Source organism: Natrix helvetica (assembly GCF_964273705.1).
Source record: "Natrix helvetica genome assembly, chromosome: 1".
Taxonomy (NCBI): domain Eukaryota; kingdom Metazoa; phylum Chordata; class Lepidosauria; order Squamata; family Natricidae; genus Natrix; species Natrix helvetica.
In genome coordinates, this window is record NC_138548.1 from 319,095,636 (window position 1) to 319,167,724 (window position 72,089).

The following is a 72,089-nucleotide window of genomic DNA, read 5'->3' on the forward strand; positions in this document are numbered from 1 at the left end:
TGCTGAATTTGCTGCCCAACATTTTGAGTCAGACATGGAAAAACATCACATTATTATTTAGCATCCACTGTTCCAGACACCAGGCTTGCTGGGGAAGCAAGATGGTTACCCTGAGAGGTTTTAAGCCTCTGGAAAGATTCAGTACTCTGTAGGACAGGAGGTATACCATGATGAAAGCCTTGGAGGCAAGATGGGATAGATATGTTATCAATAAACACTTTACCAATACAGGAGAATATTTGTAGATCAGGGTTGAAATGGTCCTTGGTGTTCTCTCAGCTTGGTTATTTTCTTTCAGACATTTCCTTACCCAAAATAGGTAACATCATCAATGATAATGATTACACTAGACATGCTAGACTAATTAGGATGATGATGTTACCTAAATTAGGTAATGAAACACCTGCAAGAAAACAACCAAGCTTTGAGAACACTAAGGACCATTCAATAAACACTTCCCCCCAATCAGCCATGGCCTATCCTAATCAGAGACAGAGACAGATTATTTGTATTATCCAGTTTATGAATGGTATTCATACCTGCATGTTTTGGGTAGCTGAGTTGTTTGGAAAACAGCTTGATCTCTTCATCAGCTAATTAAGACCCTTTGAGTTGATATTGTGATGACAATATTAGGAGCATATATAGTAACTGTTATACTTATTTAACGTTTGCATCATGTTTTCAAATATTTGAAGCATTTTCTAGTTGCCCTATTCCTCTTATTTAATTACTAAATGTAGGTGCCACCATACATGTCACCATGTAAACTAAGACCAATGAAAGATATGAACAAAATAAAGGCTGAAAAAGAATATTTTCATAAATCCACTTAGCATACAGCCAGGGTGGGAGTCCTGAATTGCAACTCCATCTCGCCCCCCCAATTCAAGGAGGGAATGCTGACTTTGGAGAGGGCAATAAGAACATTTTGTTCATTTTGCATCTTTAACTCATCAGTCAAGTATTTTGAATCCTCCAAACTTCAAAGCTCAGTATAGTTTCATAGAAATGAAAATTTCCTCTAGCCTAGGTCTTTCTGAAGTAACTTTTTACTTACCTTAGATTTATTCATCCCTTAGTTTTACAGTTTGATTGTTTTAATTCTCCAAGCACAACATGTTCTCATATGAAGTTCAAATATTCATGTAGAAATGATGTATAGATATTCTAAATGCCAATTTGCTTTGGGTGTATATAAGGGAGAGAGAAAAGAAGTTTTAACAAAAATAAATAATGGGCGAATTTCTTTATGTATTGTTGAAAGTACTTAAATCACATTATGCCACTATGAAACACAAAAGGTATCTTCTAATACTTTTTTCTTCTTGCTAGACAAATTTTTTAAGTAGTCTACTGCATTTGGATGGCTACTGTGATAAAGTGGCTATTGGAATAACTTAGTAAGTCTTTCTCAACTCCGCCATCTCCTGTCCCCTCCCAATATGGGGACATTAACTTTTGGAATTCTCTGCAATTGCTATATGGCTAAGAAATTTGAGAGGTATGAAGTCTACAAACAATTGTACGATTCCATGAAAGATGGAAAACATCCAGGGTAGCCTAGATCCATCCATTAGGTCTCTTTCATTTCCTGCTCTGCTTTTATAAACATTTTGCAACCCCTTTTAAATTTTTGTCTTTGGCCACAGCTGCAACTGGATGTTCTTCCAGATTGGATCCAGCCACATTATATGCACCAATATTATTTGTTCAGATTGTTCTCAACTTAACAGTCATTCGTTTAGTGACCATTCAAATTACAATAGCCTTATAGAAAGTGACTTATGATCAGTCCTTGCACTTACAGCCATTGCTGTGATATGCTTAACCATGGCAAACAAAGATTGTAAAATCATATGCAACTCACTTAACAATTGAGATGTTTAGCAACAAAAATTCTGCTCCTCATTAGGATGGTAGGTCAGGGATGATCTATATTGTCCCCCTGTTCTTCTCTAGGAAAAAAAGTGAAGTGTGACCACCAGAAACACAATGAATAGTCCCCATCAAAGCTGACACTAGAAAAAGCATAAAATAACTGAAAGAAGCTATACAGAATCAGAAAATGTAGTGAGCTGGTCCACAGAGTTTCTGAAAATTGGACATGACTGAATGCCTAGCATCCTCATTAATTTTTGTCAATGGTTCTTTCTGAGCTGGGGGTTCACCTTCCCAAATCCTGTTGACATTGTCTCTTTTGGTTTTCTTGGCAGAATACTGGAGCGGGTAACGATTACCTTCTCCAGCAGATACTATTTAACTTGATCCCTCCCATCCAGCTTGTTGTACTTCAGTATTATGGCACATAGCAATATTGGAATGTACAAGTCCCTTCAGCACTGGGAGGTAATGATCCATGGTAGCCATTCTTAATGCTTAATCCTATAGTTTCAGTTTTACTGCAGTTGAGACTCAATTAGTAGCTACAATTCTGTCTTACAGGTCAGGCAAAACCAGGACTTGATCTCCCTAATGCAGTTGCTGAATTGAAGCTAAGCATTTCAGGTCAGTGCCTGGAAGAAAAATTCAAATATTCTTCTATGATTTTATAAGGAATTTTTAGAAAGATATGAATATAATACATGAGCGTCTTGCTTTTGCAATTGGATTCTTACAGCTGCTGACTTTTATGATGTTTTAATAATTCTTTTTTGGGGGGACAGCTAAGTGAATGATGTGATTTAAGTACTTTAAATGATACATAAAGAAATTCGCCATTACTTATTTTTGTTAAAACTTGTTTTCTTTCTCTCTTATATACACCCAAAGCAAATTGGCATTTAGAATATCGATACATCATTTCTACATGAATAATTGGACTTCATATGAGAACATGTTGTGCTTGGAGAATTAAAATAATCAAACTGTAAGGGATGAATAAATCTCAGGTAAGTGAAAAGTTATCTCAAAGAGACCTAGACTAGAGGAAAGCTTCATTTCTGTGAAACTCTACTGAGCTATGAAATTTGGAGGATTCAAAATACTTGACTGATGAGTTAAAGATGCAAAATGAACAAAATGTTCTTATTGCCCTCTGCAACTTCTGCATTCCCTCCTTAAATTGAGGGGGAAAACAGGTTGAGACTATGTTATGTAGTCCCTTGTGAAATCTGAATGGTATGTTCAAAAGTAGCTTTTATGCAATTTTACCTTGTGGAAAATCAATAGCCTTCACCACTTCTTTTAATCAGGCAACAATTACATAGTCAGGAATCAGGATATGTTTTTTGTTGTCCTGGAGATAGTAAGAGGAGCAAACCTAGCTTCGTTATGCCTGCAATATAGAAAGTTCAGTAGTAATCTAATATCTACCTGTTTCTTATATATTTACTGAATGTGGAATCAATCATTATTCTAAGCAGATTGAAGTTTTGGGGAAAATATTATAGACGGTTGGAAGAGCCTAGAGAAGTTTCTTTTTTGCTATACCAGCCTTCTAGAATCTCTGTCTGTCTATCTGTCTGTCTCTGTCTCTCTTTGTCTTTCACTGTCTCATTCTCTCTCTATCTCTCTCCTGCCCCCCCCTTTAAGTCATCTTTCAGAAGGTTTTTCTAAGTGATCTTTGAAAGCTATGATTCATTTCCTATCCAATCAACAATGGTCTCTAAAATATCCTTTTTTAAAAAATTCGAATCATAAGCCACTAGAGATGCACAGTGTAAAAATGCTGGAGAGAGAGAGTGAGAGTTGTTTTTATTAATACAACTAAATGTTACACTGGCCTTTTTAGCTGTTGTACCATTTTCAGCTTTGTGACTTTTTAGCTGCTGTACCCTCAAGAAATGATACCTGTGCTTTTTGATTTTCCCTACCCAGGGACAGGGCTTTCCACTTCTTACTGTTGAATATTATCCTGTTATATTTGGTCCAATGTTTCAGCCTGTCAAGGTCATTTTGAATTATAATTTTGTCTTCTGAGGGGTTAGCCAATCTTCCTAGTTTACTACCATTTTCAAATCTGATACACATCTCCTTATCTTCCAGATAATTTATAAAGACCTGAACAGCATTATTAATGTTATTGTAACTGAAGAAAAAAATTTATTCTATTTTAGACCTGATCTGAACTAATAGAGAAGATGACAGATATATCGGATACCTTCTATGTATTCAGTATACTATGTAGTCTGTATTCTCTGTATGTCTGAGGAGATATTTGAAATAGGAAATATCCTTTTGTCTTGAGTTATATTAAGAGGACTTGAGCAGAGGATATTTCTAAAAAGACATACAATATTTCCGTGTCTGTGTATGTGTGTGTGTGTGTGTGTGTTTGTGTGTGTCTAAAATGCAGAACATTCTGTCAATGTTATCCCCTCTTTTGCTTTACTCCCCGAGTAACTACCGGTAATTGCACAAAAATCTTTTGGAAATTTTGCAATGAATGCAATTTTCCATTAACTGACTTGTCTAATCATGCTGATGTTTTTGAAAGGTAATAAATGCAGATGTTGAATGCAATATGTGTGTGGCGGATTACAACAGAGGTGGCCAATCTGGTGATCCACATAAGCCACAACCACAATCTAATACAGCCCTCTCCACTTCCTAGATATTATGAGCATGTTCATCAATTGATCTTTTGAAAATCAGTCCTACTTAGCTTAACTTTTCCAAAAAATAAAAATAAAAAGCATTCTTCCCTCAAAATCAAAATGCAGATGACGCCAGTCCTCTGCTCAATGTCATATCACTCTCTTACCTGCTGTGCTCCTTGAAAAACCTTATTCTTATCCTCCTTCCTCCCCCCTGACCTCCACAAAAGGGCTTTTCATGTGCTTCATCATCATTTATCTCAGCACTATATCTAGCATGACTTTCATGTGTTGAGAAAAATAATATACTTTGATCTTTGGGGGAGGGGGGAATGGGAGGGGGTTGCTCTGAGGATTTATCTCTACAATAGGGTGAATGCTTTAAGTAATCATTTGGAGACAACAATTATACAAGAATAACAGAACAGAATAGAATCAGGGACCTTGGAGATCTTCTAGTCCAACTCCCTGCTTAGGCTGGAAATCCTACACCACTTTAGACAAATGGTTATCCAACATCTTCTTAAAAACCTCCAGTGTTGGAGCATTCACAACTTCTGGAGGCAAGTTGTTCCACTGATTAATTGTTCCAACTGTCAGGAAATTTTTATTTAGTTCTAGGTTGCTTCTCTCCTTGATTGGATTCCATCCATTACTTCTTGCCCTGCTTTCAGCTGCTTTGGAGAATAGTTTGACTCCCTCTTCTCTGTGGCAATGCCTGAGATTTTGGAACATTGTTATCATGTCTCCCCTAGTCTTTCTTTTCATTAAACTAGACATACCCAATTGCAGCAACTGTTCTTTATATGTGCTAGCCTCCAGTCCCCTAATCATCTTTGTTGCTCTTCTCTGCACTCTTTCTAGAGTCTTTTTATTCTCCTGATTATTATTTTTTCTGGTTACAACCTTATGTTGTTGTTTGAAGGCCTTCTCCATTAGCTTTTATTATCATTTTTTAAAGAAAGATACAACTGCATGCATTGAGAGGGACAAAAGAGCTGAGCATTGTGATACTGAATCCTCCAAGTCTGAATGATGGTAATGAGGTGATGATAATAATGCAGCTAGCAGGAATAACACAAATGCTGCTGCCCCTGCATAGTATTTGGGAGACTGGATTGGACAGACATATCTCTTGTTCTATCGATGGGTTTCTCAGTTGGTCTGTTCTGATTTTTGGGGGGTTGGGTGGGGGTCTTTGAAGTTCTGGCAGCTTGCTTTTCTTCTTGCCAAGATCAGTGTATCATCACTACATGGAGAAGTGTAGGTTGCTGGCTGCTTATATGTGGCAGCTTGTGCTACTGGTCTTGAGGAGAGCACTGTTACTTCCTTGATTGCTCTTTGTATGGAGAATTTTTTAGTCCACTATTCAGCCCATTTCAGTCTTTCTTCATTGTTCCTGCTTATCTGGAGCTGGTTCTTGTTTGCTTATGAGCTGGCTAAAAGCAAGTAATATGGAGGGTTGTGCTTAGAATTGTTTGCCCCATTCTTTAACTTTTGGTAGGGTTGGGGTTTTTTGAATGATTTATTGATGAAAGGGCAGGTGATAGCTGTAGCCAGGAGGGCCTTTCCTCCTGTTCACCTTGTGCTTTCCTTGGCCAGGAGGCCATTCAGACCATTATTTATGCCTTGACCACTTCACAACTGGAGTACTGCAATGTACTGAGAAACACTCAAGTCCAGAAGAAGGTTAATAGGGAATACATCAGAAGAGTCAAGAAGATATTAAAGTTCAGACTCAGTAATACCATCAACGTGATCAACACCTGGGCAATTTCTGTTATTAGATACACAGATAGAATAGTAGACTAAACTCAAGCTCAAGCAGAAACCCTAGATAGAAAGACCAGAAAAATAATGGCAATGAATCATGTCTTTTATCCATGCAGTGATATTGATAGACTTTTTTTTACTAAGGAAAAATAGGTGGATGTGGAATGTTTCAAGGGAGGTGAAGAAATAAGAAGGACATAGAAAGAATATCTGAAAGACAGTGAAGAAGATGCATTGAAGCTAATACTCCATGAATACCAAACTAGCCTACAATAAAAGCCAAATGAACCACAGAAAAGAATTGTGACAAGGCAAACTATTACATTTAAAAAGTACCAGTACATTAAAAAAAAGCCTAACAGGCAAAGCAGATAACAACAAGAACTGGCAATAGCTAAGAGCAGGAATGTTGAAGAAGAGGCAAAGGATCTAATTGTTTGTTTGTTTGTTTGTTTGTTTGTTTGCTTGCTTGCTTGCTTGTTTGTTTGTTTGTTTGCTTGCTTGCTTGCTTGTTTGAATTTATATGCCACCCATCTGGCAGTCTGAGGCAACTCTGGCTCCATAAAGGCAGAACCATAGGAACAGATGTATATAAAGCCAGAATTGAAAAGAACAGATAGTAAATGCCACCCTTCAAAGAAGATGAAGAACCAACAGACTGCCTAGCTGCTTCAAGAATATCCCACACACTGATTGCAAACAGCAGCATGACAAGGTAGCAACAATGGTGCATTGCACTACCTGCAAGAAATACTTTTTGCCTGGCACGCAAGAATAAGTGGGATCAAAAATAAGACAAAGTAATAGAAAATGAAAAAGCTAAAATGCTTTGAGACTTCAAGATTCAAACAAACACCTTTCATATCAATCCCTTATTAGCAACTGTCAATAAGAAAGTCAAAAAGTCTGGATATTGGATATTGCAATACCTGGAGGCAGCAGAAAGAACTAGAGAAAATCACAAAATATAAAGACCTGCAAATATAAGTAGAACGTCTGTGGCAAAAGAAAGGAAAGATATTGTCGGTAGTAATAGATGCCTTAGGTGTGATTCCAAAAGATTTGGAGCACACTTGAACACCATCAGCATTGTCACAATAAAGACAGCTTTACCTGGAACAACTTAGATTCTGTGACAATACCAGGTCCTTTGGAAGAACTTGATAGGAGATAAAAATGTCAAACCCATCTAAATATTTGTGCAGCAAATAATGCAGCTTATTTCAATGCAACTGTTAATGTGTCAAGTCTCTTGGAATTTACTCGGATTTTTTTCTAAGATGTATACAGCTTCCTGATTAAACTGGGTATAAACTTTTCAGTGTATTGTGAAATTAAGGATTTTTTAATCAAGTCTTCTGACTACCACAGATGTGGAATACTTTCTGATGTCCATGATGTTGATGGATCTTTTTGGTAAATCTTCTATCTATAGCTTTGCAAGGAAAAAAGCAAACTCAAAGAAGAACAAGACGTTAACAATCCAACCTTGAGCTAATTGTATTATCCACTATTGTTCTATCAGTCATTTATTTACCAACAGAAGAGAACATCAAGAACATGAGAAGTGATAATGCCACACTAATGATGCAATACTTGGAATACTCCATACTGTTCTGGACACCACAATACAAAAAAGATGCTTAGACCCTAAAAGCATGTGGAGAAGAACAACATAATTGATAAGGAGTCTGGAGACTAAATCATACCAACAGTTGATGGACTGTTGAGTTCATCAATAGTTCATTTGTTCATCATATGAACAGAGGAACAGTTGAGGCAACTAGGCATATCTGACCTATTGAAGAGAAGGATTAGGGGAGACACAATAATAGCTTCCAGTACTTGATGGGCAGTCACAGAAAAGAGGGGATTGACCTATTCTCCAAACCACCAGAAGACAGGACAAGAAGTAATGGGTGGAATTTTGTAAAAGTGAGATCCAACCTAGAATAAGGAGAAATTTCCCCTTCCAGTCCCATTATTCTATTTTGTCTCTCTCTCACACACACACACACAGACATCGTATTTATCATACTTTGATTGAATTCATACAGTTGAGATCGGCATATGTGGAGCTGATTGGAGTACATTGTAGGGGTGACACTGAAATATAATTATATCATATTTTATCCAAATCTTAAATTATTGTATTTTATTTTAATTTCATTTTAAATTGTATTTTATACAATTCCATTTTAAAATGCTTTTATCAAATTTTAGTAATAATTTGTTTCTGGAACTCTGCATTTGATATGGCCCAAGGGCTAATCAATAAAATCAATGAATGAGAATGAGTACTGTGGGTAACCGTCCCTGGTAGCATTTTCAGAAGTGTTGGATGCTATAAGGCAGGGGTGTCCAAACTTGGCAACTTTAAGACTTGTGGACTTCATCTCCCAGAAACTCCCAAAAGCTGGCTGGGGAATTCTGGGAGTTGAAGTCCACAAGTCTTAAAGTTGCCAAGTTTGGACACCCCTGCTATAAGGTGACTCTTGGAAGTACAAAGTACATCCAATCTTTCTACCAATGACATTTAAACAGTGAGACTCTTGGTTTGAGAAACAGAGAAATGTAACATGGCAACTTTCCAAGGTGCCTGTCACTGCCCACTATTAAAGAACAGATGGATCAATTGTGCTGATGCACAGTTGATGGCACGCATCAATATTCTTTGAAGGATTTATAAGAACTTGGCTTTGACATTCTCAATGAAAAATATTTAACTACAAGTGAAATGAGAGTCTGAGAATCCTCGTAAAATACTGTAGTAGCTACAAGCCACAAATAAGTATGCAAATAGTCCTGACGTGCTTAGTTAAGTGGTCTGCCAGGTAGCAGCAATACAAAAGTCTTTTATTTTTGATTAAGTAATGGGCAGCCTGCAATCGCTTCAAAGGAAAAACAGAATAAAAGAAAGCCACGGCGGTTCAGCAAGAAAAAAGAAGAAACATCAGAAGCAGATTTTCCACTCCTAAGGCCTTGGGAGAATTGAGTCTTTCCAGAGCTCAGGAATTATATAAATAAGGTCTCAGCCTTAAATCAACTCTGTTTAAAGGCCCTCAAGCAGTTGGGTGGTGATAGATGCCTTGGAGAGTTGCCATCACTTGAAGGGCAAATTTAGAAGTTGTGTCTTTCCTTCCGTCCCCTCCTCTCTCCTCCCCCCCTTCCCCATTTTCTTTCATTTCCTGATAGGGCTGCAAACAAACTGTGACTACCACAGGGAGGCCCCAGATGCTGTCACGGTATGGAAGTCATAATGTAGCAAGAGGCCAAGGTAGAATTCTTGCTTCAACTGTGTGATGGAAAAACAACGACCATCGAGAAAGGTACAAGCTTGTCACATTATTCCTCCTCAGGATGCATGGAAAGTCTATTTTACTTTCCTGTCTTGATGCATGGACTGCATGGACCTAAATAGGCCCAAGTGAGAGGAAGGTGGGCATAATACTTAAAGACAAACTAAACTTGGTTGAAAGGTTGATTTCAGAAGACAGGAAACAGTATCTTCTAGAATGGGTAGGTAGATAACTGTAAGTACAGGTGTTGGGAAGAGGTGGGGAGATTTTTCTATAAAACTATTGTCACTAGCTTGTAGTTAAATGCTAAAGGTCAGGATGGAATGAAGGAAAGGGAGTTAGTTTGTGTGGAGGTAAAGAGAGTGAACTAGCTCAAAATCATATTTAACACCCTAACTATATGTGTAGCAAAAGTGAAAGGCAGAAAAAAGAGAGCAAGAACATTTGAACTTAACAAGCAGGGAGCCCTACTAACTGTATGACTTATTCATGAGGAAAAAGGTGAAGAAGAGAAAGCTCTTTGGTACAAGAAATATCAAAACCGTGATTGGTAATCCAGGCAAAAAGCTGAAAGTTTAACCTGTGAAGAGAAGCTGAGAAGTGGTTTTGGAGGTCTACCAAGAAAAGAAAGATACTAGGTCAAGAAAAGCAGATTGAAGACCCAACAAAACATCAGCCATAGAAGATTTTGGCAGAGACAAACAGCAGATGAGAAGGAAAGGCAAGTGCTTTGATTACTGGCCTGGTAACTCAATAGTTTGATGTAAAACTCTTATTAGCACTGATCCTGTTGATATGCTCTTTATTATTTTCTCGTGATATAATAAAAGCTATATGAACTTTGTAATTGGAATTTAAAACAATGAAAGCTCATAAACAATTATTTTAATAAATTAAAAATATTTCTTTCTTAACTGGATCACCCAGGAAAAAGAAAGTCACATTTTAGAAGGTTGGTAAGAAGCAGGCTTCTTGAGAATAAATTATACAGAAACTAGAAGAGATTTTGCTGTGGAATCATATCTTAGCCTCAGTACTAAACGTGAGAGTGAATAAAAAGCAAGGCTCCCCAATACAAACAAACAAGCTTAATTTTGTTTCATAATTTCTTATCCCTGCCTGAACTTCATTGCGATTCTTTTCCTGAATAAGTCAAGTCCTATCCAGACAATGATTCTGAATCAGATCTCTTTAAAGAAACCTTTTATTTAAGCAGACAGAAGAGGCCTCTCTGTAAGAAGCAAACTCCACACTTCCTCCATTGCAAGAGTTCATTCTCTGCATCAGCAAATTGTATCTCAGGAGGCAAAAAGAGATAAGCGCTTTGGCTGCACAATCCTGTAGAAACTCGTGTAAATAGGAAAGGGCGTTCAATGCAATTCACTCCTAAGTAAGGAGATAACATAATTTCAGTTTTCATCCTACTGATGGAGGACTAAAATTGCTTTACACTTTAATTTAGTAAATTACAGATTAAACTGGTTAGAATTTGGTCTCGTTTAAATCAGCATGAAAAGATAATGAGGATTTACTTCAATGTTCTTTGATTTTTAACAGGAATTATTAAGATGCACCCAGTGGTGGGATTCAGCCAGTTCGCACCACTTCGGGAGGAATGGTTGTTAACTTTCTGAGCAGTTTGTTGGAAGAAATCATTAGGGCAGAGAACCAGTTGCTAAATTATTGGAATCCCACCACTGGATACACCCCCAATTCTTGTTTCATTTTATTTAAATTATTTGTATAGATGCTCCTCTGGGTGGCTGGGTCACATCAAAAAGATATTTTTTAGTTTTAAGGCCTTCATGATTTATACAAGACAAGTATGTGAGTTTGGGTCTGTCTCTTGGTATTAGCCATGACATCTTTTTACCTTTATGGTCAAGTTGACATGTAAGTTTAAATATCAAATATTGTCTTTATATTTTTGTTGTTACCTTCCTGGTTGCATCTGACTGGCTAGAATTTAAAGCGGAATATTCATTTAGATGGGCTTTTCGCTGATTAAGAAATGTATGTTTTTAAATTAATTTGAAACTTGCATGGGATGAAAAAGCTAATGAATTGCAGCCCAAACTGGTCAGTTTTCCATCCTTTTCTTTTTGCATTAACTTCCTCTCCTCCCCTCCTCTCTTCTTCTATATAACTTTTGTTGAAAACAATCATCACCTGCTTTTCTTTATATTTCCTTGGTTTTGCTTTCCTTTTCGTATATTTATATTAGTTTAATCAGTTAGTCAGTTAGTCTAGTTAGTCAGCTGTGATTTACTCTGATTTTATATAAAATATTTTCATAATTGCATTTGCATTTATTTTATAATTTGGCCCACTTCTTTTGGCAATTAGCCTTATAGATTTAATTTGCAAGTTGGTCCAGCAAATAGCATTTAAATATTCGTCTCTGTTTAATTAAATTTCATTCATTAATTCAAGCCAATCTTTATTGGTCTTGCAGGAAAGGTAATGGTAAAGCTTGAGCAACCTAATATTTTATGTTTTACCCAATATACTGGCAGTGTGACTTTGGACATAAAACTGTTGAGGCTCTGGTAGAATATTTTAACTGCAAAATTCTTGAAATTGTTTTTCTTTCAAAACCATGGTAATATTTGGTTCACTTTGCAACAAGAATGTAGAGGTCATCTATGCTTAACACAAGACAAAATTCCAAAATAAGGTTTTTTAAAAAATTAAATTTATTGTCTGCCCATCTTACCACAGGGCAGTGGTGGGATACAACCAGTACGCCCCGGTACGGGCGTACTGGTGCCTGCTGGGAGCACCAGGTACCGTTGCGGTACACTGCTCCAGAGGGGCTGCCCGCCCGCTCTCCTTACCTCTATTTGAGCCGACTGGGGCATTTGCGCATGCACACAGAGCGTATGGTGCCTGTATGATACACTGCCAAGCAACTGGAGCGTTCTGGGCAATGGGTATGCATGCGAGCGCTGCGCTCATGCACATAGTGGATGCCCAACCCCGTTGCAGCATACTGGTTGCAACGGGAGCCGGAACCCACCACTGCCAAGGCTACCAAGCATGATAATCAAACTAAAGAAATTAAAATGGATTAGTTTCATTAGTATGAGCTGTGGTGGTGCAGTGATAAGGCTATTTATGATGCCTGCCGGCTGCCTGCAATTTGGTAGTTCGAATCTCACCAGGCTCAAAGTTGACTCAGCCTTCCATTCTTCTGAGGTCAGTGAAATTGTTTCACTGATTTTGGGGGCCAATATGCTAACTCTGTAGCAATAGCAATAGCACTTAGACTTATATACTGCTTTCCAGCCCTCTCTAAGCAGTTTACAGAGTCAGCATATTGTCCCCAATAATCGGGGTCCTCATTTTACCCACCTTGGAAGGATGGAAGACTGAGTCAACCTTGAACCTGGTGAGAGTTGAACTGCCAAATTACAGGCAGATGCAGGCAGCAGAAGTAGCCTGTAGTACTGCGCTCTAACCATTATGCCACTGCAGCTCATAAACCGCTTCGAGAGGACTGTAAAGCACTGTGAAGCGGTATATAAGTCTAAGTCCATATGCAGGACTGAGATATAGCAGAATGAGATATTCTGTATAAAATATATTTAAATCGTATTAGTAGAGATGTGGTATCCCAATCATAATATTTTTTATTTTCTTCCTATATTCATTATAAAACAGTTGAAAGAACAGAAGGATGAAAATCCAGTAGACCATTTTGGTAGCATAACATATTATCACCAGCAATAGTGTATGTGTGTGAGAGAGGGGGGGGAAGAGAAAGAGACACTTGCATGGGTGAGTGTGTGTGTGTGTGTGTGTGTGAGAGAGAGAGAGAGAGAGAGAGAGGGAGAGAGAGAGAGAGAGAAGGAGACAGAGACAGAGAGAAGAACAAGGAAATTGGTAGTTGCACCAGCGTAATTCAAGTTCTGCCTCTTTGTATGTATACCCCAATGTGTTATGGGACAGCTGCAAAATCACAGCAGATTCTATTGCTCTATTAATTAATCCCAAGCTTCTATTAGGGATAAACACTCCTTAAGATGTATTTTGATCTGTAAAATGATGAAAAATAAGTATAGGAACTATTTCCAGATCCTAGCATTTCTTGGCTTATTCTCTCACTTTTAATTGCAACCAAACTAAAGCAGTTGGTAAGATTTGCTTATTTTCCCGTCTGCTTGTTTTCCTTAACTGGTAGTTGCTTAGTTCCTTGATATCTGTGCAGTAGGTATCTGGACACGGTCTGAATACAGCAATGAAACAATTGGTTTGAACCAAAATAAGACTGGGTCTAATTGTATGGATGGGAGGACACTGGCTGATTCAGGGAGGAGAAAACAAGGATATGGGAAAATCAAGTGTGACACTTTGAATCAAGCTTGACACTTGGTCTCCATGTTTTTATGGACAAGTGGATTGTTCTGATCTTCCTCTTTTCAATTTCTCAATCTAGACTACAGCCCTGGTGATTTTCTGTTGGTGTCTCTTTAATGTACTTATAATCAAATCTGACCCTCCTCAGATCAGCCAAAGTCTGCTGCTGCCAGTTGCTTTGACAGCATTGTTGTTGTTAGTTGCAAAGTTATGTCCAACTCATTGAGACCCGGTAGGCAATGTTCCTCCAGACCTTCTTGTCCTCTACCATTCCCTGGAGTCCATTTAGGCTCACGCCAACTGCTTCGGTGACTCCATCCAGCCACCTCATTCTCTGCCGTCACCTTCTTATTTTGCCCCCAATCTTTCCCAGCATTAGGCTCTTCTCCAGTGAGTCCTTCCTTTTCATTAGGTGGGCTAAGTATTCGAGTTTCATCTTCAAGATCACAGGATGACAGCATTAAATGCTCTTTTTTGCACTCTGCATGGGGCTACCCTTAAGAGAGCATTTGGAAGCTACAGCTGGTGCAGAGTGCAGTGGCATAGGCAATGCATGAACTCCAAGAATAGTCCATGTAACACTATTGCTCTGTGAGCTGCATTGGCTCCTGGTCTGCTTCTGGGGACCGTTCAAGGTAATGCTAATCATCTTTAAAGCCCTTCATGGCATGGGTCCAGGCTACTTGAGCGATTGTCTCATCCCAAGAGGATTGGCCCGTTCCAACCTTGAAGGCAGAGGAGGCATGCTGAGGCCTTGTCAGCCCAATTATTCCAGCTGATAGGATCCAGGAGAAGGGTCTTCTTTGCCATTGCACCTGCCCTGTGGAACATCTTGGCTCCCGATGTCAGGTTGACCCCAACCTTCCTATCCTTTCATAAAAGCCTAAGGCCTGGCTCTGCCAGTTGGCTTGGGGCTCCAATGGGGGAACAGCACAATGGAGGGGATAGATCGATTAACAACAGATCCCATCTCCCCACACACATCCTGCTCCTACCCTCCCCATCTTTTAATTGGGCCACAGTGTTTGGATTTTGTATTATGTTTTTGTTTTTATATAGGTTTATCTTTTATGGTTGTAAGCAGCCCAGAGTTACCCTTGGGTAAGATAGGCGGCCTATACCTTTTATAAACAATTAAAATAAATAAATGATACTCTAAACCCTGTGAAAATCAGTAATACAGATAAAAATGGGAAGTTCCCCCTTTTCTTTCTATAGTTAAAAACCATGTATGTTATAATTTATGTTGATTGCTTTTATTTAGTGCCCCATGGCAGTCACTGACTGTTTCATCTTATGATTTATGATGACTGTATTTTATGATTATGAGAATGATTTATCACTTTTTGTTTGTATGTACACTGAGAGCTTATGTGCCGGATACATGTTCACAGGGGGAGAGAGAAAGAGAGAGAGAGAAGGGGGGAGGGAGGGGAGAGAGAGGGGGAGAGGGAGAGAGAGAGAGAGAAAGAGAGAGAGACAGACAGACAGACAGACAGACAGACAGACTGACTGACTGACTGACTGACTATAGGTAAATAGATAGATGTAGGTCTTCAGGATCAGAACTCCCATGGTCTCACCGTTTCTAGCCTCTTAACCACTACCCCAGACTAGCTCTGTAAAATTTATATGCCTCTTTTTTATTATTGTAAATCTTCAATGAAAGCAAGAAGAGAGAGAGAGAGAGCATGTGTGTGTATGTCTGTGTGTGAGTGTGAACATTTATGCCCAGGTATATGGATTTCATTGCAAGGCTGAAATGCTCACACACCGCTACATGATCACATGGAGAAGCAAAAGGCAGACGTTTTCTATTTGGAAGGCAGAGCACACGTTTGGTGCAGATTTCCTGCCAACAGCCAAGCTGTGACCTGCATGTTTAAGAGAGCCTGAACTTCGGTGTTTCATCTTGTGGGGGGTGGGGTGGGGCATGATCTAAAACTGGCAGGGTGATGACTCCAGGTCTCCCAAACTAAGTCATCTTAAGAGAGAGGAGGAGAAAAGGCAGCCTTTTTGTCTTCAAACTGAACATTCTTCTTCCACGAATGACATCTTAATGAGAAGCAGGTCACTCATATCACAGAAACGTTGGTGCAGTAAAATAGAGTGCTGCTAATCCTAGAGTAAGAGAGCTGGAAGCAGCTTCTGGAGCTGCTGCAGCCGGCCTCCTGCTTGGAATGTGTGCTGCAGGGGAATGCAGCCGAGGAGGGAAGAGAGTCATACCAAGTCCCTAGCAGCAGCAAATCAGGCAAGGTCATGAGCAATCTCCTTGGTGTTAAATAGGACTATGCTGCAACACTGGAATCCAGTGGAACACATGATTTGCAGTGTAAGTAAGAACTGACCTCTGAATAAGGACTCGGGGATGCTTATACAGAAAGTGACAGGGTACCCTGCGATCCAAATTCTGGATGCCCAGAAAAGTACCGCTACATTTTTTGTTTATGCAGTGTGATTGTCAGGGTTCTGAGTAATGTACCCATTGAACGCAGAAATCTGAGGCAGGAAGATTCCTCAAAGTAAATGTTTATTGGATACATCATATTGGCACAGCCGGTGAAAACCAACTCTGAAAGTTCCTGTGGTTTTCACCTAATTAAAAGAATAAAACTTCCCCCTTCCTCAGTGTCATCAGTCACATGGTCCTCGCAGGCTCCTCTCCTCCTTCACCAGCCACCTGTTACAATGGCCTTGGTTACCACAGGAAAACTTTATATTTTGACTGTACGCTGGGCTATCTAATTCCCCCCTCCCCTCCCCTTCTCATGCTGTGAGGCAGCACAAGATGGCTTCAGTCAGGTTCGCTTCAGAGTTGACAGTGATGGTGCTGTTGACCCGAAAAATGAAATCTGCACCTATGGGAAAAAACAATAGGATGATGATGATGAATAGTGTGATGGAATCACCAGAATGGGTTCCCCCCCCACCAACCAAATGGTAAAGGTAAGGTAAAGGAGTCCCTACAGATTTTTACTCTGCTAGCCGCAATTGACTTTAGGAGGCAGTGCTCATTTCAAGGCCATTGAGCCAGCGCTGTCCAAAGACATTTCCATGATCATGTGGCCAGCATGACATCACAGAGCACTGTTACTTTCCCATTGAAGTGGTACCTATTTATCTACTCACATTTGTATGCTTTTGAACTGGTAGATGGACAGGAGCAGAGATGAGGATGGGAGCTCATCCCATCACGTGGCCTTCGGGTCTCGAACCTGGGCATTAACCAGGTTCTACCTAGTTAACCGCTGAGCCATGGTATCATCCCCAACCAACTGGTAGCGAGGCAAAAAGAAGAAATAGATTTGCCATGCCAATTAGAATTAGATACTTCAAGATATGAAGAAAAGCGGCAAGAATGTTTTAGTTCTTTCACCCTCACCTTGCGATCCCAGCATGATACAAACATACTCTGGCTTATCTCCTTTTTTCCCTCTTGTTATGTCCCCATGAAGTTGCATTGTGCTGGTCCCATCCCTTGCACAAGGCAAGCTTAAGCTCAATTTCATTTTACTGGTGTAGAGGTTGTCCCCCCCACCCACCTATCTTTATTGTTAGCCTATTCCGCCCAAGCCTCAAGATACATATCAGCTTTTAGAAGCAAGAGAGAGATTGGCAGTGAGAGAAATAATGTCATGCTGGTATACTTTTCCATTGATTTAAGCATAGGCAGAGAGCAGTTCCGCTCAACAATGGGAAAAGGTTGCAAGATACATTTGTCCTGAATCAGCAGAGAGTTGCAAAATACTTATGGATTATTATTTTTTTAGGTAAGAAAGGCTCCAGGGAATTTTACTTCAGGAGTCCAATCTGCACACGGTGTGCTCAGAGTAAACATGTGACACAAACCTACAGGGATCTTACCAGCTCTATTATTGCTATGCCCACTTATCTGAACTGAAATTGGAGTGGTTCACCCTTCAAATGAGTCCTTACACATTTAACCTCTTGCCCTTTTTTTAATTGGAAAAAAAACTTTATTTCTTTTCCCAACACACTGCCTTTCTACGTGCCAGGGGGCTAAAATAACCATGCTGTTTTATCATTCAGCATTATGTTAAGTTGCAGAATATTTTACAAGATCAGTGCAGCAAAACCTTAAACTAAATGCATTTCTTTTTAATATTCTTTTAATATCAATAAGAACAGAGCAGGTGTTACTAAGACTTTAGGATGTGGTTTCTCTAAGAGGTAGTTTCACTCTTTGAATGTTTTCATCACTAGGAAGGTGTGATTACTGAATGGATCAAGCTTTTCCTAGAAAGTTCAGAATTTCTTGGTCTCCAAGAATGCTATTTATCCATACATCCAGATTTTGGTTTCATGGTTTGGTTTTTTTCCTATAACAAAAGATCTTCTCATGTTTGTTAAGTTTGATGTTAAACCAGAATTACATGGATGAGAGTTTAGGCACTATGGCCAAATGGTGGTAGAAATGGACTGGATTCATATAAGTTGTCTGTATAGGTCAGTGATGGCTAACCTTTTCCCCATTGCATGCCAAAAGTGGAGGAAGTGCAGGGGGGTCTTGCGTGGGCGTGCTACACCAACAATCCTAATCCTAACCCTAATTCCCACCTTTCCCTTACACTTTTGGCACATGATTGACCCGTTTTTTGCCTTCCCCAGGCTCTAGAGGCTTTCTAGGAGCCTGGGGAGGGCAAAAACAGCCTCCCCCCAAGGTCCTCCAGAGAACCTCCGGTTTGGGTGTAGAGTCATTTTTGCCCTCTGGAGCCTTCAGGAGCCTTCCCTAAAGGCTCCGGAGGATGAAAAACAGCCCTATGGCCAAACCAGAAATCACTTCAAGGAAGCCTTTGAAGGGTGGAAAAACAGCCTTAAAAGAAGGCCAAAGGTAGCTGGCCAGCATGTGCGTGCATGCTGGAGCTGACAGGGCAATGCCTCACATGCCCTAACAAATGGCTCTGCGTGGCACACATGCCATGGGTTCACCATCACGGGTATAGGTGAAGTTTTTTTTAGGGTAGCCAAGTATAGCAATTAAAAAGGCAAATGCTTTAAACATTTCCCCCTTATTTCCTAGTAAGTACCCTGCACAGATATGACTTTACGTTGGATATGAGAGCTCCTCCCTTCCCTAAAATTTGAGACCATTTACAAAGAAGACTGAGAAAAATGCTTTTGCTACATGTTTAAATAGGAATAGACAGGACAATATGATGGATGCGAAGGCCAAGTTCTTACTTATTATTTATTTAAATCCAGAAAAATGAGTCCTACCTTGGTTTCTGTCAGTTTTGTTATAATGATTCAGAAGACTACCTTGCTGGGAAAGAAATTATCTTTGCTCACAGAAAAAAAAAATCATGCATTGCTGTTGATTAAATGGGAAAGTAACAGGGTCAAAGGCACATCATTTATCTGGCTTTAAATAAGCCACTCGTGACCCCAAAGTGCTGTTGAAAGAACATGCTTCTGAATGTTATTACATTTCCTGAGACCAGGAATCTAGCTTCACCTACCCAATGATTACTGAAGCAAGATTTATAACTATAACAGAAATAAGATCCATTTAAGGAAAAACATGATAGGGATAGACAAAGCCTAGCACCTAACGGTAGCCATGTCCTCCCAGAAGAGGCAACCAGCAGGTGATTGTTTTTGCGTGTCTATATGTGTGTGTGTGTTGTGTGCCTGGCAGTTGGATCTGCAAGACACGAAAGGGGTGCAGCTTGCATAGTGATATCAGAATGCCCCATGGTAGCTTTTCCATTCTGAATCCCTTCGGCCTTCCTTCTGGCATTGATGGTACCTGGGAAAAGAGAAGGAAATGAACTCCCCTCCAGATTAGCAATCTCACGAGAAAGAGCCAGCAGAGTGAAAGATAAAAAGGAGATAGGCAATCCATCCTTAACACTTCCATCCTATCCAGACAAGTTATATGAATCCAGTCCTCCTTTTCCACCATTTGGCCAAGGCTGTCTCACTAATGCAATTTTCAATTGAAGCTCGCTGCCCCTTGTGCTCAATAAATTGGGAGATGCTGGATAGTCGGAGCAACTGAAGTAACAATCAAACTTTTTGACAAGGTATATGGGTGTGAAGTTCTTGCCAGATACAAAGCTTGCAAGTTTTGAAATCAAGGGAAGTTTTATTATTTATCATTACTCCAAAGAGAGGTAGATAGACTGAAAAACCCAAATGAGAGAGAAGTTAAGTGAATTTGTAATGGTATATGGAAGTGTTAGAATAAAAAATTGGTCAGGTTCCAAGCCAGAAGAAAGGTGCGGGAAATAATTGGAAAGGATTCTGTTTATTGATGAACAGGACCATAGATGCAGTTTTGGGACAACTGAGAAAATGGTTGAACGAGTGAATGGATCTTTATAGGTTTCTGTAACTTTGAAGTTTGTACTGTTCTGGGGATTGTGCAATGAAGGGGCTTGTGTCTTTTGCTATTTCAGTGGTGGTAGATTAATCCTATTATGTCCTAAAAGGTTATGTCCTTTCCTTAGTATTTGGGTGGGGGAATGCAAATTCTTAATCCCATCACCTGGAGCTGAAGGTGTTTTGTTTGTGAATAGATTGGCACTGTCTTTGTTTTTTGTTTTTTTTAAACAACGTTTTATTGGTTTTTAAAAAAAATTTACAAGGAAAAAGGTAGTGGGTAGATACAAATTTTGACGGTTGCAATGTGCGGTAGGTGTCCCCTCCCTCCATACTCAAGGTATACATTTGCAAAAAATTTCATTACTAAATAGTTACATATAGTCAGCATGTAAATTCAATTAATAAATTCGGTCAACTTATGTCAAGCAATTTTTCTTATTCATTTTTGTGATCTGGTTTTTCTCGGTGTCGCCCCATCTCCCCCCACTGGCAGAGCTCCGGCCCCTCCCGTGTCCTGTGTATCTGGTGTAGGGTCATCTGGTTTTTCTAAGAGTGTTTCGTTTTTGTCCATAAAGGCCTGTGCCTCTATGGGTGTATTAATTCTAACTCTTGTATCCTCCCAGAATACTAACATACCTTCAGGCATCTGCCATCTAAACCACACCCCCTTCTGGTATAGTTTCTTCGCTAACTGTGAGTAACTTTTTCTTTTTTCCCTTACTTTCTTGGGGATCTGTTTTAGAATGGTTATATGCCTGTCCTGATATTTCAATTCTTGCCCCCTTTGTGCACTCAGAATCTCATCTCTTGTACTTTTTCTAAGGAATTTAATGTGTACCTCCCTGGGTACGTTATGTGTTCTAGCATACGCTAAGTTAACTCTATAGACCAGGTCTATTTCCCACCCCATCTGTTGTTTCCCTCTGTGAATGTATTCAGCCAAAATACTTGTCATAATGTCCCTTATGTCTTCATCATCCGCTTCCACCACGTTCTGAAATCTAAGATAAAAGGACATTCTCTCAAATTCTGTTTTCATCTGCTGGGTATCAAGATCTTTGTTTCCCTTCTGCATCACCTCCATCCCCTCCCTCATCTCAGCCGTCCCACCCTCCAAAAGGTCCAGTCTCTGTGAGTTTTTTTAATTTGGGCCTGGTTCTCTTTGATTTCTTCTTTCATCTCTTTCAGTTGTTTTTTGATTTCCTCTTGTCCCTGTAGAAGTTGTTGAAACATTTGTTGAAAGTCAGTCTCTGTAGATTTAGGTTGCATTAAAGCTGTTATCGTTGATTGTGTACTAGGACTAGACGTTGCAGATGTCGGGGCAGAGGCAGCAAAGCCAGGCTTTCCAGGAGGTGGTTTTTTAGGAGGCATTGTTTGTAGAATAAGAGAATCAGTCAGTACCAGGAATGATCAGTCAGAAAGGTGAAACAGCCAGGAGAGACAGAAGGTCCAGGCAGAAGAGGATTTTTCTAATCAGCCTGGCAGCAGAGTAAAATTTTCCACTCCAGGGAGATCAAAGGGTAGCAGTCAACAAGAGATTTGTCTGAGTAGCACGGAGACAAAGACCGGAAGCCTGAAGTTCAAAGGTGGAGTCAAATTTCAAAGCTCATGAAGACAACGGAAGTGTGCCATCTTGCCCTGCCAGCTTCGGGTTTAGAGGCATAATAACGTTTTCAAAGTTCCCAATAACTTTTCAGATCATCCTTCCATTGTAGCTTTAAGTTCAAAAAAAATCACCATTATTAGGAGCGTGGCATCCTTAGTTGGCTCTCCCCCCTCCTCCTTCCCTTGGGGCTGAGAGCAGAATTGTTTCTAGCCGCCAGTCCGAGGGGGGGGGAATCCCCCTCCCTCTAGTCGCGCTTCTCCAGCCGAGCCGAAAATCAAGTTTAAACTGCTGAGAATTTTTCTAAGTTGATGAAAGGGATAGAAGGGAGTTGTCACCTCACCGCACCGCAGCCGCGTCCTTCAGCTCGTCTTTTTCTTTCCGTCAGCCTCGCAGCGAAGACGCCGGAGCGTCCCCCATCATGCTCCCCGATGCCTAGAGCGAAGCGGGGGTCCCCCCCTGGCCGCCGCCAATCCAGGGGATCCCCCGCGGTGCCGCTCCTCCGGCAGGAGCCTCTACGGGGCGTCCTGTGCCCCCCAAGGAGTGGGGAGCCCACCGGGAGAGCGCGGGGCGAGCAAAGTTTGCCCGTCGCCGTCAGCCGCCGGAACCGGAAGTGGGCACTGTCTTTGTTAAGGGGAACAAAATATCCATCTCTAAAGACTTCAGGCACTGCTGGAGGCTGTTTTACTATGCAGGAAACAGGGGCTGCTTTCTGTCTTTAAGAGCATGTCTCTCCATTTCTCCTTTGGGGAAATATAATATTCTGCCTCTTTTGCTTTCCCCAAAAATACTTCATTCTCTGGGAGGGGGTGCGTAATTACTTCTTACAGAAGATATTTTTTTTTAAAAAAACATTGATTCGTTGATTCATTCATTTATTCAATAGCTGCCCAACTCTACAAGTAACACTGGGTGGCGTATATTAAAAACATAAAAAATAATTAGAAATAATTAAAACAGTACAGAATAAATAGATATGGCACTAAGTAAAATGGTTACTATGGATGTTAAGGCAGCCAGTAAGTGGGGCCCTTAACACATTTGGGGCCTCAAGTCCAGGCACACAACCAAGTCTCAAGGCCTTGTGAAATATGATATCATTGTGTCATCCTGATATCTGAAGGAAGAATATTCCAGAGGGAGGAGCCATTAAATCTCTGCATAAAGAAATAAATATTAAAAAGGGAAGAAAATAAAGGCAAGATGGGAAAAAAGTTTAACATTCAATTATGGAGGCTTAATTTATTGAAATATAAAAATGTAGGGCCTTGCAGCTTTTATTTTTCCATGTTTTGAAAAGGAGGCAGCATAAATTTCCTATCTGCCAGCAAAAGCCAATTGTAAGTATATTATAAAGTGCTGGAGTTGCCCTTCAAGCTTGGCACTGGATATCTATGGGACTGCCTTCTAACAACGTTGGCCTGATCTATTAGAAAAAGCTATTAATGCAGGGTTGTCAAACTTGCAGCGTCATGTAATCATCACGTGATGTATCGGGACTTCCCCCCGCCCTTTGCTAAAATGGGGGTAGGCGTGGCGAGCATGTGACAGATCTGGCCCACAAGCCGCAAGTTTGGCACACCTGTATTAATGGTTCCACATTTTCAGGAGGGGAACGGAATCAAGGGTGTTCTTTCTTTGCAACACTGCCACCATTACTCTGGAGCAGACTTAACGCCTTCCTACTGGCTTTTAAAAATTGGTTAGAAATGGAATTATTCTCCAGAGCATTTTCTGGATTTTTTTTAAAATTAATTTCTTGTATTGTTGTTTTTAATTTCTTAGCAAATAATGGCAATTTGGTATCGCTGCAAAGACTAAGAATTGTCCAATAAGAAGTATGTTTCTGTGTGTGCTTGCATCTCTGTGCCAGGCACCTATTTTTTAAACTCTTGGAATGCTGGACCATAAAATTACCTCCGCAAGAAAAAAAATGTAGGAAAAGGCAGAAAAGGCAAACTAATCAAAACTTTGGTCTTGGGAAAAGTTTTAAACAATTAGAGGGGAAAAAAGAAATAGAGCAATTTGGAATCATTTAGAGTAATACACCAGATGCCTGCATTTCGTACATTTGGCGTATTAAAAGAGATGGGGAGGACTGAAATAAATTGGACACAATGGTAAACTTTTTAAATAATGGTTATGACTCAGGAGAAAAATAGAGCGCTCCATATGTACCCGAGACCCATCAGGCACAGATTCAATCCCAGCACTGTTTTTTAAAAGCTTTTAACAAAGTTAAAGTTAAAAGCTCTAAGATATTTGACATTACAGCTGATTTACCTTTTCAGTGTATTGCCGCTTGTGAGTTTTTATGTCTCTCAGCAATAATAAGTAAGTTGAAATTTGTTGCAATGAAAAGTGATAATATTCAGTGAATTAAAAAACGACGGAAATCAATACCTTATACGGCAAGTAGAGAATAAGAAAATAAGGGGACAGATGTGTGTGTTGTGTTTGTGAGTCTTTCTACTAGAAAAATATTAAATTCAGTAATACAATTACATAATAAGTGCTAATAAATATTGTTCCCTAGCAAAGAGTTTTAGGCCGTTTTATAAAGAACAAAATCCATATGGTGGTTAAAACTTTGGACTAGGTCCAGCTTCGAGTCCATCCTCAGCCACAGAAACTCCCTGAACGATTTTGAACCAGGCACACTCTCTTAGCCCTCTCTACCTCACAGTGTTGTGGTACTAAAATAAATATTTATTTATGTGGATTTAAAGGCTGCTTAACTCCCAAATGACTCTGGGTGGTTACATTTTAAAGGTAGATTGCAAGGGAATGAGAAAAAAAAAGTATGTCCATAGAACCACACATATAAAAAAGTACTGATACTCCAAAAAAAGTAAAACATATGAGACTTAGCAGCCCTCCTAATCCCAGGCTTGAGAACAATTGCAGGGTGGGACTCAGAGACTACCTATTTCCTAGGTCCTAATAAGTAACATTGTTTAACTGAAGGGGCCTGGAGCACACCTACTCTGTCTGAACTTACAGGGCAGGTAGAAACTACCAGAAACAAATAAATAGTTAAGACAAATAGTTTTGAATGATACCTAGAAGCAACCGGTAGAACTCATGAAGCAGTGGTGACATGTACGTACTACTGCAGTGGTTTTCAACTTGTGGGCTATGGACCCCTGGAGAGGGGAACAGAAGTGCTATCTTAAGTTACTGCATTTTTCAGACTATAAGATGCTCTGGACTATAAGACACACATTAGCTTTAGAGGAGAAAAAAACAATCTGCCTCTACCTCCCAGCATCCATCTGGTATTCATATGGCTAGCATCCTTGCAGCAAACAGAAAACAGCCTGGTCAGCTTCAGCATGTTATCGCAGCCCCAGCACGTGGCTCGTCAGCGCTCCACTCCATTGCACCTACTACTAGTCAACTGAGCTGAGTTATTGCCACCACCGGGGAATGCTGGAGCCTTTGCTGCCGAGCAGCTGATTGGCAGTTGAAGCGGCCTCCCGGAATACTGCCAATCAGCTGTTCTAGATGGCGGGGATCAGCGCTGCCCATTCATTGCTGCCCATTGGCTGTCACCCGTTTGCTGAAGCCTGTTTGCCATGGCCCATTTGCCACAGCCCATTTGCCCCCAGCCGTTTTCCCCCAACCATTCACCGTGGCCTGTTTGCCGTGGCCCATTCACCACTGCCCATTTGCCCCTGATTGCCAACTAGAACAGCTGATAGATACTGCACCAACTCCCCTCCCCGTGTCACAATATTCACTCTATAAGACGCACAGGCATTTCCATCCACTTTTTGGGGATGGGGAAAGCGCGTCTTATAGTCCGAAAAATACAGTAAGTCTTGGGGGTCTCTGGCATGGTTCGTAGCCACAAAAGGTATTTAAAGTGGGTCCATGCTGAAGAAAATGTTGAGAACCACTGTGCTACTGCATTCTGGGCCAGCTGTACCTTCAAGGACAGTCTCATTACAGTGCAGTAATCCATTTGTGGTGTACTTACAGCATGAGTGACTGTTTAAAGAGCCTTCTGCTTTAAGTATGGCTGGAACTGGTGCACTGGAGGGATCCTAGCAGACAAGTAAAATAGAAATTCTAACAAATATAAGTATGTATATAAAATGAGTAAATTGCTGTTTTGGTACTCCTGCAAAACTCTTTGTTGCGTACATTGCCATCCAGATTTATTGAAATATGGGATTGATGAATCATAACACAAGTTTAGGACTTTTGTCAAATGTAGAAAAGTGGCACTCTAAAAATGTACCATTCACCAAAGGAAATCCTTTCTGCATACTTCATATATCCAGCATAGCAAATATACGAAGTATCTGAAAAAAAAAATTCAGGTCAGTTAAAAAAGAACAACTTAGAAATGAGATAGTAAGCCTTTGTTTTTCTGGGAAAATAGATCTACGGTGACTCAGTTGAGACATTTACCTCTGATCTTCATTCACGTTTCAGCACAGCTGCTTCCTTATTTAGTGATTTAAAATGTTTATAACTTGCCCCACATCACTGAATTCCAGAGGAAGGCGCAATGAAAACAAATTAGTCAATCTAACAATAAAACTTAGATTTATAGAAGGGGCTTGCCTGAAATGAATACGGTTAAAAACAAAACAGAAGCCAGTTTAACCATTCCCCTGGCCCCCTTGATAGGAAATCTATTCTCCAACTCCAAAATAATTTGCTACCAGGTTAGCAAATGACATCCAAACCCCATTTTCTAGGTGCATAACAGTCACCCTCCTATAGTAGGGTAGTGTGGGAAGTTAGCACCTGCTCCTTTCCTAGAAATATGAAATATTTTAGGAAATATTAAAAGGACAGAATATTTTCCCTGAAAGGGAGGCAGAAACTCAGCGTCCCGCTTTTGTCAATGGGCTATTAAGGCCTGGGCCAGTCTATTCCACATAACAAAGATCTACCTCCTTCAGGCAAAGCCATAGGACGAATTGTCCCAAACCCTTTCATTACATCATCACCCAGCAAGGCTCAACCAAGCTTGGGACTCAAAAAAGCAACATACAAAGTTGCTCCTGCATGGCCCCATGGGAGTCTGACAACCAATCAGAATTCAAGCTGAAATTCAAAAACTCAGAGAGGACATAAAACCCAGGTACTCCCAACATCTCTTCCCTTTTTTTGCCCAGGACCTCAAATCATGTGATCCTGTCCATCATCAAACCATCTTTCCAAGCAGTCTCCATGTTTCCAGTGCCTTTCTCCCCACTTGGAACTGAATCCAGATGGACCTTTCTTCCAACAGTAGCAAATCCCTAGAAATATAAAAAAACATGAGAAGGCAAACCCAGTAGCAATACAATTTAAAAAATAACCTTTGGCTGACATTCAAACCAGTTACTTCGCTCTGCCTATTTGTCACATTGCTGCATTGATATCTTTAACATTCCCCTCAGGCTTAAAAGCCTCTTGTCACATTGAAAATGTATGGTGGGAAGGGGAAGTGATGTTTCCTAAATTGTACAATAGCAAGAAATGGAATCCCAGAAAGGAAAGAAGAGTGAGAAGCAGAAGGAAGAAAAGAACACTGTTACTGTCCTTTGGTTCCTGGCATTGCACATCTTCCGGCACATCTATGCATAACCATGCACAACCAAGCGACAGGAGAATCAGTCTCTGCTGAGTGAGATCTCAGCCCACTTCTGGTCTTTAATAGATTCCTGAGGATGGGACTGAAGAAATGGCCTAGGGTGACACCTAATGGCTAAAAGAAACCCTGCATTACAACAACACAGAACCAGTACATTTTATCCATGAATGACTGTGAAGAGCTGACAAGCAAGCTCGGCTCCTCCTCCTCCTCCTTCTCCCGCTCCTCCTCTCTGTCCTCCTGCATTCATTTGAGAGCAAACTTGTGGAGCTGCTAAATGTGTCACAAGGGCAAAAAGAACTCACCTGACGTTTCTTGGACCTTCCCAGCTGGATAGGACTAGCTTCTAATATTTCTTTCTAGAGAGGGGAGAAAAAGGAGAGAGAGAGAGAGAGAGAGAGAGAGAACTCTCTGGTTCAGGAGTTGCTAAAAGAAACAAAAAAAAAATGTGAGCTTAAGGTAAGAAGAATTTCTTTGTAACTCTGAAAGGCACTTTTAGGCAGGGCATGCTTGTGTGTTTGTTAATTGTGTCATCCCTCGAGTTTTCATTTAATTGTAGCCTGGCTTTCTTACATCTATATTTAGACTGATGCAGAAAGCCATCCGTATATAAGGAGGAACTGGGATAAATACTGCAGCTGAAAAAAGAAGAAGAAAGACTTGGGGAACTAATAAGCAAGTCTTGACTGTTGTTTGGAAGTAAATGGGAGCAAGCCATTGAAATTACACTCCTGAATTTGAATGAATGCCTTGTGAGAGAGCAGAAAGCTGAGGTTGTCAGAGATTCAGAATGTGACTATGTGGCTCTCAATGTTGGTATAATTCCTTATTTATTTATTTTCTCCCCAATTTTTTGTTTTTTTGCTATAGGAGGAACAAATGAAGTAATTTGGAAAGAGAGCAGGATTTATCCTGCAGGTGGAAAATAACTCATAACTATATACATCAACTGCATGTACAGATCCAGGTGAAGGACCCAAAGCGAGAAGGAGTAAACGGGACTTTGGGGAAAAAAAATAGAGGCAAAGGGCCAAATGGGAGTAAAGGGGCCTTCAGGAAAAGGAAAGAAGCACTGAAGGGCCTGGTCTCAAGAAAGGGGAGGCTCTAAAGGACACACTGCACTGTAGAGAAGGCGTCTCTCTTCTCAGTTCAGCCTTGCAAAAGATCCTGGGTGGGAAGCATCTACCATGAATTATTCTTGGTATTGTTCAAATTGTTCCTTGGGCAACGCCACCTTGGAAAACCAGGCTTCACAAGCCAATCAAACTTCAGTCATAAAACGGAACGAGGACATTGCCAAGGTAGAGGTGGCAGTGCTGTGCCTCATCTTTTTCCTTGCCCTGACGGGAAACTTATGTGTGCTGTTGGCGATCTACACGACCCGCCACAAGCATTCCCGCATGTACTTCTTTATGAAGCACCTGAGCATTGCTGACCTAGTTGTGGCCCTCTTCCAGGTCTTGCCTCAGCTCATTTGGGACATCACCTTCAGGTTCAAAGGGCCGGATTATCTCTGCAGGTTGATCAAATACCTGCAAGTGGTGGGGATGTTTGCTTCCACCTACATGCTGTTGCTGATGTCGCTGGATCGGTGTTTGGCCATCTGTCAACCCTTGAGGTCTTTACATCGGAGGTCTGACCGGTTGTCTGTGCTCCTCACATGGGTGGTGTGCCTCCTCTTCAGCATCCCGCAGCTCCAGATATTTTCTATGAAGAATGTGGCCCACGGGGGCATGGACTGCTGGGCGACATTCATCCAGCCTTGGGGTCCTAAAGCCTATGTCACCTGGATGACCTTGACTGTCTACATCATCCCAGTGATTGTGCTCAGTATCTGCTATGGCTTGATCAGCTTCAAAATTTGGCAAAATGTGAGGCTGAAAACCGTCCATGAAACAAGTGTGAGCCTAACCTCTAGTAATTCTCATGGAGGTACTCTCTCCAGGGTGAGCAGTATCAAACTCATTTCCAAAGCCAAGATACGGACAGTCAAAATGACCTTTATTATTGTCTTAGCCTTCATCATGTGCTGGACTCCTTATTTTATTGTGCAGATGTGGCTTGCGTGGGATGAAAATGCTCCAAAAGAAGGTAGGGTTTGTTCTTCTTTTTTTACACTTGCCTATGTCGCTTTGTGCAACAATTCGCCTCACTATAATTTCTTTAAAAATGTATCTATAGCTGAATTATTATCAGTAATGTGGCATTCAACAAAGCATTAGTAAATGTGCAGATTAAGAAAATGAAATGTTATTAAAATGAAAAAAAGATCATTGGCTAGGACGATAGAACAGGTAAAATCTAAAAAATGATTTGAAATCTTAGATGTTATGTGTTATGTGACCTTGGATAAATTGCCAAATATCTCTGGCCATAATTGTCCTGTGATAACATAGAGAACTTGGATGCTTTTATTAGGAAGTTGTAAATCTGGAGGAATAGGAATAGTTGGCATAGAAATGTCAGGCATTTTTTCATACTAAGCCACATCAAATAATTTTCTGTTAATCTCAGTGAGAGCACATGAAAGATAATGTTTATATCAATTGCCGTGAGCAAATGGGAAATTGCTTTTGCAAGTGGGATGGAAGTGCCACTGTAGCTATAATCTTTTTCACAGAAGGAGCTCAACACTGTCATTTTGACTTTACTCCGTAAATTGGCTGATTTCTATATGCTAGTTCAGAAATGAAGGAAGCAGAGGAATTTTGTGAATGAGTTGTACAGGCTATCATTGACTGGGGAGTTGGGAGCTTAATGCGGAGAGGCACTAACCAAATGCACTATTTATGTTAGGAATGGCAAATATTGGGAAGGGCTAAAGACTAAATCACATTAATAGAATCATTTGTAAAAAAAGTTTAATCATCTAAAAATGCTTCTCAGTTGCCTAAAATTAATTGTAGGATAATCTATTAGCAAAAAGGACTTGAAATATGATACTGGATATAATGTTACTTTCTGATTTGTTCTGCCCCCCTTTTTTCTGTTACTTTGAAGAAGTGGATTGTCATCCCTGGGTACTTAAGATATCTCGAAGTTCTCTGCTCTTTTATTTGTCCCAGAACTGGAAATCTTCACTTTTTCTTCTGAGAAATAACAAACCAATGGATGCTGTACTAATGGCTTTGGCTGCTATCACTCTGGTATCAACAATGTTTGGTTCAAAATAAGAGCTATGTGGCAAGACGTACTTTTCAGCAAACTCTCTAATATCTAAATCAACTTTCCATATACATTTATCCACCACCAATGTCCAGTTTACAGAGAAGATGCTGAAGTCTATCAGCTGTCTCACAAATGAATGCACACAATTTTTTTTTTTTTGTGTGTGTGTGTGTGTGTGTGTGTGTGAAAATACTCAGGCCGGCACTACCATCATCACTCCAAAAACATAACTGAGAAGGATTGGACAGATCCCATTGTAGTCTGGGGGGTCGACTGTACCTCTTGTTTGGGATGTTGCAAGTGGAAAGTCCAATACTAGTTGCAGCAAAATAGACTTATATGATACCAATAGAAGAGAATATTTGTAGCTCAGGGTTGAACTGTGGAGTCCTTGGTGCTCTCTGAGTTTGATTTTCTTGCAGATGTTTCATTACCAAGCCAGGTAATATCATCCATGAAGCCAGGTATTAGCCTCTGTGCAAAAAAACAACCAAGCTCAGAGAGCATCAAGACCCCATATAGGTCTTATATGGCTAAAACTTTAAATGCAAGTTCCACTCCTACCCGTTCAGAAAAGAAATATTTGCAAAACAAATGTTTAGCCGTAACAACTGGGGGAAAAAAACCAAAAATGAAATGGACAGAAACTTGGCAAAGTAATTACATTTGGCTAGACCCGTTAAAAGTTAGACAAAAGTTGGATGACTCTGGATGATTGATAGATGGTTACCTTTGTGTGAGAGATGAGCCATTAAGTTCTTTCCAGCTCCGTTATGTTTTTTTTTTACTTTAGTAACATCAAAGTTACATTCATACTCTGAATGCCCAGCTACTGCAATTCAAATGGGTGGTGTTCAATCATCTCTCTCCAACTTCAAATACCTTGCTCCTTCTTTTCCCACAAAGATAATTTTGAGATAATGCATTTTTTTTCAATAGGAACATAAAGGATGAGCTTGCTTTGCCGTTTTCCTCTTCCTATTTTTTCTATTTCAATTATCCTTCCCCAGATAGTCCTGGTGTTGCAGTAAGGATGCAGAGAACCTAGATATGTCTTCCTGTCCTGACTGCAACCCTCTTTAATCAGGGGCTTTCTTTCAGCCTAACTTCTGTTCTTTGTCCTGTTATACATATCAGCTTGGTGCATGAGGAAAGTCATCATATTCTATCTCAATGAAAAAAAAAATAAGAATAAAATATTCGCTAGGCATTGTTTTATTCTCCACAAATCAAAAATATATTAAGGACTGTAAATCATTCCACCAATCATAAAAGAATCCAGGAACTGGATCTGTTCAAGCAACTGCAGACTAAGTTTGCTGGGTAGAGCAACTGTGACCACAATATCTTTCCACTAACTTTGATGTAAGTACAGCAGCCTTGTGGTAGCCTATTGCTATAATCAGTTTGGACTCGTGGTTAAAACACCAGGCGTGAAACCAGGAGACTGTGACTGTCCTGCCTTAGGTGTGAAAGCCGACTGGGTGACCTTGGGTGGTTAAAACAAGGCACAAATTTAAATCAGAAAAAAAAATCTAGGCTACGACTCTTGTGTTGTGGGGAAAGGAATGGATAAAAGTGGTACATGATGTCAAAGCAACTTTTAACTAGCCAACTTCGGGTTGCAGCCAGAACTTATTTAACAGGGAGTAAACTCATCTTAAGAATATGGGACTATCTTTGGAGTAAGCATGCACTGTGCATTTCATGCAAGGATTATTAATCAAGCAAATACTAACAACTCCCAGCCCAACTCACCTCAAAGGGTGGTTGTGGAGAAAATAGGAGGCGGAAAAAGTAATTAGGTATGTTCGCCACCTTGAGATATTTCTAAATATAATAAAGGTGGAATCAAAAAAAAATTAAAAAATGCAATCTGGTCAGCTCTTATTTCTGTCAGATCTTTTGTTCTTTTGTCAGTCACCGAAATATTTTCAAGTGGGTATATTTCTTTCACTCCAGTCATCGTTGATCAAAGATTTTATTTCCACCACAAGTGCTAGACTGTGTGAAAGTGGATTCCCCTTGTGCTTTAGCAGACCAGGAAGACTTTTAAGAAAAACATATTGTGAAGTTTGCAAAGTTTTTGCAAACCCCTCTAGCCCGTCAATTGACCACATTAATTTCACTTTGTTCACAAGCAGTGAGAAAAAATGAAATGGGTAGAAGACAGGAGATAGCAAAAGCAGAACAAGGGAAAAGAGGATCTGTGGGAGTATGCAAAACATCTCACAGCAGAGATAACCACAAAATGAAAAGTGAAGAAAAAATCATCTGGGAATTGGCCTGATAAAGAGTATGAGGAGCTTCCCAAAGTTTCATTATACATTGCACGGACAGTGTTCCTTGCTTTCAGGGCAGAGGAGTTTATCTTACTTCTGATATGGGCCTTTATTTGCCAAAGACCATAAAAGAGTTTCCAATAAGAATATTTCTTTGTAACACTTTGCCTGCCAAATATTCCAAGCGCTCAGAGGGCTAGAGGGATTAGGCTTGTCTTTGAATTGGCAGTAGAGATGAGTAGAGACCCTTACTTTTGTCGTTCTTAAAGGAATTATGAACTAACATCTATTGCAGAAAAGTTGTAGCCAATAAAATGTGAATGCATCATAATTGACGATAATGAATTGAGTGAAGAGTTTGATCCTATTAAATGTTGCAAATGCCTCATTTTCAGAATGATCTGGTGAACATGTTTGTCCACTGTAGAATGACATAAACAATGTCCCTCTTAAAGAAGGGGTGCTTCCATGAGAATCCACCAGAGAAAGAAAATAATCAAGGGCAACAATGGAAAGGAGGGAGGATGAGGAGGGAAAGGAAGAAAGGGCAAAGCAGAGGAAGTAAGGGAGGGGATGTAAGAGTAGGAGAGAGGGTAAGGAGGAGGAGGAGTGGAAGAAAGAGAGGAGAAGAAGAAAAGTGGGAGAGGAGGAAAGAAGGAAAGTAGAGAAGGGAGGTTGAGAAGATAGAAGGTGTAGGGTTGTTGCAAAACAAGATGGAGGTATGGGGTGGCAAGAAAGTGACCCAAACTGTGCGTTCTATATTTGTAAGAAGATAGTGATAAATGTAAATAGTTAATAGATAAATGTTAATAGTACTTACAAGAATGTATATTTGTGAATGTATTTGAATGGAAAAAATAAAAAACCCTATATATTAAAGAAGGGGTGCTTATAGTTTAGTTAAAGGTTAAGCAAATAAGAATATTCACATATTGATCTTCCTGTTCTAGACTTGACCATAGTCTTCCTCAACTCAATGCCCTCCAGATGTGTTGAATCAATACGTTTTAGTATTCTCAGATTATTTCATGGAGTGTCAAACCAAGGAGAGTAGATTGTTTGTTTGTATCCCATCTTTATTGTTTTTATAAATAATTCAAGGTGGCAAATATATTCAACACTCCATCCTCCTATTTTCCCTAAACCTAAAATGGTTGTGTCAGGCGTTCTAAATACCATGCAGAATTAAATCATTGTCCAAGGCAAAGTTATCCTTAAAGGTCCAATTTATTCATGCAGGCAAGTTAGCACGTCTATGGAATTCCAACTCTAATATTCTTCTTGGAATTCCACCCAGTTGAAAGTTCATGATCTATCCCCACACCCACAAATCCATCACATGTTCCAATCATCATCTTCCACGCTGGCATCTACACCCCTCTGCTTCCGGTCAGGTGTCGAGGTGCGGAGACAAAAGATGACCTTGAGCTTCTAGAAAGAATGACAACAATACATTCCACAATCCTACTCCTTTCTATTCCCCCCTCCCAACTACTACACTAATGAAACACATAGGAAATTATAAGAAAGTATGGCAGGCCAAAGATCCTAAAAAGAAACATAACTACAGGCCTGACAGTAAGGTGACCAACTTTTTTACAATGAAAAGGAGGACAAATAAATTGGAAAAAATATATCGTAAATAAAAGAAATATTTTATTCATTGCAACAATAATACACTAAAATATGATATATGCATAATAAAAACATTTGCAACATTTTATATTGTAATTATGCTTACATGCCTGTTAATTATTATTTAAATGAGTACTTTTCCATTGAATTAATATTTTTTGTCAATGTATCATCTTCTAACAATATATTGGAAATATCTGAACAAGAAATATCCTTCATATTGAATTTAACGGCAAGTGCTGCAGCTAGAGTATCAACATTCAATCTCGATTTCTCACTTGTCGAAAAATCATTGGCAATTGAAAAAAACTCTTTCAACTGCTGCATTAGTTCCAGGGCAGCACAACGTAAATTGAACAAGTATAAATAAATGTTCACATGGAATATGTTCATTTTTGAAATGGCTGAAAATATCCACCCATCTTTTATCAATTTCAACATGTTGATTTTCCCATTGTATTAATTTTTCAGAATTTAAATATACATTCAGTCTTCTAATTTCTTCAAAGACACTATTGTCGTCTATTTTAATGTCTAGAATTTCTTTAGATAAAAATTCAACACAAGATTCAATATCTGTTCAATATACTTGCGATGAAGTTAAAAAAAACACCATTAAAAACTGTTTAATAAAATACGTCACATAACGCGCAACAGATTAGCCTTCAAATATCAAAAAGGAGGACATGTAGGAGAACACTTTTCGAGGGAGGACAGAACTTACAAAAGAAGGACTGTCCTCCCTAAAGGAGGACGGTTGGTCACCTTACTGACAGGTTGGGCTGAGAAAGAATGACTGGCCGAAAGTCACCTCAGCTGGCTATCATAGCGAAGGTGAGTCTTGAGCACGGCTTTGTAGCCTGCTTTAACCACTAGATCAAACTTAATTGCTATTAAACTTTCCTGTCGAACCTTGTTCAGCAGTTAGCAATAGCAATAGCACTTAGACTTATATACCGCTTCATAGTGCTTTTACAGCCCTCTCTAAGTGGTTTACAGAGTCAGCATATGGCCCCCAACAATTTAGGTCCTCCTCATTTCACCCACCTCAGAAGGATGGAAGGCTGAGTCAACAATGAGCCTGGTGGGATTTGAACTGCAAAATGGCAGGCAGCCAACAGTCAGCAGAAGCAGCCTGCAGTGCTGCATTCTAACCACTGTGCCACCAAGGCTCATATCTATATGATAGCTACTGATAGTGAGCAAAAGAGTAGTAGATGATTCATGATGGGCCTTCAAATCCAGTAATGTTGAAAATGATTGTTGCTGTATTAGGGAGAGGAAAAAAAACCTCAAAAGCATTTCAGAATATGAAAATGGGTTTATCAGAATGAATGCAAGGTTATATTTGTACCACCTAGATAATTATTAATTTAGCATTCCTAATGTAACTTGTCTCTGGAGGAGTCTTGTTTTGTACTCATTTCTAATTATAATTCTTCATTTGTTTGCTATATTTTTGTGCCCTGTTTCTTCTACTCAGATCACAATATTTGCTTTATATTCATATTTTTAAAGAGAACGGTAGTGCAGGAATAGAGGAATATCCATGGTTGTCATTTTTGCACTAATAACCCTTGCATCAAATCAAATGCACCATGAATGCTTACTCATACGATAGTCCTACATTCTTAAGATGACTTACTCCCTGTTACATGAGCACCGGTTGCATCTGAAATTGGCTAGTTAAAAGTTGCTTGACATCATGCACAGTTTTATCTATTCCGTCCTCCATAAGGCAAAAGTTGTAGCTTTTTTTTCTGATTTAAATTTGTGCTTTGTTTTGATGGTACACACACTGCTGGGGTTGACTATCCATGCAGCCTTAGCCACTGAGTACACCGGCTACAGAGTAAGATGCATAGCAGTGAGATATTATCTTAGGGTTCTGCTAAAACTTTCGCTAGTAGGCTTGTGAAAGCGTGCAGTCATGCAATCAGCTGGAAAGATACATGTAAAGTGTCCAAGCTAACAATTAACAGAGGCACAGCTGGACCAGATGTTCAGAATGCAAAAACACGATGAAAAGTTTACTAATGAGCAAAATGTTTATTTTTCACCCTGTGTAGAGAGGCAAGAGTCATTCAGATCAGGTGTATTGTGTCAATGAATGTGCACCAAAAGTGATAACAACATCTCCACTATATTCTTCAAATTTAAGCATCACATTTTTACGTTAATGGGGTCTTAAGGATGGCAATCCTCACAATGATAATTGGGATTGGGATTTCCATTGCTAAGTGATGTCACATGGCTTCATTATTAGGTAACAGCAATCCTAGCACTCCCCATTGCCTTTGTTAACTGAATCCTATCTGTCATTAGCACTGGACCCACCTAGAATTAAGCCCAGGGGTGAAATTCAGCAGGTTCTGACAGGTTCTGGAGAACCGGTAGTGGAAATTTTGAGTAGTTCGGAGAACCAGCAAACAGCACCTCTGGCTGGCCCCAGAGTGGGGAGGAAATGGGGATTTTGCAGTATCTTTCCCCTGCTGCGCCCATCAAGCCACACCATGCCTACCAAGCTATGCCCACAGAACTGGTAGTAAAAAAAATTGAATTTCACCACTGATTAAGCCACTCCGAACTTAGGCTCTCCCAGCCCCAAGCTTGCTAAAGTAAGGGACTCCCTCCTCTTTAACAGCCCCCACCCATTTATCTCTGCCCCCATTGGTGCCCTTTTGGCTGCCTTGCACTTTGCTACCTTTGCCAGTCCAGCCACCCAGTATTCATCCTACCATCCTGTCAGTTATGCACTGACTCACCTGCCAGCCCTGATGACCCCAGTGGACTCTGCCATTTTCTTGTTGCTGCTGCTGCTGGAGAAGCATGCATGGCTTCTCCTTAGGCAGGCAGCTACTGGCCACACCTTCTTCCTGAGGCTCAGAAGAGGTGGCAAAGGGCTGAGGCTGCTGAAAGCCTCAGGCCTCTACTTGAGCTCAGTGCAGCTGCTGCCACCAAGCGTTGCCACGGCTGCCACTAAGGAGCGCCACTGTGCCGGGTGGCTGAAAGAACAGAGATGGGGAGAGACGGGTGGTTGGCAGGAATTGAAGCACCCTTCCAGTTCTAAATGCAGGCGGGCTGCCAAGTGCCCAAATTTTGATCATGTAGGGAGACTACAGTGGCCATAACTTCAAGCACTACTTCATTCAGCACTTAAAACAGTCACTGAATGAATGGTCATAACTTGAGGACTACATGTATCTATAATTGTATCCCAGCTTTTTATAGTGGAGCTATACCTTCTCTATATTCTGATTATTAATTAGAATAAAGAGAATAATTAATAATAATCTGATTATTAGCCAACAACGTGAGTTGTGATACAATACAATACAATAGCAGAGTTGGAAGGGACTTTGGAGATCTTCTTGTCCAACCCCCTGCCTAGGCAGGATGATAGGGAAGATCTCAGAAGAGGAAACATTGCCAAACACTGTCATGCTCCATTCTTCCAGGGTCATTTATTTTTCAATCTCAATCCCATCCCCTTTTTGAAAGTGGAAAAGAGCCTTCTGTTCACAAAGTGGCATTCTGGATCCAATTTCATTTACATGTTTTTATGAATTGGTGTCTTAATGAATATTTGTTTATTGAATAAACCATTCATTCAGACAAAGCCAAATAAAACATGCTGTGCCTTATTAGGATGGGGAACCTGCCTATGGCTAAATTGGATAGTTTTAAGATGATTCCTACTGTCAGAACCACTGGTTTTGCATATCAATGTCTTTTTTCCACCAATTGGGGAAAATCCTCTTAATAATTAACATAGAACAGCACTTTAGGAAGTCAAACACATTATCACAGCACACACATCATCTCAGATCTCATTTTATGACAGGCTGAACATGATATGGGTGACTTCAGGTTTGTCACTGCTTTCGGTTGCTACCATATAGCTGTTCTGTTATTCTGTTCTGTTATTATTATTAGAGAATATGAAGATAATTACTTTTAATATTGTAGCTAATTTTTTAAAAGTAGGACTCTAAGTAACAGATCACTGATGATACGATGGAGAAATAAACATGGGATTTTGTCGGAATAGAAGAGAAGAGAATAGATGAGAAGAGAAGAGTTGAATTGAGTTGGAAGAGACCTTGGATATCTTCTAGTCCAACCCATTGCTTAGGCAGGAAACCCTATACTATATCAGACAAATGGTTATCCAATCTCTTCTTAAAAACTTCCAGTTTTAACTTTTAATAATGAATAAGAGGGACATGGTGGCTCAGTGGCTAAGGCGCTGAGCTTGCCGATCAGAAAGGTTGGCAGTTCGACAATTTGAATCCCTAGCGCCGTGTAACGGAGTGAGCTCCCGTTACTTGTCCCAGCTTCTGCCAACTAGCAGTTTGAAAGCATGTAAAAATGCAAGTAGAAAAATAGGAACCACCTTTGGTGGGAAGGTAACAGTGTTCCATGCCCCTTTGGTGTTTAGTCATGCCGGCCACATGACCATCGAGATATATTCAGATAGCGCTGGCTCTTCGGCTTTGAAATGGAGATGAGCATCACCCCCTAGAGTCAGGAACGACTAGCATATATGTGCAAAGGAAACCTTTACCTTTTAATGCCATCTTATGATTTCTTAATTAATAGTTGTCCAGTCAGCTTCATCATAAAGTTTGTGAACACCATTTTGTGTCTAAAGCATGTTTGACACCACCCATGAAATCCAGGGTCTTGGTATAGCCAACGGCTCTCTTAAGATGGGTTCTTGGAGTCCTAGTGGACAACCATTTAAATATGGGCCAGCAGTGTGCAGCAGCTGCCAAAAAAGCCAACACAGTCCTAGGCTGCATCAACAGAGGGATAGAATCAAGATCACGGGCAGTGTTAATACCACTTTATAATGCCTTGGTAAGGCCACACTTGGATACTGCATTCAGTTCTGGTCGCCACGATGTAAAAAAGATGTTGAGACTCTAGAAAGAGTGCAGAGAAGAGCAACAAAGATGATTAGGGGACTGGAGGCTAAAACATATGAGTAATGGTTGCAGGAACTGGGTATGTCTAGTTTAATAGAAAGAAGGACTAGGGGAGACATGATAGCAGTGTTCCAGTATCTCAGGGGTTGCCACAAAGAAGAGGGAGTCAAACTATTCTCCAAGGCACCTGAGGGTAGAACAAGAAGCAATGGGTAGAAACTAATCAAGGAGAGAAGCAACTTAGAACTGAGGAGAAACTTCCTGACAGTTAGAACAATTAATCAGTGGAACAACTTCCCTCCAGAGGTTGTGAATGCCCCAACACTGGAAGTCTTTAAGAAGATGTTGGATAGCCATCTGTCTGAAACGGTATAGGGTTTCCTGCCTAGGCAGGGGGTTGGACTAGAAGACCTCCAAGGTCCCTTCCAACTCTGCTATTGTATTGAATTGTATTGTTGCCTTAGATGAAAGGCTTACACATTTTCATTCTGTCTTCAAAAGTTGATTATTAATAGTTAAATTCTAGTTTGGTGCCTACCTCTATAGACTTAACAACAGTAATTTAGGAGCACAGAGTAGGTTGGTCTTCTTCCTCTCTTACACAATATGCCTTCCAGGATCTGTTGATTTAGATAGCTACCTTGCTCTGCCTACTGATAGGACCAGTGCTGCCTATTTTTTTTTAGCTTTGTACATTCATCCAAATAAAAAAGAATAATGGTTTAGCAACACTGGAAGATTTCTATTAAGTAAGTCTTCTTATCTTCAAATACTTTTTTTGTCATTCACAAGTGTGAATGACAGCTTTCTTTTTAATCATAAGCTTAAAGTGTTCTTTGTTAGAAACTTGGAAATACATTTCTATTAGAGTAACAAGAACAGTATTGTATAAGTTTAAAAATATCCAGGCAGGATCTGAAATTAAGTAGAGATCCTCTTTTTAAACTCCTTGCTCTGTAAAGCAAATATGAATTAAGATTTTTTTCCCTTGTAGAATTTCTTTTAACTCCTTCAGCTGTAGACTTCTTGGTTCCTTTCCATGTAAATTTTATTAATAGATGGCTACATTTTTGTAGGTGTCTTTAAAAAATATCAGTCCATTAGTAGGCCTAATCTCAGTTCACTTTAATTCCTCAGGAAGTACATCAGGGTGATACCCAGCCAAACAATAAAGCTCATAGCAATAGATTTTTCTTCACTCTGTCTACGCTTGAGCTCTGTTGGATGAATCTCACATAAGGGTTGAACACATAAACATTTTCAGCAGTCATCCCCAGTTGGGACTTTCCTAGTGTATGGAGACCATTCCCATATTTATTTCCAGCTGTTCTTTTTAAGAATTTTGTTACTTATGGTCTGGAGAGGAACAGGTATGGAAAAGCTGACTTCAAACAATTACTTTGTGCTAACTTCCAAAGGAGAGATTGGGTTAATTTGCTTCAGCCTAACAATGAAGAGTGCAATTTATGTGATGTAATTATGCTAAACCACTTCTATGCAAAGCCCAGTGGAATGGGTGAGAAATAGGCTTGTCCTCTTATTTTTCACGAGTTCAAAATACTGAAAACAGACCTAAAAAGTTCCAATTAGCATTCAGAAGTGGAACATAGATATGTTACCCAAGAGCCTAAATAGATTATTTTGAACATTAGAATTTCAATGTGTGATTATGAATCTATGCTAATTTCAAACAGGAATCAATTAGATTCCTTTTTGTTTTGGTTTCCCCTCTTTTTTAAAACTAATAATGCCATGTTTCACAGCAAGGAGTAGATTTCAGAGGAATTTCTTATTCTGTGATTAGCTGATGCAAAGGTCACCGTAATGACTCAGCCTTAAGAAAAGCTAATGAGAAAAATGAAATATTTCATAGTAAGCATGTTTAGGGGAGGTATTCCCATGATGAATGAGAGATTTCAAGGTTTCTTTTTCCATTGATTCATGCTGGAAATAAATTAGTCTGTATTCCTAACATGATTATTATTTCTTACTGAAATCCTGATTATGTAAAGGCTTGCTTGCAACCATTTTATTTATTTTTTGTTAAAAAGGCAAACAATTTAGGAACAATAAATGTGACTTGCTACTTTTGCTATACAACCTTTGTAAATAAACAGAGGTAGCCGGATATGAATCTGTCTCAGCCCAATAACACCGTATTTGTCAGGATATTGTGCTATTTTTCTAAGTTGCATAATACAGTTATATTGAAAAAGTTAATTATTGTTGCCAGTTCTAGGAAAAACCACAAGCTGTGTGCATATATTTCGAGGGGTTTATAGGATAACGAACATTAGATTCTCTTCTTATTATTGATCACCGTAATATTATTAGTTGCTTTTCACTATATCTATTGACTGAATTCCAGAACAACCCTTAAAGGACATGATCAGAGTTTTTAGTCTGCTGAACAGGGATTGGACTGCCTGAGAGAAATGTTTCTCAATGCTTGCAACATTAAGACAGAATAAGGAAGGGATCTTGGAGGTCTTCTAGTCCAACTCCCTGTTCAGATAGGAGACCTTATACCATTCTGGACAAATGGCTGTCCAATCTCTTCTTGAAAACCTCCAGTGTTGGAGCAATCACAACCTCTGAAGACAAACCATTCTACTGGTTTATTGTTATCATTGTCAGGAAAATTCTCCTTAGTTCTTTAGTAATAAAGGCATATAATCTTTATTCTATTAAAAAGAATCACGAGAAGACAGAGCATGAAATTTGAGATTGTTTATCAACAGTTGGTGTCTGGACAAATATACAAATAGCCAATTTAATGGGATAGGCTTTTTGCTGGTTACACAGCTATAATTAAAACACTGTTTGCCTTGAGCCATTTTTTACACTTTATAGAGGAAATTCTAAATTAGTTTAGCATATTCCCTTTGGCTGACATACTTAAGGAGAAGAGGACTGTGAGATGTGACTGTATAAAGATAATCAGATGTTAGAAAACATTGGGCAACGTTGGGGATCAGGGGCTGCAACTCAACTTTCTAAACTTTTGAAGAACTATGAAAGACTGTTTGGTTATACTGGAAGAGCCTTCATTTTTTTACTTGTCCTTTGAGAGAGAGATTTAAGAGTAAAAATAAAAGTAGGAGGAACAAACCACTTTTAATCCCCATTCTTACAACCCCACCCTGAAAGGGCCATTCTATTGCCAATTTCAGTGCCATATTTAAGGTGCTGGGACCTGAAAATGATATTTGGAAGGGTAGGGTAGGGTAGGATAAGGTAGGGTAAGGTAGGATAGGATAGGATAGGATACTTTATTTGGCCAAATGTGATTAAACACATAAGGAATTTGTCTGTAGTGCCTAAGCTCTCATCGTACATACAAAAGTAATAATAAATCATAATAATATACCTTATCTATCATAACACCAATCTGATTATTTCTGACAGTCCAACTTATCAAATCAAGTCTTAGTATACCAGTATGCATATCTAGTGTATCTGGATGAGATGGGTTGGTTAGATCTGTTTCCAATTGACTTTGAAGCAATTAAGAAAGGCTGAGTGCTCAACCTAATAGATTATCTGAAGCAGGAACTAGATAGAAGGAAGGTGTCTTATCTTGTGCAGTTTTGCATGCCATTTGAAAGATAGAAACTATTTGCGCTAATACAAGTTTTGAAGATTAAGCTTTTTGAATATTGATGGACTGGAAAATAAGACTTCACGAAAACACTATTCATTGCTGAATTGGCAAATTGGCTGATGAATTTAAAGAGCGGTTAATGTGTGGAAAAATATTTTCTCTCTTCAGTTTTTTTCATCTGCAGTACAGATAACAATGATTCCAAGAAGTCTTTTTTCCTTAAACATGAAATAGTGGCAAGCGTTTACTCTGTAATTGCTTTCTGATTATGTTTCACGTTTATTCCTAAATCTTAAACCCCTGATACTATAAAAAAAAGCTTTGCAGCACAATGTAGCCATGCTGATTCCATACATATTTTATATACTAATAGCTGATAACCCGGCATTGCCCAGGTATTTATTTATGGGGGGAAAATGTCCAGACCAAACATAATTTCTAATGTTGGATTTCCCCCCTTACCAGAGGGAACCCCCTTGTGGAGTACTGTGAAGCCATTACCATGGCAACTCCACTGCGCTGTACAGTAGAAGTCATTTTATGGCAGTACAGTAGTAGCCATTTTAAGGCACAACAGGCTGTATCTTAACAGAACACACACACACCGAGGGATTTAGGAGTGTCTTACCCCCACAGTATTTGTTTCCAGAGAGTAAGTCATCTGTACAACAAGTTTGGTTGAAATTGCTTGAGGCGTTCCAGAGTTATGCTGGAACACACACAGACACACAGACAGACAGACGGATATGGAAGGTATTTGTAATAGCTTGGAGTAAATTTATTAAGACCCAGGTTTTACTTTTAGACTCTACAACAAACTTTCCCAGGTGTGCTGGGATGACAATTCTTAGGATGTAATAGTAAGGGATGCTGGTAATTCCCATCCTTAAAGTATAGGTTTATATCTAACTGTCCCAATTCAGGATAATTCAGATTTAATTGGGAATTATTTATATATTATAAATGTTGAAAAAAGTAATTTTGATGAGCAGAGCATCTAGAAATCCATGCCAGAAAGTGACAGGCTCACCTACTAATTTACTCTGAGCAGCAGGAACACTGTATATATAAAATTGACTATTTGAAAGATGTAATGAAAATGGAGAGAAGAGTAAAATAGTGGTCAATCTTTGAACAAATCCTTTTTAAAATTCTCCAAATTATTTGAGCTCCCAAAATCACACTTTTCTTCACTTTGTACTGCCACTAGCTCTCGATAAAAAAACAGCTCAAAATACTCGGTGCTTGAGTCAAAATGTTTTCACAGCAGCCTCATTTGGTGGGCGATTAACAATTATTTTGAATAGCAAAATTTTCCTATTTAAAAGTTATTAAATTTTGCTATCACTGTATAGCAGAAGTGCCTGTATGTCAGTTGTGGCATGCATTCAGCCAGGAAAACCCTGATGAAATGTCTTACCTTACATCTCCATTTCAACAAAGTATTGTAAGACACATGGTGTTATGGCGTCACCAGCAGGCATAGATAGAATGTCTCACTTGGTTACTGATTAACAGATTATTTACAGAATAACCCAGTTGGAAGGGACTTTGCAGATCATCTAGTCCAAACCCCCACCCAAGCAGGAGACCCAACACCATTTCTGACAAATGGCAGTCCAGTCTCTTCTTGAAAGCCTCAAGTAATGAAGCTCCCACAACTTCTGAAGACTAGCTGTTCCATTGGTTGATTGTTCTCACTATCAGAAAATCCCTCCTTATTTCTAGGTTGAATCTCTCCTTGATCGGTTTCCATCCATTAATTATTGGGCTATTTCTCTTCTTTGACAATCTTGTTGATCCTGAAACTTTACAGTAGTATTTAACTCTTTCTAATACATTTTCTCTCTCTTGTAGATTGGACGTTCATAATCACCACGCTCCTAGCAAGCCTGAACAGCTGTTGTAACCCCTGGATCTACATGCTTTTCACAGGCCATCTTTTCCACGACCTTTTGCACCGGTTTCTTTGTTGTTCTTCGCGGTACTTAAAAGCTCGGCAAGGATGTGACCTGAGCGTCAGCAAGAAAAGCAATTCGTCTACTTTTGTCCTGAGTCTCAAAAGCTCCAGTCAAAGGAGTTTTACCCAGCCATCCACAGAATGAGCTAGAAAGCTCCAGCTTCTCTATAGACTACACTAAAATGTTTGGCTACAAATGGCTTTGGTATCTATCTACTTAAAAAATGGGGCAAAGTGATATGGGTGCATGTAAGTCTGGGCATAAATATACTGTATATGTAAAAATGAGCATATGTGTATGTGTAGGGTATTTGTTTATTGACATGTAAGGTAATAGCTGGCTATAGTCTGATTGAGGATAAGTAATTTGACCCTTCAAGAACTTGGAAGTGCTATTCCTGTCTGGCCAGGCAGACAAATTTGTAATATTTGAAGAACACTATATTTTCTATATTTGAGCCAAATAATAGTTCCCATGCAAAACATACAAGGATTGACCACAATGCCGATGGGTTCCATAGATTAATGAAACCTACAAACTGAGCAACAGATTACATTTACAAATAACAGGAACAAAAAGAAAATATTGTCTCCTATTGTAAAGGGAGTAATCGTTGTTAGTTGCGAAGTCATGTCCGACCCATTGCAATCCCATGGACAACATTCCTCCAGGCCTTCCTGTCCTCTACCATCTCCTGGAGTCCATTTAAGCTCATGTCGACTGCTTCAGGAACTCCATCCAGCCACCTCATTCTCTGTCGTCCCTTTCTTCTTTTGCCCTCAATCGTTCCCAGCATTAGGCTCTTCTCTAGTGAAAAGGCAGTAGAGTTATAAGTCAAACGAATATGGTGGAGTCTTATAAGTCAAACAACACATGGAGTAGAAAAACATTGTTCCTTTTTGGACAGACCATTCAATTCATAACAAGCAATTCAAATCTTTAAACACCCCCATCATTACCTGAGCTTGCAGTTATGTGATGACTGATCATGGAGAAAAATTCGGGGAGCCCAACATGATACCAGAAACTACATTTGAGGAGGAAGCAATAATGCCTGAAACCGAAGTCGACTTTTATAGATATTCCATGTTTTTTTCTAGTGGCATCATTCATTTTTTCAGCAACATTCCATTGTGAAATTTCAGCCCTTCAAGACTGTCAGCATAACGTTGTGTATCGCTCATTAACTGTTGACAAATCTAACACAGCAAAGTTTATAGAGAATGCAAACAGTGCTTTGTAAAAAGAATACTAGCTAACCCATCATTACCAGGGGCCTCTTGCAGAATCTAACCAGAAGGGGAATGTTGGAAAGCAGTTTTAAGGCACACTTTTAATTTGCAGTAGACAACAATGTCACCCATCACTGTCCTTGTTAATAGCTGATACATTCTATAGCATGATCCAAAATCCATTCCACTTTCAGAAAATAGTGAATTTTTTTTAATGTGGTAAACAATATTCCTGCAAGAGATCAGTGATCAGTACTTTCTGCTATTAAAAACACATTGCATGTCAGTCATTGACTGTTACAGCAAAAAGTATCAAATGTTTGGCCTGGACAAAAAGAAATGTAAGAGTAGATAGCATAGAAAACTGTCAGATTTGAACAAGTATCACAGAGAAGATGGAGCAGATTTATATTCTGTGGTTCAAAAAGTCAGAACTACCAAGAACGGGTGGGAATGCCATTTTTGGCTAAGCATCAAGAAAAACTTCCTAATGTTATGACAGTGGAATAAATTATCTCTGGATATGTTGAACATTGAATTACTTCAATTATCTCTGAAAATATTTAAGCAGAGAGGCTCTAGATGTATCCCCTTTCAGCAGTGATGTATATAGATGAACTTTGGAGTTCCAAAATATTACAATTTTGAAAATTGTTGAAGTTAGGTGTTATTCAATTTTTAATGCAGTCATAAAATATTTGGACAATATTTAGAGACTACCTGAGATTCCATCAAAATCTGCAAGTTGAAATTGTTATCCTAGAAGTTTTCCATTTGCTACCTGATATAGTTCTGCTCTTGATTCTACTTCATGTATTATTGGCTAAATATTTTCTGGGGATGAATCTGTAGCTGTTTTAGCTGCATTCCACAGATTCTGCCTTTTTATTGTAAAATGAGCCCAAAGGATAGTATAAGGGAGATTTTTTAAAAAAAAAATTATCATGGTAACAGCCCTACAATAAGTGTACAATACAGTTAGTCCTTGTTTGACAACATCAGTTAGGATTGGAATTGCCATCGCTAAGCAATACAGTCTGCAGGTTCAGGTGACTCTGCCACCTAGCAATAGCAGTTCTGACAGTCCTGGTGGCAATTGTTAAGTGATAACCAGGCAGATCACTAAGGACGGACCTCATGCAATTGTGACTTCCAACTTCCTGCCAGCTTCCCCATTGACTTTGTTTGTGGGAAGCCAGCAGGAAACATTGGAAATTATGATCACGTGACTATGGCTTGCTTAACATTGTAATTTTTGAAAGCCATACATAAAATGTTCAAATCACAATTAGGTGAGGGTGAGGATACTGTGATGGCTGGAACTGATGTCATATTGTGGAATACTAGAAGCTAAAGCCCACATGTTCCCACCATGTCTAAGCCCTGGTAACAACTGATTTCCTTAAGTTCATGAATTGGACCAATTGGGTTATAGATCCATTGCCTTTTCAGAAGATGTATCAGTGAGACCTTTGCATTGTTTTTAAGGATTATTCAGAAAAATCTATATATTTAACACAAGCAACTCCATTTACTAAGACTAATAGTAGTAAAAATAGTTCTCAGTCCTTTTCTTACCGTATATATCTACAAAACCCCCTGGAAAATATTATGCCATTCAGAATTTAATTATTTGATTTTAATGAGGTAAAAAAGTTGACCAACTGAAAGCTGTGGGATGGACCCTGAGAAAGAGGAGCAGAAAGAAGGTAGCAGAGTGACATTTTCCATCAGAAGCTCCATGTGGCATCCTAACCGAGGTTTTGAAATAGGAATGGGGAGACCTGGTTCAAATCCACCCTCCGATACAAATGCACCCAAATGGATGGTTGGGGTCAGTCATATCTCAGCCTTATCTTTGTGTCCAACATCTATTTTACTAGGCTGGAGGGCATAATGCATGTGAGTGGATTTCTGTTGGGAAGGGAAGATGTCCTACTTCAGGCAGAGGGAATTTCATCCCATTCATGCTGTTCAAGAACCTCACCCTTCAGATAAGTTATTATGTCATGAAGAAGGAGACAGTGAGAAGAGGAGGTGGTGACCTTACTTTCTGCAAACTCCCTTTTGCTCAGAGTTCTCAGGAGCCAACCCCTTGTGTAAAAAAATATTTGCCATCTTCACGGAACTTTACTGTATAAGATAACTTTGATTCAATACTAGGTATGGACTGTATGTTCCTTGCTGTTTAATTCAATCAGGTATTTTTCTGGAAAAAAATATTTTAAAAAAATACATTTGAGTAAGTAGTTATCTTCTTTTTTAAAGAGAAAAAAAATCACAAATAAAAGATACAAACGGGACCCAAGAGAAAAGAAAGATAAACTGTATTATACAAGAAAAGTAACTATAAATATAAACTCTAAATAAATGTAAAAGTATTATACCACAGAGGATACTTTGTGCTGTGAGTTTCTACAGAAGCACTCGCTTTGCATTTATGGAGTCATTTCTTGTGTCCTTTGATCAAAGTTATTTCCAGATTCTCTGCCTGCTGTGGATAAATCTGGCCACAATAAAGAAGGGAGATGTTGGAAGAGGGAGAGTGGGAAGAAGACCAGTGAAGAAATGTGGCAGAAGAAAAAAATAGTATTACATGTTAGTTTAAAGTTTTCTGGGCAATGTTTTATTAACACAAAGATACTAGCTGTATTTACTGTCCTGATAACTTAGGCGCAAGTTACAACCAAGTATGAATAGTTTTGTCTGGGTGACATTTATTTATAAATAGATCTATAAATAATTATTTTAGTTGATTTTTTATCCAAAACACTCCCAAAGTGGAGATTTGATGTCTGCTTATTCAATTATTCAAATAAGAATATTTTCTATCACTATTGGGTAAAACCAATAAGATTATGGAGCCTTCAATCATTATTGATAATATTAAAGACTACTCAATGCTTTTCCAATAGGAAAAGGAATCACAACAACTGGTACCATGGGGCAGAAAAAATACATTGAATGGCCACCTCAGAAGATCAGAATAGTAAGAATCTAAGCCTTCCCTAGAAGGTAAACTTAGTTTACACATTTTCATAAACCATAATTCAATGTAATGCTTTAACTATAATGACTGTTTCAATAATTTAGAAATCAGAATGTCTCTTTTATACATCTGACTTTGTCAAAAACCACATTAAAGTTACATACTGCCCATTTTGCCTAAAAGCAACTCTAGGCAGCTTAATAATCAATAAAAACAAGACAAATCATTAAAACATTAAAATAATACATATGAACATTAAACCTGAGTTTAAAATTAACCAAAATAGCAAAGAGGGAGCAAGATACTCATAGGGTGGAGGTGGGTTCTTAGTCCCTTAACCACCTCCAGAATGACACACACACACACACACACACACACACACACAAGATGGGTTGCTCCGCATTTGGCCCCAATTGGCTGAACTGGCAGTGGAGGTGGTGGGAGGCTCCGCCCACTCACCTGGACGCTTCTGCGCATGTGCAAAGCATCGCACATGACCGCAAGCACGAGCGAACTGGTAGTGACAGGATTTGAATCCCACCTCTGACACACACACACCATGTGTGTGTTCCCAGGCTGTTAGATATCCATACTAGCTACAATGGTTTACATCAAGGTCCTCTATTCCAGGGGGAACAGAGGTTTAATCCTATTGGTCAAAGTGTCTGACAGCTCCCTATAAAAGGGCTGCTGTCAGACACAACCTTCCCTGGATTGTTCTCACTTGTGTTATAATAAAGAGCTGTTGTTACCCTTAAGCCTGTGTGTGCCTACCCATTACCCAATCTAACACAGACCATTGGCAGAACCAGGCCTTCAGCCCTATTTGGCAGGCCAAAACAGAAAGTGTGGGTCTCACTTGGGAGGCGGGGGAGGGGAGATGATGTTTCAGAGGGTGGGAGACACAGCAGAAAAGGCTCTTCTTCTGGACTCTGCCAACTGGAAGTCCTCAACCAATGGTGTTCAAAACATTCCCTTTCTGCCACGGAGTCAGGCCAATCTCATTAGGCAAGACAGTTCCTCAGATATCCTGGACCCATAACAAGAATGGCTTTAAAGGTAAGAACCAACATCTTGAATTGGACCTGGAAGCAAACTGGCAACCACTGCAGCTTGCAGAACAGCAGTGTAACATGGACCACCTTCACGGCCCCAAGAACTGTCTCCATATCCGCATTCTGTGCCAGCTGTAGCTTCTAAATATTCTTCCAGAATAGACCCATGTGTTACAATAACCTTGAGTAACAGAATGCAGGGACTCCTGATCCAGGAACTATTGATTGATTGATTATGTGCTATCAAGTCATTTTTGACTCCTAGTGACCACGTACAGTAGATGGGTGCTCTCCATGAACTACATGAACTACATTACTATTTTAATAGTATATATGGTAATATACTATACCAGCGATGGCGATTTTTTGGCTCGCGCAGGGGGGGTCGTGTACGGGCATGCTTCACCCATAATGCAATGCATGAACCCCCCCCCCCAGTGTGCATGCGCACACTACAGGCGCGAACCCCCATTTTTTGCATGCTTTTGTTGCACTTCCCAGGCTGGTGAGGGCTGGTGAGGGCGAAAACAGCCTCCCCCGCCCCCCCGGAAGCTGTCTGGAGCCTGAAGCCTCCGGAGCAGTCAAAACGACCCTCCGAGCAAACCGGAAGTGACTGCATGGAGGGTCGTTTTGAGCTCTCTGAAAGCTTCAAGGACCTTCAGGACGCTTCCCTGAAGCCTTCGGAGCAGTCAAAACAAACTGCCAAGCAAACCGGAAGTCCATTCTCGGACTTCCGGTTTGCCAGTAGGGCTGATTTTTTGTGCTCCGGAGGCTTCAGGGAAGCTCATGAAGCCTCCGGAGGGCCTCCGGGGGGGGGAGGCTCTTTTCGCCATCCCCAAGCTCCTATAAAGACTCTGGAGCCTGGGGAGGGCAAAAAATGGCTTTAAAAAAGGGTGAACTCAGCTGGCCAGCGCATGCATGCATGCTGTCCAGCTGACAGGATAGCGCCTTGCGTGCCCTGACAAATGGCTCCGCGTGCCACTTGTGGCAAGCGTGCCATAGGTTTGCCATCACTGTACTATACTATATTATTACAAAGCCAATACATTTTAAAAATCTCTCCTTATCCCTAGGTACGGTATGAGTCCTCAATCTGCTCATTTACTGACCCACATGGTCCTGTAGCTTGGCAGCTATGATGCCGGATAGGACTTTCCATGTTGTGGGAAGGGCGGGTATTGGCTGGTGCTGTTCCCTTGTAGAGGTCTTCATGATTAACACTATCCTTCCTTGTATTAGCCAGTCTGGGTGGGAGCCTGCTGCTAGCATTTGTGCTGCTAGGCATTCATGCACTGTTATTAGTTTCTTCAGCCAATGGGTATGGATAAGGGCCGGATGCTGTCCTGCTCTCCTTGTTCTTGACCCACTGTTGGAGATGGCTGTGGCCTGCTACTGTGATGGTGACAGGTTCTTGCTTTGGGAGATGGCTGTGGTCTGTTCTCCGGTCCTGCATCCACTTCGCATCGTGTTATGTGTGTCTTCCTTTTCTCCCACGTGTGGAGAACCGGAAATTGATTATATAACTATATTATAGCTTAAAGGGAAGTGTAAATCTAACTATTGAGTTATGTGCCTTTGTTTACAGTCTGTGTCTGCAGCAGAGGCTTAAGAGCACCGGGTTCTTTGCGAATGAGTCACAAAATCTGGAATGCAGTGACTTGGATTTAATTTTCATTTATTTATCTTGAAGCCTCTTAACATTTTTATTGGCTGACTCCACACAGCAACAGGTTGGAAGGAAGGTATCAGCAACCTGTGCATCCACAAGCATGCCAAGCATGCTTAATTTTTCTGCCTATTTGAAAACACTCCCAAGTGTCTTATGTGCTCATTTTCAGGATTCTTCTTAATTAACATAGAGATAGTTTAGGCATTTAATTAGTGTGATGCTTGGGTATATATTTCCCTTTGCCAGTTGATGGAAGCAGAATGATCATGCAGTAATTAGCACTCAGTATGCCATCACCATGGATTATTCAGTGCATTCTTGCATTCTTTATATTTTGTCCCTTAAATACGATTTGCATGGGCAAATCCCTCTCAGGTGAGCTGAGGTGCTGAAGAGGTTGCAATCTGCATCATGCTTATTGGAGAAGGAAGCTTCTGGTGTCATATTGGAAAATTTGGGGTTCAGCATCATGGCTAGCAATGCAAAGAACTCCACTGTGGGACTCCAATGTAGGCTAATAAATGAGAGATATGGATTATCACATACATTCTTTAAACAAAATCAAGGAATCCTACAGCTGGATTTGACTGTAGAGAACATCTAGTCCACTCAGGTTAGAAGTCACTAGATCCTCTGCTCTTTTTGTCAGAAGCATTTCACTTTTCTGTCAGAGATTCTACTATTCTTAAATGCAATCTTATATTCTTCTTTGATCATGTTTCCATTCTTCCATTTCCTATACTTTTTCTCTTTCAATATTTTAAAGAGCTGCTTATGTATCTTGTTTCCCCTCTTTTTTTCTCTCCTTCTTGTGGGGACTGTTTGCAATTTCACCTTCAGTGTCACATTTCCATTCTTTCTGGATATTTTCCTCCTGCAACATTGGATTTGACCTTTAGAGTTGATCAAAGTCTACTTTTCTGGTCCAATATGCAGATCTGAGTCTTCTCGGTTCTTCGATCTTTGAGTCTCACAAATTTTAGGATAACACATTCATTTTCCCTGAAGGTGTCAGTTACCTTCACTTCCTCAAACAGTTCCTCCCTTGTGATGAAGATTATATCTAGGATTATTCTTTCTTTCACTTTCTGATAATTGAAGTTATCCGCAAGATAGGAGAAGAATTCATCATATCTCAGTCTCTGTCTTTGGTTATCACTATTGCACACTTCCTGGAAATTCTAGTCATCTTATGCTTTATCAGCGAATGAAACTTTATCAATGTCTTTCACCTGCTCAGGCCATCTATACTAAATTTCCATGATGGTATCATTTTCACTTATTATACTCTTTTTATTCTAACACAGATACTCTGGGCAAAATTCCAGTGTTCTGATTCCTTGCCAGTACATTTTTTTTCTTTTCAAAAAATGCAAAAATGCCCCTTTGGATGCCACATGATAAATAAATAAATACCTCTTTGGTCTATTTCTTTTGTATGAAATGTAGCCCTCTAGTGCTGATGCCAATCAGGAATATCATCCTATGAAATTTCACTGAGGCCTATCACATCAGAGATGTTTTCCTGAATCCCATTTTTTGTCTCCCATATTCTGCCATTGATATAGAAACCCCAGATATTTTGAATACCACCAGCTGTCATTTACGTTGTGATAGTCTGCAATAGTCTGAGTCACTATCGTAGCGTCTAGCTTTCTTGACCCGGTCTGTCTGAATATTTGGTTCTGGGCTTTTGCTCATCCTCCTCTTTTTGTTCTGCTTTAACACACTGCTGATAAGATTGGTGAGATATCTTTCAAACATTTCCCAAAGGTGCTTTTTCAAGACACAACTGAACTTTCTGGTCTAGTTGCCTCTTTCAAAAGCACTTTTGGGACAACCTGGATGACTGAGACTCTCCATAGACATTTGCCAAACATTTCCTTTCCAGATTTTGTAAAATGTGCCCATTCATGAAGGTAGCATAGACCACTATCTTTGTCCAAAATTTTCTCAGCTGACAGTCCTGGTAAAAAAATACTGTACTTTCCATTTCCTTCACTATCTTTCACCAAGGACTTATAGTCTCTAAAGATTCTATTGGACTCTACTGGCCATGTCATTTGTCCCCATGTGGATCAAGAGGAAAGGATAATTATAAGTGGATTTGAACAGTGTTGGTAAATTCTCCAGCATACCCTATACTCAAGGAGTCCTCAATTAATAGTGGTAATTGTTATTGGAATTTCTGTTGCTAAGCAAAGTGTAATGTCAGGGGACTGAACCACTTAATACCAGCAATCCTGGCAATCCCCCTTCCCATTCACAGTCCCAAACAAGGACTGTGGGTTGTCAAGGAACTCACAGGGAGGTTAAAAGCAGGTGGCAGGCAGTTAAGGTACAGCATGGATGTTGCCAGCCAGGGAGAGTGGCAAGTAATCTGCAAGCACAATGAAAGGATAGTGAGAGGTGAGTTGCTATCAGGCAGTGGAGGTTCTGTGGGTTACCCATGAGATAGTGTGGCTGGAAGTGGCTGCTGCCAGAAAGGGGGGTGCCAGCAGTGGGTTCCTACCAGTTCGGATTGAACCAGTAGTGGTTTGGTGGCCTAGGTCCCTGCAGGTTCCAGGGACCCAGGCCTGCCATGTCCCCGAACTGGTTCTCTGGGTGGCACCATAGGCGTCACCATCTTGCTTTTTGCTTCTGCGCATGCACAGAACAATTTTTATTGTGCCTGCACACGAAGCACCAATGAGCAAACTGGCAGTAGTGACTGCTGGAACCCACCCCTAGGGGATGCAAGTGGCCTTGTGGTGCAGCAAAAGAACAACCAGAAATGGTTTCTGCTGAGCGGGGCAAGATATGTGGGTGCCCCACAAATGAATGTGGCCAGGCTGGGGACGGTGCTGCCAGGTGGGTGGGATATCCTGGGATGACTTGTGACTTTCTCTGTTGCCTTCCCCATTAATCTTGCTTTGGGGAAGCCAGCAGGACGGTCACAAATCATGTCACGGGCCATTGAGATTGCCATCAATCTGAGCTCATTACCAAGCACCCAGATGGCAATTATGTGACCCTTATGGTGCTGGGAACTTTGAGAACTGGTGCTAAGTACCCCTCCTTCAGTGCTGTCATAACTTTGAAGAGTTGCTGGACTGGTTGTTAAACAAGGGCTACCTGTTCAAGTACCTGAAAGGTAGCATATGTTCTGTAATGTCATATTTGGTTTGTACACAACCTCTTCATTGACCCCTTAATGAGGAATCATCCACTTCATAGCACATTTCTTCAATCCAGATGTACTAAACGTCTTCTACAATAATCTTTGGCAAGATTTCCTTCAGTTGGCTGTCAATCATCCATTAGAAGGTGAGTTCCATTAGCATTAAGTACTTCTTGAACTTCTGACCCCCAGCTTCTTTGGGGAGCAGTTTTTCCCCACCTATTTGCAGCACAAACTCCCCCCCCCAATGCTTTGGTATTCTCTGTCCCTGCTGGAGAGCTTCAGCTGTCCTATCTATCTAGCAACCTTTCCTCTTTCCTGATACATTTTTTCACAATCATTTTTTTTATTTTATTTAGAAAGTTAAGATACATGCTCCAAAAAAAAAGAGGAAAACATTACAAAAACAAAACAAAATTAGAGAAAACATTGAAAAAATGTGCATTAGAAAGGGCAAAGACTGATGCATTTCAGTGTAACAACTCTCTCTTAGAGTGCAGTTGTTTTCTCTTCCAAAAAGGTAAACATTACACAAAGTTTACATCTCATAACGGTGCTTTCCTCATTGTTTGCACCCTTGCCTGCAGAGGTGGGTTGCTAATTCTTTTACTACCGATTCAAGCGAGCTCCCGTGCTCGCTCCTGCGTACGCACGATGCTTCTGCACATGCGCAGAAGCATCTGGGCAGGTGGGCGGAGTCTCTTACCACCATTACTACCGGTTCGGCCAATCCAGGCTAAACTGGCAGCAACCCACCTTTGCTTGCCTGCCAATTCCCTTAGACAAAATTTCATACAAATCTTCCCCGTTCAGTTGTTGGGAAATCATGTTTCACCTCTCTGGGTGAAAACAAGCCTGGACTGAAAGAAACTAGAACCAGACCAAAAGGATAGAATATGATCTGATGCCTAACTTGGCCACATTAAGAATTTAAGAAGGGCCAAATTGGATTGATACTGAAAACATGTTTAGCCAAGGTTTCTGTTCGCTTAGAGCCAGCAAACCTTCAATTTAATAAGCATTGATTTAACAAATTTTGGGCTCAATGCAAAAAAATAAAAATAAAAATTGACAGATATGTGTTTTGTTTGAATGTCTGGAAATAATGAATTTTGCTCCAAAAAACAAGCAAACTTTCCCTACTATTTTACTTCCTCAGAAGTGGTGTTACATTATGTGTAGCATTTTGCTTCTTTAGGCTTGCCAGATATACTCAAGCTTCCGACATTTGTATGCCACCTTTTTTCCAATCTGATCATTTGTCATGCTTTCTTGTTTATGAGGTACTTCGTAAACTGCCCACAGTGCCCAGTCACTTAAGTCAGATGGGTAGTGTAAAACAACCAACCAACCAACCAACCAACCAGCCAATCAAATAAGAAAGAAGTTTGACTATAAGAAGTGTCCTCCATATTACAGTTCCTATCTGACTCAATGTATCCCCATTGCTAGATGATAGCCACTAAAAGCCACTTCTCAATTTTCCTATACGGAGCAGTAGGCTAGAAGAAGACCAAGATAGACATGGGCCACATGTTATCTGTTGGCTCAATGAATGTATTTTAATAAGTTTCAAAAACCAAGTGTGATGGGCAAAACTCAATAATTCATGTGCTTTCTTCTGGAAAAACTTTTTTTTTAAAGAAAACATGTAGAACAATGTAGTAATGAATTCAATCCTAAACCTATAGTCTAGTGATGGCTAACCTTTTTTTTTTTTGCAAGAAATTTTTATTTTTATTAAACAGCACAAAAAAAATCATCATCTTACATTACATCATGGCTATAGTCTCTATTTTGTGGCCTTCATGTATATTGGATTCAAATCTCATAATTCCTAGTCCCACACATATGGGGAATTCCTTTCCTGCTCAAGGTTCTCAAGCATGCAATAGTAGATTAGATCCAGACTTGTATGAAACAGATTTTTTTATATCCATTTAAATTCAGGTTTAGGTCTGGTTCTGCCACTAAGACTATATGGGCCACACTATTGTCTGGAAGGAAACAGGGAGAGCATAACCCCTATAGATTCTCCAGGGCTATAGTTGGCTTTTGCTATCACTAAACACTGTATCCTCCTGGAGCAAATCTCCAAATTAGGTGAAATGGTCTCCACTAATTAGCCCTTACAGGAAGATGAGGTTGATGATTCAATACAATACAATACAATAGCAGAGTTGGAAGGGACCTTGGGGGTCTTATAGTCCAACCCCCTACCTAGGCAGGAAACCATATACCACTTCAGACAAATAGCTATCCAACATCTTCTTAAAGACTTCCAGTGTTGGGGCATTCACAACTTCTGGAGGGAAGCTGTTCCACTGATTAATTGTTCTAACTGTCAGGAAGTTTCTCCTCAGTTCTAAGTTGCTTCTCTCCTTGATTAGTTTCCACCCATTGCTTCTTGTTCTACCTTCAGGTGCCTTGGAGAATAGTTTGACTCCCTCTTCTTTGTGGCAACCTCTGAGATATTGGAACACTGCTATCATGTCTCCCCTAGTCCTTCTTTCTCTTAAGCTAGACATACCTAGTTCCTGCAACCGTTCTTCATATGTTTTAGTCTCCAGTCCCCTAATCATCTTTGTTGCTCTTCTCTGCAGTCTTTCTAGAGTCTCCACATCTTTTTTACATCGTGGCGACCAAAACTGAATGCAGTATTCCAAGTGTGGCTTAGAGTACACCATGATCCATATGGTGTTTCAAGCTTTGATTTATCCCTATGCTATTCAACATCTACCTGAAATTGCCTAGTAGGGTCATTTTGAAGTGGAAACCTATTCCAGTAAGTGTTATACAAGAAGAAAACAAACAGGGGACTTTTAAAACTATCCTAGTAGATTCCTTTTTCCAAAGTTTCCCAATAAAAGTATAATTATGATGCCACAGTGGTACAGTGGTTAGAATGCAGTACTGCTGATTACTTCTGCTGCCTGCCAGCTGCCTGCAATTTGGCAGTTCAAATCTCCTCAGGCTCAAGGTTGACTCAGCCTTCCATCCTTCCAAGGTGAGTAAAAGTAGGACCTAGATTGTTGGTGGCAATATGCGGACTCTGTAAACTGCTGTAAAAGCACTATAAAGCGGTGTAAAAGTCTATGTGCTATTGCTATGATAGGCTGCTACCTCCAACCTAAACCTTCTGATATGATCTGTCCAGCTGGACATTTCTTACCCCTTCTATCAAGGAGTTCTTTTGAGCAGATCCAAAGATGCTTTCAAAGCCTAAAAATGCAAAACTGAAGCTTCATGTCCTAAGAACATAAGCAGTACCCTGCTGGATGAGATTCTTGACCCTCCCTCATCCAGCAGTCTGTTCTCACATTGACCAACACAAGGAGACCCACTAGCTTCCTAGTACTGAACTTTTACACTGCCATGAAAACTAATACACGTTCATCTCCATGACATCCATGAATGGGTTCAACCCTTTGTTAATCTTGAAGTGCAGATAGTAACAGTGCAATCTTGGAGTGGAGAGGTATAGAGAAGATTTTAACGAGAAACCTTTATAAAACCAATTAAGCCCAATCTTTGGATATAATAAAGAGTTTTATTGAGGAAAGAGAAATATAGGGTAAACAAAGGAAGGCAACAATCATATGCACAGAAGGTACCAATAAAGGAGAATATTTGTAACTCAGGGTTGAAATGAAATGAAGAGTCTTTGGTGTCCTTTGGACTTGATTGTTTTCTTGCAGACATTTCATGATCCAATCTAGCTAACATCATCAGTGCTGATGTTAGTCAATATTAAATGCAGAATGATTGAGTAGGATGAACTTTTTTTTATTAGGGTAGGACAAGAAGCAATGGGTGGAAACTAATCAAGGAGAGAAGCAACTTAGAAGTGAGAAGAAATTTCCTGACAGTGAGAACAATTAATCAGTGGAACAACTTGCCTTTAGAAGTTGTGAATGCCCCAACACTGGAAGTCTTTAAGAAGATGTTGGAGAGCCATCTGTCTGAAATGGTATAGGGTTTCCTGCCTAGGCAGGGGGTTGAATTAGAAGACCTCCAAGGTCCCTTCCAACTCTGCTATTGTATTGTATTATTGTATTATTGCTGCTCTAGGAAATATTAATTATTAATTTTGCAGAGTATACTCTTTGATTTCCATCTATACAGACTGAAACAAACAAATTATTAAAAAGTTATGATATTTATGTAGTTACTTACCAGGCACATCTAACTTATATTTAAGTAACCAAAATATCTTTACAATCCCCAAGGCAATGGTGTATTTCTACCGGTTGGGACCGGTTCAGTCGAACTGGTAGTAGCTTGGCTGCCTGGGTCGTTGGAACCCGCAGCTAACCAAGCCTGCCATGCCCCCGAACCGGTTCTCCGGGTGGTGCCATAGGTGCCGCCATCATGTTTTCATTGTACTGGGCATGGGCGCACAGCATACATCAAGAATGTGCCGCACGTTGCATCCCTGGACAAACCGGCCGTAGCGGCTGCTGGAACCCACCATTGCCCCAAGGCATGTTACAACTTTTGAGCACCCCTAATATTTGGAAATTGAATGTTGAAAAAATTGACATGCCCTAACCGAGGGATGTTTGTCATGAGACTGACACAGGCAACTACATACCTTCTACAAAGGTTTTTTTATTAAAAAAAACAACTATAAAATTACTATCCCCTGACTAAGCAATGAGCATTTCCTGGCTTATTTATCACAAACTTTCTTATTCTTGGATGTTTATTATGTGGTGAAATGAGGGGAAGTAAAAGAATAAAAATGACCAAAATAGCTTGCCATTGCATATCTTAACAAAACAGTACATTGTCAAATAATGTGCTGAGAGCAATTGAAATTGTAATATATGGAAATACAGCAGCTCAAGAACACTTCAGCTTTGACTAGCAGAAGAAGCGGGCCTTTTCATTTGCATACACATCCTCTTAACACTTGCCATTATATTTCTGTGTTGAATGGGGGGGGGGGGAATCCAAAGGAAACACTCTTAAAAATGACACTTTTTGAAGGGGACAAGGATTGTATGGAAGCAGCATTACCTATGAACCTCCTCCACATCTTTGTTATTTGCAATATTCCAGGTGTAGTATTCCTTGTGGGGGATTGAACTTGCAAACCGATTCCTACATCCCATTGCTAAGCATAAGAAGACCAGGCCTGACAATGGCCAGCAGAAGCTGAAGTAATGAGTTAAATTAACATGACGCTTAAGGAGAACTATCAATTTGGACAGGAGATGACGGATCCCCATGGTGTTTTCAGAATCTTTATTGCAAATCGTATCTGATATTGGAAAAAGGCCATTGAATTGGATCATGACCTCCTGCATGGTTGATACAGTCAATCCTAATGATTGTTTTCTTAATAGGTCAGGACAGGACAGGACAGGACAGAATAGAATAACAGAGTTGGAAGGGACTTTGGAGGTCTTCTAGTCCAACCCCCTGCTTAGGCAGGAAACCCTACACCACTTCAGACAAATGGTTATCCAACATCTTCTTACAAACTTCCAGTGTTGGAGCATTCACAACTTCTGGAGGCAAGTTGTTCCACTGATTAATTGTTCTAACTGTCAGGAAATTTCTCCTCAGTTCTAAGTTGCTTCTCTCCTTGATTAGTTTCCACCCATTGCTTCTTGTCCTACCCTCAGGTGCCTTGGAAAATAGCTTGACTACCTCTTCTTTGTGGCAATGCCTGAGATATTGGAAGACTGCTATCATGTCACCCCTAGTCCTTCTTTTCATGAGACTACACACACTCAGTTCCTGCAACTGTTCTTCATATTCTATTCTTCCCCCCACCTGCCCCAGTTTTACAAATTGTAATGCATGCTCAGGGTTTTTTTTTAATGCAAACTTGAATAGTTCAGAGTACTACAACCAGCCTATAAACTGGAGAAAATTGTAGTTCTTCATGGTACAGGCCCTGGTTATTATTATTTTTTTTAAACAAAGTTTTATTGGTTTTTTGGGTGTTTTACAAAGGAAAAAGGTAGGGGAAAAGTTACAAATTTTGGCAACTGCAATGTGTGGTAGGTGCGCCCCCCCCTCCATACTCATAGTATACATTTACACATAATTCATTATTAAGTAGTAACATATAGTCAGCATATAAATTCAGTTAATAATTTCGATCAGTTTATGTCAGGTGGATTTTTTTTACTCATTTTTGTGATCTGAGCTTTCTCGGTATTGCCCCATCTCCCCCCGCCGACAGGGCTCCGGCCCCTCCCGTGTCCTGTATATCTGATGAGGAATCATCTGGTTTTTCTAGGAGTAGTTTGTTTTTTTCCATAAAGGCCTGCGCCTCTATGGATGTATTAATTCTAACTCTTGTCTCCTCCCAGAATATTAGCATACCTTCAGGCATCAACCATCTAAACCACACCCCCTTCTGGTATAATTTATTCGCTAATTGCGAATAGCTTTTTCTTTTTTCCCTCACTTTCTTGGGGATCTGTTTCAGAATGGTTATCTCCTTATCTTTGTATGTCAGGGCTTGCCCCCTTTGTGCACTCAGAATTTCATCTCTTGTACTTTTTCTAAGGAATTTAATGTGTACCTCCCTGGGAACGCTGTGTGTTCTAGCGTAAGCTGAGTTCACTCTATAAACCAGGTCTATTTCCCACCCCATCTGTTGTTTCTCTTTCTGGATGTATTCAGCCAACATGTTTGTCATGATGTCTCTTATGTTTTCATCATCTACCTCCATCACATTTTGAAATCTAAGATAAAAAGACATTCTCTCAAACTCTATTTTCATCTGCTGGGTGTCAAGTTCTTTGTTTCCCTTCTGCATCCCTTCCATCCCCTCCCTCATCTCAGCCACCCCACCCTCCAAAAGGTCCAATCTCTGTGAGTTCTTATTAATTTTGGCCTGGTTCTCTTTAATTTCTTCTTTCATCTCCTTCAGTTGTTTCTTTATTTCCTCTTGTCCCTGTAGAAGTTGCTGGAACATTTGTTGAAACTCCATCTCCGTAGATTTAGGTTGCATCAAAGCTGTTATCATTGATTGTGTACTAGGACTGGAGGTTGCAGATGTCGGGGCAGAGGCAGCAAAGCCAGGCTTTCCAGGAGGTGGTTTTTTAGGTGACATTATTTGTAGAATAAAAAGTTCAGTCAGTATAGAGAATGGTCAGTCAGAAAGGCAGGACAGCCAGGAGAGTCCAGGAGACAGAAGGTCCAGGCAGAAGAGAGTTTTTTCCACTGGCCCTGGCAGTAGAGCAGGGTTTTCCACTCCAGGGAGTTCAAAAGACAGCAGTCAACAAGAGATTTATCTGAGTAGCATGGAGACAAAGACCGGAAGCCTGAAGTTTTGAAGGTGGAGTCAGATTTCACATTTCATAAAGACAACGGAAGTGTGCCATCTTGCCCTGCCAGCTTCAGGTTTAGAGGCAAAAAGTAAAGTTTTCAAAGTTCCCAAAGTTTCCAGATCATCATTATTTTAAGGTTTAAATCCAAAAATCCAGTAGTAGGGGCGTGACATCATTGGTTGGCTCTCCCCCTCCTCCTTCCCCTGGGGCTAAGAGCGAAATCGTTTCCAGCCGCCTGTCTGAGGGAGGGGGTGGAAATCCCCCTCCCTCCAGCCGCACCTCTCCAAATCAAGCCGAAAGTAAAATTTAAACAGCTGACTGATTCTTGTTAAAGTTGTTAAAGGGAATGGAGAAAGTTCACGCCTCAACGCACCGCAGCTGCATCCTTCTGTTCTCTTTTTCTCCGATCAGCCTCACAGCGAAGACGCCGGAGCGTCTCCCCTTCGTGCTCCCCAGTGCCTGGAGCGAGGCGGGGGGCCCCCTGCCGGCCGCCGCCGATCCAGGGATCCCCCGCATTGCCGCCCCTCTGGCAGGACGCCTCTACGGGGCGTCCTGTGCCCTCCAAGGAGTGGGAAGCCCACCGGGGATGCGCGGGGCGAGCAAGGCTTGCCCGTCGCCATCAGCCGCCAGAACTGGAAGCCAGGTACAGGCCCTGGTTATTGATGGACCATTTATCCCCAGGTTTGTCCTATTTTATACAATAGAGTTTTCTTGCTTCAAATCCTGTCAGTTACATCAGGGGTGTCAAACTTGCATCGTCACGGCGTTATCATGTGACATATTGGGACTTTCACCACCTTCGCTAGGCAGAGATGGGGCCAGCACATGAACCATCCGGCCTGCAGGTCACGAGTTTGACACCCCTGAGTTGCCTAGTGTCATTTGATGGGACCCAGGAAGTAAGTTGCTTCTATTGCAGCACCCGTCCTCTGGAGCACAGGTGTCAAACTTGCTGTGTCACATGATGTTTCACAATGTTTTCCCCCTTTGCAGAGCTGGAGTGGGTGTGGCCTGCATGTGATTCACCCAGCCCGCGGGCTGCCAGTTTGATACCCCTCCTCTGGAGTAATATCCCTTCTTCAGAGTTATATGGTTTTGCACTTAGTTCCTATTCAAATGAGCTCTTAAAATCTGGCTCTCCCTTCAAGTCTTGACTTCAAGGGGCACGTAGATCAACCTCTTCTGTAGGTGTGGCCTGTTTTGTGGGATTGGCTTGCCGGCCATGTGACTGGGTGGGTGTGACCAACTCAGTGACGTGCAGTCAGGGGAGGGAAGGGAGGCAGAGCCTCACCACTGTCAATCATGAAAAGGAAAAAAATGTAAACAGGAAAAGGCGAGTGCTGAAGTGAGGTTACCTAGCTCACCGTGAATGACTGCCTGTTTAAAAAAGCCTCTAAAGCTCTGAGCTCTGCCGCGAGCAAAAGAAAGCGTTTTAGTCGGGTGTCCGAGGAGAGGAGAGAATATTCAGCCATTCTCTCCTCCTCTCGCACACACCACGCTGTCTAAAGCGCTTCCTTTCGCCCGCCCAAGCTCTTCCGCGGGCGAAAGAAAGCATTTTAGTCAGGAGTCCGGGGACAGGAGAGAATATTCAGCCATTCTCTCCTCCTCTCACACACACCCCACTGTCTAAAGTGCTTCCTTTCGCCCGCCCGAGCTCTTCCGCAGGCGAAAGAAAGCGTTTTAGTCAGGAGTCCGGGGACAGGAGAGAATATTCAGCCATTCTCTCCTCCTCTCGCACACACCCCGCTGCCTAAAGCACTTCCTTTCGCCCGCCCGAGCTCTTCCGCGGGCGAAAGAAAGCGTTTTAGTCAGGAGTCCGGGGACAGGAGAGAGTATTCAACCATTCTCTCCTCCTCTCGCACACACCCCGCTGTCTAAAGCGCTTCCTTTCGCCCGCCCGAGCTCTTCCGTGGGCGAAAGAAACCGTTTTAGTCAGGAGTCCGGGGACAGGAGAGAATATTCAGCCATTCTCTCCTCCTCTCGCACACACCACACTGTCGAAAGAGCTTCCTTTCGCCCGCCCCAGCTCTTCCGCGGGCAAAAGAAAGTGTTTTAGTCAGGAGTCCGGGGACAGGAGAGAATATTCAGCCATTCTCTCCTCCTCTCACACACACCCCGCTGTCTAAAGCGCTTCCTTTCGCCCGCCCGAGCTCTTCCGCGGGCGAAAGAAAGCATTTTAGTTGGGAGTCCAGGGAGAGGAGAGGCGACAAGGGCTCGGGGCAACAAGGGCTTCGCCGCGGACTTTTCCTTCTTGCACGCACAACATGCGCCATCGGTGGAAAAGAGCGCTAGGCAGCTGGAAAAGACAGCTGGGTAGATTCGTGTTTGCGTGCCTTTGTCCTCCGGCAGCGCTGACATTTCTGCCTCCACCCTCCACAGCTCCCACGTGCACCCGGACGGAGATAGCCAGAATGGCGCTGAGGCAGTCCGGCCGGATGAAAGAGCGAGCACGCCCGGGAGCTGTGGAGGGCGGAGGCAGAAATGTCGGCGCTGCCGGAGGACAAAGGCACGCAAACACGCATCTACCCAGCTGTCTTTTCCAGCTACCTAGCGCTCTTTTCCACCGATCGTGAACGCTTTTCGTGCGCATTTGGAATAAACAATGATTTCGTAATTGGTTTGGCGAGGCGGGCGGAGTTGCGGTTCTCAGTCGAAGCTGCGGGCAGCCGAGGCTCCGACAAGAGTGAGGCGTGCAGGCCAGGGCCGGAAGGTAGCCCGCAGCTACCCCCTCCTCTCCTCCCTGTCGCTCTCGGCTGGAGCCAACCTCGCCGGCCCTTCCAGAGCCAGAGCGGGATGGAGCAAAGAAAAAGGGGCAGAAGTGCAAACAAGAGCTCGGGGCGACAAGGGCTTCGCCGCGGACTTTTCCTTCTTGCACGCACAATGCCGCTTTGGTGGGAAACCGCTCGCCATTCTTGCGCGCCTCTCCAGCCACCGCCTTGGAAGTGAGTCACGCGGACAGAACTTTGGGGCTGAGGAGAGAGGCAGGGACGGAGGGAGTGGGGGGAGAGGAGCCGCCCCCCTCACCCCCCCAGGCAATGGGGAAAGCTTTCCCGAAATGGGGGGGGGGGTGTCACGGGAAATAAAAAGGGCACGTGCTGGGGGGGACGAAGGAGGCTTTGGCGCGCCTTAGAGGCGGGCGGGAAAGCAACGAAAGGGGCAGCGAGGGCGGGCGGGGATCGGGCTTTGGGTTCGTGGGAGACCTTGAAGGAGTGGGGGGGGAAGGGACTGGCGCCGGTGGAGGAAGCAATGCTACGCGGATCAGTGCACTCCGCGGTCCCCTTAATGTTCACTCAGGAAGGCGAAGAATGGGACCACGTGTGCTGCACACGTGGTCCCATTGCCCGCCTTCCTGATGACGTCACCAGCCTCCCCAGCCATAACCCTCACCGCACGTCACTGGACCAACTTGTAAATATGGTGAAAATCACTTAACAACGATCCTGCTTAGCAATCAAAATGTTAGCTCAGAAACTCTGGCATTTGAAGCACGCAAGTCTTAAAACTGTCAAGTTACAAGACCCTTGCACCCCTGAACCTTTAGTAAAAAAAAAACCAGGGGTGTTCAAGCTTGACAGCTTTAAGATTTGTGGACTTCAACTCCCAGAATTCCTCCTCCAGTCATGTTGGCTCAACAACTTTGGCATTGAAGTGTGCAAGTCTTAAAGCTGTCGTTACAAGACCCTTGTACCCCTAACTCTTTAGAAAAAAAAAACCAGGGTTGTTCAAACTTGACAGCTTTAAGACTTGTGGACTTCAACTCCCAGAATTCCTCCTCTCGCTCTTCATCTTGATGATGTGCAGACGGGCGGGGGAAGGGAGCTGGAACTGGTTCTACAGGGCACAGTATATTTGTGAAACCTCTTCTATAGAAGAGGTTAGAACTGGCAGGAACCCACCCCTGACGTAGATGTCTTGTGGGACATTTGATTTGGTACTTTCTGGTTCATTTTTCCACTCACTTGTTCTTGCAAGGCTTTGTATTACTCTACCTCACTGTTTCATACTGTATCCAGATTTATGATGGAGCCTTGGATGGCTTGTAAATTTAATGAAGAAATTCGCTTATTGCAACATTTTAACTACAAGAGCTTCATGTGGTGCATTTTTGGGAACAATTGAAAAAGCAGCTTTTGTCTATAAAGCCATATAGACCTTTGAAAAACAATATGTTCTCAGGACCTCTCCAGGTATTAAGATACTTACAAACACGCAAACACTTATCTCCAGTTATTCCCTTCACATGGCATTGCATAAAGCCCCTAGGAATAAATCCAGAGCTTTGTATTCAAGATCTTTAAAATCCCCAGCATTTTCTAAAGGAATTGCTGAATGATGGTGGGCAGTTGTTAAGCTGACTGCAGTGTAAAAAAGAAAAGGAAAGTAACACAAGGGGGTCCAGCTGGCATGCAACATTAGTGTATGGCTGCTCACTTTATTTTTAAAATGCCAAGGAGGATAGGGAATGTATTCCAGTTAGTTCAGAAAGGAGTTGGAAGGGACTTTGGAGGTTTTCATTATGTATGCCATTCAAGAGAGAGTAATGAATTGGGGAAACAATAGACTCATAGAAGAATCATCATCAGAAAGGTGTGATATGTTCCTGTATAATGCAATATTGTTTGTATTAGCAGAATAATAGAGTTGGAAGGGAACTTGGAGGTCTTCTAGTCCAACCTCCTGCTCAAGCAGAAAACACTATACCATTTCAGACAAATCTCATCCTAACAACCCCCAGTGTTGGAGCACCTACGACTTCTGGATGCACGTTGTTCCACTGATTAATAGTTCTAATTGTTAGGAAGTTTCTCCTTAATTCTAGATTGCTTCTCTCCTTGATTACTTTCCATCCATTGTCTTGCCTTCTGGTGCTATGGAAAACAAGTTGATCCTCTGTTCTTTGTGGCAGCCTCTCAAATACTGGAACACTGCTATCATGTCACCCCTAGCCCCCCTTTTCTTTAGACTAGTCATATCCAGATCCTGCAACTGTTCTACCTATGTTTTAGTCACCAGGCTTGGTTAACCAGCAATGAGGATGAGGAACATCTTTCCATATTTCTTCTCCTCTCAGCTTCCTAGATGATAAAAGGATGGAAAAGTACCTTCCATCTTTCTAAAGTGACAGCATGCAAAGATGGAAACTTATCACACTCATCAGAGGTGAGTACCAACCACCACATAACTGTTTTCTCATGGAAAAGGAACTTCTTTCCTTCCTACCATGGCCTCATAGTACTTATTTAATTGAATGTATTTATCATCTGCTCCTGGTCTAGGCCAGTGTGCAGCAGTTAACAAAAGAACAACAAATTCAATAAAAAGAGGTAAATTGGACCAACCAGAAATAAGAATATAGTTTAAGGAAAGAGAAAGAATGAGCAGTCCTGGTATTTGGCCCAGCAAAGAGTTGCTTATTTCTAATGGATGTCCTTTTTTCAACCCACTTCTAAGTTTGGTGGTTTTAATTATTATGTCATTTTATTCTCATGTTATTGTTAGCTTTTCTGGCATTACATTTAGAGGAAAGTAGAATATAAATACAGTAAAAAGAATAAATAAGTGAACGCAGGCACCCAAGACTGAACATTGATTTGCAGAATGGCAAGGACGTTCTGCTGGTGAATGTCACCCCAGGGCCCCCTGAAAGACAGTTCCATAGTCACATAGGTAAATTGGACCATAGCATGACTTGGGTTAACATTGAGAAAACTGGTTCAGCTTTAAAAATTGTGAACCCATTTGGGCATATCCTGCAACCACGAAGTGCATCTAAAACCAAAATGATTCAAAATTGATTTGGTGTTCATGTTGACACACTGCTTATTAAAACAACTCAATTGTGGGTTGGAAAAAAATGCCTTGCTTTTTCTTTAAAAGTGAGCATTAAAAAAATTGATTCTTTAAAGAAATCAGACCATTTTTTTCCAGTTACATTGATGAGTCAGAAAAAAGAGGGTCTACTTGAATGAATAGCGGAAAAGTGCTGTGCTCTTCCAAATATTTTATTTATATTTTATTTATTTATTATTTCTATTTTTATTTTTTTTATTTATTATTTATCAAACATGTTATTTGTCAAACATGTATGTGTTAGCAGGTATAAGTACAAACATAGACTTGAATACAGGAAATGGGTACAAATAAATGGAGACACTAGAACAGGGACCTTAAAAGCACTGGTGCGCTTATGCACGCCCCCTTACAGACCTCTAAGGAAAGGGGTGAGGTTTAAGGTTAAGGTTATGGGGGTTTGAGGATGTAGCAACAGAGTAGGGTAGAACATTCCAGTCAGTGACCACTCTGTTGCTGAAGTCACATTTTCTGCAATCGAGTTTAGAGCGGTTTACCTTGAGTAAAGGTGAGTGGAGTACTCTTCTCATGAAATACTTCTGGAGTTGCTTGATTGTATTAATGTCCGAAATACTATGTGAATTCCAGGCAGATGAGCTGTATTTGATAATTGGTCTGGCAAAAGTTTTGTATGCATACAATTTTCAATGCACAGCTCTACAATATACACAAATGACACAAGCCACCCTGTCAAGCCATTGCCAGAAGATGTACTATAAGGGCTCATATGACAGAAAATTATAGCAAAAACAAAAGTTTTGAATTATTGTGTAACTTCAAATGCAGTTCCCATGCAGTTATTTCAAGACTATTACTTGTCATTTCCCGCTATTTTATGCATGGAATGCACCATTATTTACCAAATTATGACTATAAATAGAGTGCAGAGAAATATAGTCCCTTTTTATGAAGCACCCACGTGCCTTGCTGCTTGTACATGTTTATTTAAAGGTTAGTTCATTCATTTTGAAGTCTCAAGAGATACTTTCTCTCTATCAATTATCTTGAATGGGAAGGAGAAGATACCCACTTATTAATCCCACCTATTCTTTTTATTGTTCAAAGGGTTTCCTTCTATACAGATAATCCTCAACTTATGACCCATTGCTTAAAAATGTTTCATGTTACAACAGACCCCTGAAAAAGGACCGGATTTTGAAGTTGTGATATCGGCCCATCCCTGTGGACATATTTTGAGTGCTTTGCAACTGACCCACATTTAAGGCCTTTTGCAGCACCCCATGGCTGTATAAACACAATTTAAAATGGTTTTTACCAGAAACTGATGTTTACATCCAGTTTCAGACAAAAACTGGCTCATAGCAAATGGCTACTGTGTTCACTTAACAACTATCGCCAAAAAGGTCATAAAACAGGTCTATTCACATGGTGACCTGCTTTATGACCACTATTTAGGATTATAATTGCCAGACTCAATTACTGTCCAGAGCTATCTGTACCAGAACAGCTGCTATCAAAGAAGAATGAGAGATTTGGGGGAAATTTGACATTGAATCACAGTTACATGCCCATCCCTCATGCTCCTGATTTTAGGAAGTTCATTGGCAACAACTGCATTCCCCAACAACAAATGTAGATTAACCTGTCATTAACCCTCTTAGAAGACCCTGATCTTAGGAATCTGGTGGTATGTGTGTATGAGAATAAGGCAGTCCAATTGCTCCACCATAATCTCCACTTAAGCCTTACTGGTTATGGAGGAGTTGGATAGCATGGCTCAACTATCAATATTACACCCCAAACGTTAGTGGCATTCCCCTAAGCCATTGGTGGGATTCAAATTTTTTTTAGTACCAGTTCTGTGGGCATGGCTTGGTGGGCGTGGCTTGGTGGGCGTGGCTTGGTGGGCGTGGCTTGGTGGGTGTGGCAGGGGAAAGATACTGTAAAATCTCCATTCCCTCCCCACTCCAGGGGAAGGTTACTGCAAAATCCCCATTTCCTCCCAAACAGCTAGGACTCAGGAGGCAGAGAATAAATGGGGGCGGGGCCAGTCAGTGGTGGTATTTTCTGGTTCTCTGAACTACTCAAAATTTCCGCTACTGATTCTCCAGAACTGGTCAGAACCTGCTGAATACCACCTCTGCCCTAAGCTATGGGAGAAGTGGAGAGGACCAGCCTGGCCAAAAAGTGTTCTCTCTATGCAAAGAAGAAAGTTGGAGCTGAGGTGGGGAGAAAAGCATGATGGTTGTGGACATAAAGAAGCCAGAACAAGAGTTGGACAGACAAAGAACTTTGGAGATGGGAGAAGTTATTTGTTTGGAGGTGACAGAAGGAGCTCTATAGGGGGGAAAAGCCATCTGGTGGCTATGTTCTGCTGCAGAGCAATAGTACATTAAATCATCGTACTGTGCCAAATTAGCTCCTAGCTAAAACCCAAGGAAATGTAAATAAGCTGAACCATGATAAAGTCTGAGATAAAGTTCAAACTTCCATCATTTGCTGGGAAAGTAGGAAGGAAGTGAAAAAAAGCAACACCCATGAAGTCACAGTGCTTTTGAAAGGCAATCTTAATGACGATTGCCTTTCAAAAGAAGGAAGGAAGGAAGGAAGGAAAGAAGGAAAGAAGGAAGGAAATCATATTCAAAATCACTATTATAATTTAAAATACATATTTGGAGTTTCTCATCATGTTGTCAGCATTCCAAATATAATCCAGAAATAAATCAGAGTCCAAGGCAGAGCTATCCTTAAACTTCCAATTTAATAAGAGAGACATGTTGGCACATCTGTGGCAATCCCGAATCTGAAAGCTTCCTGGGTTTCCACCCAGTTGAAAGGTCAAAACCTTTCCCCCATACCCACAAATCCATCACATGGTCCAATGTTCCTCTGCCACGCTGGCATTTCCACCCATCTAGTTCCGGTCAGGTGCAGAGGTGCAGAGACAAAAGGTGACTTGGGCTTCTAGAAAGGAGTGTTCTATTATGACAACAACACATCCTACAATTCTACTCCTTACTATTCCCCCTCCCAATTACTACACTAATAAAACAGCATAAAAAAAATAATAGTGTGGCAGGCCAAAGATCCTAAAAGGAATATAACTGCAGGCCTGACACATGTCAGAAAACATCTGCCTAAAGAAATCTAAGCAGCAGTAATGCAGGCCAATAGGTATCTGAATTGGATCAGAAATTCAGATCCAGATTTGTTAAGGCTTAATGAACTTCTGAATGTTTTGTCCATACAATACGATCCAAAGAAACTCTTTACCAGTATTTGCCTAGGACCCGAGGAGAGGCTATCTTAAGTAGGGAATACTTTCCCCCAGTTTGGAGGCCATTTCATTTTTGCCTTCTTTGTTTTTTTGCATCTTTGTGGCTATTAGGTTGGCTCTGGTGATAAAGGCAGTAAAATTCAATGTTGCGATCCCATTGATGTGATCAACTGTTCAATCATCTTCATTAAAACTTTACATCTTTCCCACTGTGATTTCAACCATCCTAGCTGATGAATTATACAGCACAGTCAAAACCATGGTCTTTGTTACATGCATTATATGTGTAGTGCACATTAAAAAGGGACAGAGATTTTATTGTGTGGTTGTCAATGTAGCTGCCATGTTGACTTTTTTTATCCCACTAAATCAGTTTCCCTTTAAGACAGTCCAATTGTCCTGCTGGTTTTATATATTTCCTTGTGATTTTATATCCTAAAACATTTCTTAACACATTTTATAATATGTTTGTGTGTAACATGTTCATGTATACAAAACTGGGGG

At 40.7% G+C, this 72,089-nt stretch overlaps 1 protein-coding gene across 2 annotated transcripts; it reads left to right on the forward strand.

Moving 5' to 3' along the window:
- The first annotated feature begins 9,374 nt into the window (after positions 1 to 9,374).
- On the forward strand, positions 9,375 to 48,713 carry OXTR (oxytocin receptor). Of its 2 annotated transcripts, none has more exons than XM_081935296.1 (3): positions 9,375 to 9,640; positions 28,387 to 29,607; positions 44,994 to 48,713. In XM_081935296.1, the coding sequence occupies exons 2-3, from the start codon at positions 28,704 to 28,706 to the stop codon at positions 45,239 to 45,241; spliced, it is 1,152 nt and encodes a 383-aa protein (XP_081791422.1). In that variant the 5' UTR covers positions 9,375 to 9,640; positions 28,387 to 28,703; the 3' UTR covers positions 45,242 to 48,713. The 2 variants fall into 2 exon arrangements, with proteins under 2 accessions (XP_081791422.1, XP_081791423.1); XM_081935297.1 differs by lacking the exon at positions 9,375 to 9,640 and adding an exon at positions 27,728 to 27,975.
- Positions 48,714 to 72,089: the final 23,376 nt, after the last annotated feature.

What these genes read in the sequence shown, in the direction of transcription:
- OXTR (XM_081935296.1), top strand. Translation starts at nt 28,704, where the DNA reads ATGAATTATTCTTGGTATTGTTCAAATTGTTCCTTGGGCAACGCCACC. An exon ending in TGAAAATGCTCCAAAAGAAG is followed by an intron (nt 29,608 to 44,993) that starts GTAGGGTTTGTT and finishes TCTCTCTTGTAG; the next exon opens with ATTGGACGTTCATAATCACC.